The 72,089-nt window shown below is 39.2% G+C and overlaps 2 long non-coding RNA genes across 2 annotated transcripts; both read right to left on the bottom strand.

The window, feature by feature from the left end:
• Nucleotides 1–50,421: 50,421 nt before the first annotated feature.
• LOC114309022 (uncharacterized) lies at nt 50,422–51,918 on the bottom strand. The gene is made up of 3 exons (XR_014340512.1): nt 51,823–51,918; nt 50,674–50,792; nt 50,422–50,555 (listed from the first exon to the last, which is right to left on the bottom strand). It is a non-coding gene; the product is annotated as an uncharacterized LOC114309022 (long non-coding RNA).
• Nucleotides 51,919–52,270: 352 nt separating this feature from the next.
• Nucleotides 52,271–55,744, bottom strand: LOC114309021 (uncharacterized). Its single transcript, XR_014340511.1, has 5 exons — nt 55,662–55,744; nt 55,046–55,082; nt 54,729–54,801; nt 52,503–53,597; nt 52,271–52,389 (listed from the first exon to the last, which is right to left on the bottom strand). It is a non-coding gene; the product is annotated as an uncharacterized LOC114309021 (long non-coding RNA).
• Between the last annotated feature and the right edge of the window lie 16,345 nt (nt 55,745–72,089).

The raw sequence follows: 72,089 nt of genomic DNA, 5'->3' as shown, positions 1-72,089 counted from the left end.
GAGGTGGAAATAAAACCAATATGACTTACAGACATAAGAGAACCATCGGTAGTATGAATGGAGGGAATATGAGGAGAAGAAGAAATAGAAGAAAATAGGGTAGAACTAGAAGTCATATGATTGCAACATATTGAGTCCAAATACCAGGGAGATGTACCTGAAGTTACAGATAGAGCAGTAGAAGGAGGTATACAAGAGGTGGTAAGAAACTATTTGAACATAGCTTCAACATCAATTTGGGAAAAGACAAGAGTGGTTAGATCTAAAGGCTTAAAAAATTCCTCAGAGACAGTAGCAACAGTGCAATGAACAGGCAAAGATCTAGACTGATTCCCAGGATGTTGTGAACGATCTCGTGATTGTAGACACCCCATTTTTGACCGACCTTAAGACTCAGACGTCACCGATTGAGTGCTCGGTGATGGTGCATATTGTGCTCGTTCAGAATTTTCAGAGTCTCGGCTGCGAGCCTTGCCTCCGGACTTCCGAACTCTTTCGTGTCTTGCCTCGGTTTGCGAACCAGGCTCCGTTTTCTCTGTTTTCTCTTCCCGAAGGGAGGGAGAGGTCTCATAGATCATCTCTCAGTGGCCATAGGCTACGTTTCGTGGTCGTAGGCCATTTTTCCCGTTTGGAGCCCGGTTTCCGATTTTTCGGAGCCGACGGCCGTGTGCCTCGGTTCGGGACTGCTTAACCACCTCCATTTGCCCTGGTTTTTGGTATACACCCCACCACCATCCATTCCAACAACTTGGAGCTGTTTTTCAGAGCTTAGGAGCACCATTTCTCAGACCAAGAGCTGCTGGTCCATTGGTCTTCAAGGATAGGCTTCTTTTCTCTCTTTTTTGTTCCTATCTTGCTCTATATCTAAGCCTTGCTTGCAAGCATTTTTGGGCTCCAACCCAAACTATAAATAGTCATATTTTGAGCTTCTTTTCATGTTTGATTAAGGACCTTTTGCTGTTTGAGGTCTCCTACTATCACTTGCCTCTTTAACTCTCTTTTAGGCCTATTTTTGCATGGTATTTTAGGCTTATTTGTGAGCTGTTTCGTGGCTTGATGTAAACTGTAAAATGTCTTTTTTTGAGCCCGTATTTAACTTTGTTGAAGGGCTCTCTTCAGTTTGAGGCCAGCAACTACCACTTGCCTCTTTATCTCTCTTTTAGGCCTATTTTTAGGGGGAAATTTGAATTGATTTTCCCCTCCATTTTTCCCCCCTTTTCCTCCACTCCTCCCTCTATAAAACCAGCAGCTCTAGCTGCATTTTGGGTGACAAAAAAAAATTGTTTAGAAGCATTATACATACAACCTCCCTCTCCTTCTCTTCCAAGCTCCAAAACCCTAAGCCTCTTGCACCATTAACCCTACACCTCATAGCACCACACCTCCATCCTCCATTCCCACACTTTGAGGCTGATTTCCAGAGGTTGGAAGCTCAGAAATTTGGTCCAAAAGCTGCTGGTTTGCTACTCTTCAAGGGTGAGTCTTCTTTCTTCCCTTTTCTAGTCTTTTCTTACTTCATCTATAAGCCATACTTGCAAGCATTTCTGGGCTCCGATCCAAACTGAAAATGGTCTTATTTTGAGCTTATCTCCATGTTTTATTAGGACCTTTCTCTGTTTAAGGTCATCTACTACCCCTTTCCTTTTATCTCTCTTTTAAGGCCTAATCTTGCATGATATATTAGCCTTGTTTTTGAGAATTTCTGAGCTCCGACCCAAACTGAAAATAGTCTTATTTTGACGCCCTCTTCATGTTTGATTAAGGGTCTTTTACTGTTTGAGGCTCCCTTTTTACTCTTTGTGTTTAAATCTTCTTTTAGGCCTTTTTTTGCATAGTACTTTAGGCCTATTTGTGAGCTGTTTCATACTTTGCTATAAACTGTGAAATATCTTTTTTTGAGCCTCTCTTCAACTTTGTTGAAGGGCTCTTCACTGTTTGAGATTTTCTTCTATCACTTGCCTCTTTACCCCCCTTTTGGCCCTATTTTTGCATGTTTTTTTAGCTCCTTGTGCTTGTATTTTTGGGCTCCAACCTGAACTTTGAATAGTCATATTTTGACCCCCTCTTCATGTTTTATCAAGGGACTTTTTCTTTTTGAAGCTCCCTTTTTGCTCTTTGTGTTTAAAGCTCTTTTTAGGCCTTATTTTGCATAGTATTTTAAGCTTGCATGTACACTGTTTTGGGTTTGGTCACTAACTATAAAACACCATGTTTTGGGCCCCTCTTAAACTTTGTTGAAGGGCCCTCATATGTTTGAGGCCAGCAACCATCACTTGCTTCTTTGTCTCCCTTTTGGCCCATTTCTTGCACAATAGTTTAGCCATACTTCTGTTTGTTTTCGTAGCTTGTTGTAAATTGTAAAGTGCTTCATTTTGAGCCTCTCTTAAACTTTTTTTGAAGGGATCTTGGCCATTTAGGGCCAGAAGCTGCTACTTGCTTCATTATCTCTCTTTTGGGGCCATTTTTGCATGTTAATTTAGCCCTATTTGTGTTCACCTTTTGGCCTTGCTTAAAACTGTAAATTTGATTTTTTTGGGACTTTCTTGATTCTGTCTTCACACTTCATATTCAAATAATGCATGCTTTGCATAGCCATAGGTCATTCCATGTACCTAATTTCATGTTTCGGGTCTCATTCCATGTATCGGGTGCCATGTTTCCATGTTCTGGGGCTGTTTTGCATCATATTTTGCTACTGAAATTTACATGCTAGTATGCCATATTCCATGCCTTGCCATGTCTTGTTAGAGTGGCATTTGGTGCCTTTGGGTTCGGTCCTCGGTTTGCGTGCATGTGTGCACGCATTTCGAGTGTCTCATTTTTCATCTCATGGCCTCCTATGTGAGTGCGGCTGAGGTCCACTCACGTTGGTGTAAGTCCATTGTGCATTGAGTATGTCATTTCATTTTATAGCATTGCGTATGCTAGGTTGTATGCTAGCGCATTGTGTATGCCATGTTACCTCGTGCATCGTGTATGCCATTTCATAGCATTGTGCATGCTAGGTTGTATATTAGTTGCATTCATGCATGTCATGCATGTTGCATTGTGCTTGGGATAGGAGTTAGCCCGAGCACGGGAAACGAGGGACGTTTCGTACTCCGAGTGACGGAACGTGTCTCAATTCCTGGTCGCCGACACTCCGGATTATCCATGATAGAGTCTAGGCCCTGTTGTGTTTTCATATGCATTCATTTCATATTGAGTCGTGCAATTCGACTCCTCGGCCATCATGCATCGAGATGCGTGATTGGTGGCACGAGGATCGAGGACTACACTTCCTGAAGAGTAGTTATGCATACATATGTGAAAATACTTTGCCATGCCCCTTTGTTGCTCTCTGTTACAGCAAATCAGAAATCGACAGCCTTCCGGAGCTTGACACGCATTCCAAGAACAATTACAAACAGAGGCAAACCGGGGCATCGCAGTGGATTTCCACACAAAGCAACCCGAACATGCATCATTCATCATCCGAAGCAGCGTCAAGGCAGTCCCTAGCTTGCATGCTAGTTTACAGCTTACCTAGTTTAATTTGTTAATTAATTAGGATTTTGTAATTATTTGGACTGTAATTTTTATTCGGGACTATATATTATTTATTCGGACCCTCTGCGCGAGGGCACAACTGTAATAAGTGTGCGTGCGTGTGATGTATGTCTTCCAACCCCATGTCTTTCTCCCTTTTATTTACCCGCTTATGATGGTTAGATTAGGGCATGTTTCAATTAGCATACAGTATGATAGCATGTTTGCATTCATTCATCTATTTTGCATGCACCGGGCTCGGCGCATCATACTAACTGCATTGTATTTTCAATTTCAAGTTGAATACATGTTAGCTGTAGCATTTCATATGCCATGTTTAAAATAGCCGAGCCTATCTTAGTTGCATTTTGCATGTGTTGCATTAGGCATTTCCGTATAATTAGGATCATGCATGGATTTCTAATTAGCTTTTGTTTTGGCTTGGAGTACTCGGTAAGTTTTATGCTTTAGCATCCTTGCATGCGTGTGAGTGACTGCCATGATAGCATGCTTACCATAAGGCTAATTGCTTATGTGATATAACTGCCTGAATGCCTGTGGGTGAAGGTTGGGTATTTGGATTGGAACAAATCATTCATTGTGAGTTTTAAGCCCACCAGATAGTGGCAAAATCATGTTTTCTAAGCCCACCCGAGGGTGGCAAATCCACGTCTTAGCCTACTCGCGGATAGCACTAGCAAACCACTTTCAAAAATAAACATGAAATGTTTTGTTCCAATTCAGACGATCCAGTCTATACTTGTATGTTGTCCACATCACATAGTAAATCTAGGCTAATAACCAGAATAAGAACGCATAATGTTTTCAAAAATAGATATCATGGTTAGTAGAGGCCGATCTTTGATCGGGCGAGCGGGGGTGCTCACGAAGTGACCTTCCCCAATCGTACCCAAGTTCCCGAGCCGAGGCAACTTTGGTGATGACGGACACGTGGCCTTAGGCAACGAGTCAGGGTTTCCTAAATTTCCCAAAATAAAATATTTAGGTGGCGACTCTGTATCTGGCAAAGCAGTCCATGTTTGGCACTTCTTTCAAAAATCTGTTTTCTCAAAACGATTTGCTGGATTTGGACTCTTTGGTTCAGACTTAGAACCGTGACAATTTTAGAGTCCTGAACGGTAGTGAGCCCAATATTGAACGGAACGGGGGACCTCGTCCCTCCCCGGGGCGTTCGGGGACGTCTACAGGTGATAAAGTGCCACGAGTAGTAGATGAATGGTCACGACTACAAAAACAATCTTGCTGCAGATGACCAGGACTAATCTTGTTGCAATACTGATAGGATCTGACTGGGCAATGAAGCAGAAGATGGGTAGAAAGAAGGCCCTGATTCTGACAATAATTGCAAGTAGTGGGTCGCTGGGTGGTTGGTGCAGAGGAACTCAGTGATTGGGGAGTGGCAAGAACTGTATCCACATGATGAGTCTTTAGAGGGCCAAGACGAGTCTCCTCAAATAATAACTCAAAAATAGCCTGCTCAAGAGTAGGCAATGGAGTGCGATGAAGCAGAGATACACGCATGGGCTCAAACTGGGTAGTGAGAGCCACGAGAAACTGTAACGCCCTCAAAATAATAACATTAAACCCATCAATATAGACATGCATTGATATATAAAAGCTTCACATTTTTCTATTCATCAGAGTTTCATTACTAAAAAGCATTACATGTTAACGACAAAAGCAAATGCCCTAAAGGCTTACAGCTTTCCAAGTTAACACTTGGTTACAACAAAAGAGTGCTAACTCATTTACACATTAAGCCCTTGGCTTGAATATACATGCAATACATCAAAGAAACTAAACAACAAAAGTCTGCCTGCCCTTAGCCTCCCAAGCTACGTCCTTGGAGGTGGCATGCTACCTGTACCTGAAAATGATATTCCCATATAGGGTGAGCCACAGCCCAGTAAACCAAATATGAACAATGACTAAAAGATTAGCAGTTGATAGTTGGCCAACACTGATACTTTCCCTTATCACATTTCACGGTTTCATGACATACAAGTCCATGTTGCAATCCATTTCCCAATTCTTTTCAATTCTCAATTTATAACCATGGCTCAGAACTTGGCCAAACAACTTATATGAGAAAATAACTCATATTAAGCCCTTTCTCACTTCATAATAGATAAGCATACTGGCTATATCACACACCAACAGATAAGCATACAAGCTATATCACACACCAACAGATAAGCATACAAGCTATATCATCACTTCCATATATATGCATAAAAGCACTATCACACTTCCAAAGACAAGCATATGGGCTCTGTCAACACATCACTAGATAAGCATATGAGCTCTATCTATGGAGTCTATTCCTTATCTCCTCCCAACAATATCCGGTTTAGAGGTCTATCCCCTATCTTCCCCTAAACCGTAGAGTACATCCCCTATCTCCTCCAACACAACACAATGCATATAAACCATAATTACACACATCATCACACAATACATAAATTTAATGTATTCTTTCAACCGTCATACTCAATGACCCATTCCAGTGATTAGTTTCAGTTTGCCTAATCATCATGCATTGTCTACAACAATCAAGACTATCCTCCACCGATAGCCCAAAGCAGTTATTTCTATACAGAAAATAAATGCAACAATGGATATATAATCAACATTTCAACTAGGTGAGCGATAAATAATCCAACTACACCCTTTAATCCCATACCTTTCCAAATCAATTCCTCATTTCTCATAATTAATTATACAAATTAATTAACCAATGTAATTAGGGCATTTTCCATAATTAACATTACAATCCTCAGGTTCCATTTTCATTAATGTTTTAACATTAATTTCACTTTTCCATGCCAAACATGCATCTAGGTTTTATATAATTAAAACCCCCAACTTTTGTAAAATTACACGAAGGCCCGAACTCTCTCGAAATTACCCAACCATGCGCAACATATCGAAATGCCAAAATTTAAAGACAAAACTCATAAAGAGGAGTAGGATATCCCTACCTCAAAGAATGACACCCAACCAAGAAGATGATGGAAACGAAAATGCTCCAAACCACGAACTTCTCGGCTCAAAAGATAGCCCTCGACGATCAACAACTTTTTTGTAAAGGCCAAAGGTGAGGAAATCACTCCTACTAGATCAATACCTAGAGAGAAGTCAAGGTTTTAGAGAGAGGAGCTCTCAAAATGGGTTTTAGAAAAAGTAGGAGAGAGAAAGGAAAGTAAAAAGTGATTTAAAATCACCCAGCGGATAACTCATATACGTATGACCCGCTCGAGCAGAGAACACAACGCTCGAGCGCCAGGAACAAAATATGGACACGCTCGAGCGCAATAAGGCCCGCTCGAGTGCCAAGACACAATAATAGAGCACTTCCGCTCGAGCGCGAAAACCAGTCCGCTCGAGCGTAGATTTCCCCCTCCCGGAACTTATATCCAGAAAGTACTACCCGCTCGAGTGCCAACAAACCCGCTCGAGTGCTACCGCTCGAGCGTAAACAAACCCGCTCGAGCGTAAAAATCACATCCGCAGAAGTTTTGCAGGAACATGAAATACTGGAGGTGTTCAATCCCCGCTCGAGCGCAAGAAGACCCGCTCGAGCGGATCGCCTAAAAACTGGACAACAAGGAATTGAAACCAAGGCCTAACCAACCTGTAACAACCCTACTCAAAACATCCTAAAACTCAATCAAGTGGAATTAAAGGACGACAACAAGATGGATACCACTACCAACTTCACGGAACCGAGTCCGAAATACAACAGAACAGTAAAGGGATAACCGGGATCGCTATAACCTCCCCCCCTTAAAGAATTTCGTCCCTGAAATTAAACACGAGTTTTTTTCAAAAACAGGTTTTCTCCATTCTCAACAATATTACAACATAATATTAAACACTTCGACCCATTACCGGTCAATTCCATCTCTTTTCAAGAGGCATTTCACAACATATATTGCAAGTGCATTATCAACATGCAATTTTCTTCCATTTCCAACCATTTCCAACATACATGGTTCACAGTTCATATTATAATCAACATACATGATACAACTCCAATTCTACAATATAGCCAACATATGCAATATCATAATCAACTCCCATATCAGGTAAGCTTTACAACATACTTCCATTAAACCAAAACATTACCAATGTTTTACAACTGAAGACATATATAAAGCTCTTAAGTCCAACAACATTACAAAAGTTAAATACAAGATTACTCATCAATAAACAAGTCTGGATATTTCTCGCGGACTTCCAACTCACGTTCCCAAGTGGCTTCCTCCACTCTGTGATGTTTCCACAAAACCTTTACCAAAGGGATGGTCTTGCCATGCAGGACTTGATCCCGTCTATCCAAGACCCGCACCGGTCTCTCCTCATACGAGGCATCCTCATCTACCTCTAAGTCGGTCCAATCTAATACATGCGATGGATCCGACTCATACTTCTGAAGCATACTCACATGAAACACGTCATGGACTCCGGACAACTGCGGCGGTAAGGCTAAGCGATAAGCAACCTCGCCAATCCTCTCAAGGATCTCAAAGGGACCAATAAATCAAGGGGATAACTTCCCACTCTTCCCAAACCTCATCAACCCCTGTCTAGGTGATATTTTCAGAAAGACATGATCACCTATCTCAAACGCCAAAGGCCTCCTCCTACAGTCAGTATAAGATTTTTTGGCGACTCTGGGCTGTAACAAGCCTCTTACGGATAAGCTCAACTTTCTTCATCGTCTCTCTAACCAACTCTGGACCCAACAAAGGTGCATCACCCACCTCGGCCCAACACACTGGAGACCTACACGGTCGGCCATACAAGGCCTCAAACGGTGCCATACCGATGCTAGACTGAAAACTGTTGTTGTAGGCAAGCTCTACCAATGGTAAATGCCTCTCCCACGCCCCATTAAAGTCAAGGACACAACCCCGAAGCATATCCTCAAGGATCTGAATAGTACGCTCGGACTGCCCGTCAGTCTGAGGATGATAAGCCGTACTAAAGGTCAACTTAGTGCCCAAGGCACTCTGTAAACTCTGCCACAACTTAGCAGTAAAACGAGGATCTCTATCTGAGACGATCGTCACTGGGACCCCGTGCAATCTCACTATGTCCCGAATATACAAGTCGGCAAGATGGTCTACCGAATCTCTCACGCGCATATGAATGAAGTGCGCCGACTTAGTCAACCGGTTTACAACCACCCAAATAGCATCACTACCTCGCTGAGTCCTCGGAAGACCTTCAACGAAGTCCATAGTGACATGCTCCCACTTCCACTCGGCAATAGGCAAGGGTTGCAACAAACCCGCTGGCCTCTGATGCTCGGCCTTCACTTGCTGGCAAGTAAGGCACTTCGATACGAAAACAGCCACATCTCTCTTCATACCCCGCCACCAAAACTGGCGACCCAAATCCCGATACATCTTAGTACCTCCGGGATGCACCACAAGACGTGAATGATGAAACTCTCGGAGTACTTCCTCTCGGCAAGACTCCGGCACACACAGACGGTCTCGGTATCTCACACTCAGGTCAGGATACACTGTCAAACCCTTCTCAGCCTTTCTATTTGAGATCTTCTCTCGGAGGGACTCTACCTCAAGGTCACCTCTCTGTGCCTCTAACACTCGAGTCACAAGGGTAGGTTGTGCAACAACAGAAAACAAGGCCGCAGCCTCGACAGACTCGCCTAAGTGCAAATCAAACTCACCAAGTGCACCCAACATCTCCCATTCTCGGATGGCTATACAAGCTACATCACTAATAGATTTCCTACTAAGGGCATCGGCCACAACATTGGCCTTTTCCAGGTGATAGTGCAACTCAAAATCATAGTCCTCAATGAACTCCATCCATCTCCTCTGCCTCAAATTCAAGTCTCTCTGTGTAAATAGATACTTCAAACTCTTGTGGTCCGAGAACACCTCGAACCTCTCACCATAAAGGTAGTGTCTCCAGATCTTCAAGGCAAAGATCACTGCTCCTAACTCAAGGTCGTGTGTAGGGTAATTCTTCTCGTGAATTTTCAACTGACGTGAGCCATAAGCTACCACTTTCCCCTCTTGCATTAACACACAACCCAAACCCTCTCATGAGGCATCACAATAAACCGCGTAACCCAACCCTCTCTCCGGAATAATCAAAACCGGAGCGGTGGTCAATCTAACCTTCAACTCTTGGAACGACTTTTCACAAGTCTCACTCCATACGAACTTGACCCCTTTCTGCGTCAATCTAGTCAACGGTGAAGCTAACCTGGAGAAATCCTTCACAAACCGACGGTAATACCCAGCCAATCCCAGAAAACTGCGGATCTTAAATACACTCTTAAGCTGTGCCCAATCTTGCACTGCCTCAACCTTGGATGCATCAACGGACACTCCTTCCCCGGACACCACATGACCTAAGAATTTCACCTCTCCTAGCCAGAACTCACACTTCCCAAACTTAGCATACAGCCTATGGGCTCTAAGCAACTCAAGCACCACTCTCAAGTGTTCCTCGTGCTCCTTCTCTGAAGGTGAGTAGCTAAGAATGTCGCCCACAAAAACGACTACAAATCGGTCTAAGAATTCCCGGAAGATCCGATTTATCAAGTCCATAAAGACTGCCGGTGCATTGGTAAGCCCGAATGGCATCACCAAAAACTCATAATGGCCATACTGCGTACGGAATGCTGTCTTAGGAATATCCTCCTCCCTGACCCTCAACTGGTGGTAACCCGATCTCAAGTCTATCTTAGAGAAACAACGGGAACCCTTCAACTCGTCGAACAGATCATCTATACGGGGCATAGGGTATTTATTCTTGACCGTAGCCAGATTCAACTTTCGGTAGTCGATACACAATCTCAAGGCACCATCTTTCTTTTTAGCAAAGAGGGCCGGTGCTCCCCACGGTGAAACACTAGGGCGAACAAAGCCCTTATCTAGCAATTCCTAGAGCTGAACTTTCAACTCAACCAACTCTGCTGGAGCAAAACGGTAAGGTGCTATAGAAATCGGCGCCGTGCCGGGCACTAGATCAATAGAGAACTCTATCTCTCGGTGAGGTGGCAAACTAACAAGGTCCTCGAGAAAGACATCCGAATACTCACAGACCACCCTCGGCAACACAAGCTGGGTCTCACCACACTCACCACTCTCAAAGCTAGCAAGTAGACCACTAAGCTCACTTCACCCTCGCGAATCATATCCCGGTGGCAAAACACTACCAACCCGGTCTCCCAAGAAATGGAACCACTCCCTGCTCAAGGTACATAACGTGACCCTCTGGCGGTAGCAATCGATAACTGCCCGGTATGACGATAGCCAGTCCATACCCAAAATAACATCAAAACCCTTCATCGGTATGACAGCAAAAGGAAAAGGAAGCCTATGGTCGGTGACCTCTATATCACAACCTCTAACACCTTGTTTCAAGATCAACTCACCACCAATAGGCGATACCACACAAATAGGAGATGCTAACTGTGCCAACTCCAATTCCAAAACAGATGCAAATGCAGCAGATACAAAAGAATGAGATGCGCCCATGTCAATCAACACATTAGCAACTGAGTTGCAAAACAGAAAAGTACCTCTCACTACCGATGGAGCCTGTACTAGATCCTGCGCAGTAACAGCATACATGCGCCCTGTAGGCCCCTGATTCAGCTGCTCACCTCTAGGAGCAAAAGACTGCTGCACAGACTGGGATGACGAAGCTCTCGGATTGGCCCTCGAGGCCTGCACAGACTGAGCTGGCTGATAACTCTGCGTCTGCCTAGAACCAAACGCTCCTGAAGTAGCACTCAACTGCAGGCAATACCTCTTCAGGTGCCCAGGCTGACCACACTGATAGCAAGACAAGGGCTGGCCCCTGCCCTGACTCTGGCCCTGAGGTCTAGCTGAAGAGGAAGCAGCTCGCTAACCCCCTCCCTTCTGTGGGCAAACCGAAGACTTGTGACCCAGCTGGCCACATGCAAAACAAGTCAAGCCTCCCTGACTGCCCTTCCCAGAGCCTGCACTCGGCACCATAAAGGTCGATCTAGTAACTCCACCCTGAGACTGCTGAGGGTTATAACCCCTCTGTCTCCTGCCATCACCCTGACCCTCCTGGCCCCTCTTGGAGCCTCTATGTTTCTCCTCGTCCTCGTCCTGCATCATAAGCTCCATATGAGCTGCAGCATCCACTAAATGTTTATACTCTCGGATGTAAGACCCACCAACCCTCAACTTGAGGCCTCGCCTCAACTTCCGTTCAAACTCATCGCAACGGCGTTCTTCGGACGCCACCAACTCAGGTGCAAACCTAGACAAACTAGTAAAAGTGGCCTCAAACTCTGCCACAGACATACCCTGCTGATTAAGCCGGCTAAACTGATCCCTCAACTTCTCCTTAGCCACTGCAGATAAGAACCTCTCCTGGAAAGCATTTACAAACGCCTCCCATGTACCACCAACACGAGCCTTCTCGTACTTCCACCATTGACCCGCATCTCCCTTTAGCTGGAAGGATGCCAAGGTCACTTTCAATGCTCCGTCCTCGATGCCAAGCATCTCGAACATCTTACTCATTTGTTCTAACCACTCGTCAGCCTTCAGTGGTTCCTTCGGATCCCCAACAAACTCGTCCGGATTAGACCGGAAGAACTCCCTCTTCAAGAAAGAAGGCCCTGCCTCAGCTGCCTGATTTCCTGCTCTGAGAATACCCAAAGCTCCTGCTATCTCTTGTGCCAAGGCACTCATAGCCTGCTGACCCGCTGGCTCGGCCACATTGGCCTGGCCAACTCCCTTCTGCACTGCCGGAACGTCATCCGGTAAAGGTGTTTCCTGCCTCGCAGGCCTACCATGCCTAGCACCTCTTCCTCGCCCTGACATCCTAATAAAGGTAATACAGAACGTTAGCACATTCACAAATGTGCCAAAACTAAACACTCACGTCCTAATGCATGGACAACTGTAATTCATCCCACGTAAGCACATAAACACATAAGCACTTACGAATTTCATTTCCAGATAATGATAGTTCCGAGGCGTTACTAGAGTTCCGGTTAGAAACAGCATTGATCAAGTGCCTTTCCAACAAGACTCACAGAAACCCAAGGATCCAATCAACATCCTAGAAACTAAATCCCATACCCACATAGTCACATAAGCATGTTATCAATTAAGCACATAGCATATGACACTACATCTAAGTCTCTATCAAGCGAGACAAACCCATTGTGATCCTAATCACTTCCTACGTACCCAAAGTATTCGAACCCGGTACGCTCTGATACCAAGTTGTAACGCCCTCAAAATAATAACATTAAACCCATCAATATAGACATGCATTGATATATAAAAGCTTCACATTTTTCTATTCATCAGAGTTTTATTACTAAAAAGCATTACATGTTAACGACAAAAGCAAATGCCCTAAAGGCTTACAGCTTTCCAAGTTAACACTTGGTTACAACAAAAGAGTGTTAACTTATTTACACTTTAAGCCCTTGGCTTGAATATACATGTAATACATCAAAGAAACTAAACAACAAAAGTCTGCCCGCCCCTAGCCTCCCAAGCTATGTCCTTGGAGGTGGTATGCTACCTGTACCTGAAAATGATATTCCCATATAGGGTGAGCCACAACCTAGTAAACCAAATATGAACAATGACTAAAAGATTAGCAGTTGATAGTTAGCTAACACTGATACTTTCCCTTATCACATTTCACGGTTTCATGACATACAAGTCCATGTTGCAATCCATTTCCCAATTCTTTTCAATTCTCAATTTATAACCATGGCTCAGAACCTGGCCAAACAACTTATATGAGAAAATAACTCATATTAAGCCCTTTCTCACTTCATAATAGATAAGCATACTGGCTATATCACACACCAACAGATAAGCATACAAGGTATATCATCACTTCCATAGATATGCATAAAAGCACTATCACACTTCCAAAGACAAGCATATGGGCTCTGTCAACACATCACTAGATAAGCATATGAGCTCTATCTATCGAGTCTATTCCTTATCTCCTCCCAACAATATCCGGTTTAGAGGTCCATCCCCTATCTTCCCCTAAACCGTAGAGTACATCCCCTATCTCCTCCAACACAACACAATGCATATAAACCATAATTATACACATCATCACACAATACATAAATTTAATGTATTCTTTCAGCCGTCATACTCAATGACCCATTCCAGTGATTAATTTCAGTTTGCCTAATCATCATGCATTGTCTACAACAATCAAGACTATTCTCCACCGATAGCCCAAAGCAGTTATTTCTATACAGAAAATAAATGCAACAATGGATATATAATCAACATTTCAACTAGGTGAGCGATAAATAATCCAACTACACCCTTTAATCCCATACCTTTCCAAATCAATTCCTCATTTCTCATAATTAATTATGCAAATTAATTAACCAATGTAATTAGGGCATTTTCCATAATTAACATTACAACCCTCAGGTTCCATTTTCATTAATGTTTTAACATTAATTTCACTTTTCCATGCCAAACATGCATCTAGGTTTTATATAATTAAAACCCCCAACTTTTGTAAAATTACACAAAAGCCCAAACTCTCTCGAAATTACCCAACCATGCCCAACATATCGAAATGCCAAAATTTAAAGACAACACTCATAAAGAGGAGTAGGATATCCCTACCTCAAAGAATGACACCCAACCAAGAAGATGATGGAAACGAAAATGCTCCAAACCACGAACTTCTCGGCTCAAAAGATAGCCCTCGACGATCAACAACTTTTTTGTAAAGGCCAAAGGTGAGGAAATCACTCCTACTAGATCAATACCTAGAGAGAAGTCAAGGTTTTAGAGAGAGGAGCTCTCAAAATGGGTTTTAGAAAAAGTAGGAGAGAGAAAGGAAAGTAAAAAGTGATTTAAAATCACCCAGCGGATAACTCATATACGCATGACCCGCTCGAGCGGAGAACACAACGCTCGAGCGCCAGGAACAAAATACGGACATGCTCGAGCGCAATAAGGCCTGCTCGAGCGCCAAGGCACAAGAATAGAGCACTTCCGCTCGAGCGTGAAAACCAGTCCACTCGAGCGTAGATTTCCCCCTCCCAGAACTTATACCCAGAAAGTACCACCCGCTCGAGCACCAACAAACCCGCTCGAGCGCTACCGCTCGAGCGCCAACAAACCCGCTTGAGCGTAAAAATCACATCCGCAGAAGTTTTGCAGGAACACGAAATACTGGAGGTGTGCAATCCCTCCTCGAGCGCAGGAAGACCCGCTCGAGCGGATCGCCTAAAAACTGGACAACAAGGAATTGAAACCAAGGCCTAACCAACCTGTAACAACCTTGCTCAAAACATCCTAAAACTCAATCAAGTGGAATTAAAGGACGGCAACAAGATGGATACCACTACCAACTTCACGGAACCGAGTCCGGAATACAACAGAATAGTAAAGGGATAACCGGGATCGCTATAAAAACTAAACCAATCGTTGGAGATTACGATACTGAGTGAATAAAGTATCATCTTTAATATGAGGCCAGACAGGTTTAGAGAGAGCGAGTTGGTCCCAAACAGAATATATCTGTGAGAGGAAATCATTAATAGACTGACCAGGCTCTTGATGCAGGCGATAAAGTTGACTTTGAAGCTGATACTGATGAGCAAGACCAGTAGTCTGATAACATTCGGCCAAAAAATCCCAAATGTCTTTGGCAGGAGTAATCGCGGAGTCAAGTTGAAAGCGACCAAATTGTAAACTAATAGAGGTGACAGAAGTATTCCGAAGCCAAGTGATGATCTAGTAATTCTTACTGTCCCAATCCCCTAAATGGCTTGCATATCTGGCGGCTGTTTCATGAACCTCTTTCACTGGTTGAACCACATCCCCAGTGATAATGCGCCAGAGTTTCTTCTCTTTCAGAAAACCGGACATGGCTTGGGCCCATAACACATAGTTGGAGCCGTCAAGGATAACAGAGATTGGATGTAAAACATCATGATGATCCATAACGGTGGTTTGGTGAAGTAAAATGTCACGCCCCAAAATTTGGATAATTAAATATTAAATTAGGACTAAACCCCAATTAATATTCCATCATCCAAATCCTAGGGGTAAACAAAAAAACTAAACGCCAACCAAATCATCTACCATAATTTCATAACTAACCAATACCTCTAATATTAAAGTAACAATACGTAGTCAAAATAACTTAAATAATGTACAATTACAAACCATGCCAAATTGAAAAATGCTTGAGACCCCCATTTTTTGGAGACCCCCACAACCCCCTTTGGATCTCCACCATTGACGTATGTGTGGGATCCACTCATGTATGTGTGGGGCCCACACCATCAATGATGGAGATCCAAAGGGGGTTGTAGGGGTCTCCAAAAAATGGGAGTCTCAATCATTGTTGATGCCAAATTATACCAATACTAAAGTCATAAAAAAAATAAAATAATAAATACATAAACTAATATCAATCTTAAGCTCAAGAAAACAAAAAAAGTCCAACACTATAGTAATTCCACGTCACCATCTTAGCCCCAATTAATTCTGCAAAGGAAGCTCGACTGCATTCAAACAGAACATACCCGAGTTACCAAGAGACAAAACATGTCGGTATACAGGTATACTGGTATGAGTACAAAATTTAACTTTCCCGTGTCCACCAGACACAAACAAAAATATATTTAATTCTTGTTACGGGACAAGATAAGTAGTTCCAACTGCACCGAGACGAATGTGTAGTTTCTTGAGATATGGTGGCATTTAGTTTCTTACACGTACACAACGAAATATAAATTGATTATCACATAAGCAAGATAAAAATAAAAATGTAGTGGGTCAGCCCTGAATAAAAAAGTTAGTAAGACCCACTATCTTGCAAAAAAATAAAGTTAGTATAATTTAATCATAAGTAACTTACTGAAGAAGTATAAAAATACACCGTTTCATGCTTAAATAATTCGAATTGACCAAAACCCAAAGAACAAAAGCTGTACAGAATCAAATTTCCTAAAAGGAACGCGAATGAATTTAATAGAAACTGAACAGGTTGAAAGAAAAACTTGATAGAAGAACCTAGACGGAATTCAATCGAAAAATCTGAAACTGAAAACGAATAGAAACTGCCCTAAGATGATTTTTTTCGGAAAAGTTCAAAATATGAAAAGTGTGCAGAATAATGTTTTACTTCTGTTGAAGCAAAAAGAATAAAAATGAGCTCGTTTCGTGGGTTAAAACAGCCTCTAAAATCTGCATTGCTAAAATGAATCAAAATTACAATAACCAAGATCATCTGATTATAAGCTCTAGTCGATGTTCTTAATAAAAAGTAAAAATACAAAAATTGTCTAGAATCACGTATACATGCCTCTGTTCAAATTCCATAATTTATCGAGGTCATTTACTATTTTTCAAGATGTACAAATCAATACAATCCACACTATAACAATAAACTTGTAATTAAATTTTTTGTACCTTAACTGCACCACTTCGGCCTTCCACTTCCGGCTTACACATATATCACATGTGCCTTCCGTATAGCTAACATTGCTCCGAAGCCAAACTTGTACGGGGATATCGTCCTGAGTTTGACCCACTCTCCCTAGATGGTTAGCATATACGTATGCGCATAAATCAAAAAGCTCGTCTACTCATGAAAACGAGACAACAATATACATATACAAAACATCTCACTCATGAGAACAACATAACAATGTCAAGTCTAAGGCATTCAAATAAATCTCATAATCCTCACTTTTTTTTATACACTCTTTCTCACCATCACTCAAATAAACAATAATTCATGGAGTCATGATGGAGTATAAGGAATTTATCTATGGGTTCCTAATTAATTTTAATTTCATATAACTATGAGTGTGATTACAACCATAAAATAAATCCATATAAAAACCCTAAACCTGGCATACACAACTAATCAAAACAATTAAAATCAATCAATCATCTACATGCAAATATGAAATCAATTCAACATCAAATAAATATAAATAAATAAATAAAAACAACGAATTAAATAAAAATCAAGGAAAGTGAGTTTTGTACTCACAATATTTTTTTGAAGATCAAATAATTATTTGAAGAACTAATGGAACCACCAAAACAAAACCCTACTCTTTTTTTCTTCCTTTTTCCTTTTTTTTTTTTTTTTTTTGGTTCTCCTCTTCCTCACCACTTTCTCTCCAAGCCGTCTCTCTTTTCCATGTGCAGCCTATGGTTTTGGATGAATCTCTCTCTCTCTCTCTCTCTCTCTCTCGTGGCTTTCTCTTTGCTGTCGCACCTCTCTTTTTTTTCTTTTCTTTTCTTTTCTTTTCTTTTCTTTTGATAGATTACCTAATCCTATTCTAACCTAATAAACTATTATAATATATTATATTATATAATACAACATAATTATAATATATATAAATACAAATATAAGATTAAATATATATATATATATATAACACCTCTTTTTTTATATATAACAAATATAAATATATAAATATTTGAATTAATTATATATAATTAAATAACACATTAAATTAATTAAATAGTACATTAAATTCTCATGTAACCACGTAATTAATAAAGTCAAAATAAAATAAAGTAATAACAATAAATAAGACTTACGAAAAATTAGGGTCGCTACAATATACACACCTCAAAAGAATCTCGTCCCGAGATTCGATAAGAAAGAGTACTAAGCAAAAAGTTGCAGCTGTATACACCGAACTTTCTCTTCTAATTCCCAAGTGATATCATTCTCATCCTTACTCCATTGCACTTTAACCAAGTTCACTTTTTTGCGCCGCAACTGCTTTACATCCCGGTCTAGAATAGTAACTGGTCGCACCACATACGTTAGATCATCATTGATCTCCAACATCTCTGGTGATACTACTTGGGAAGGGTCTTGCACACACTTTCCCAATAAAGATACATGGAACACGTTGTGAATCATAGCTAAGGTAGGTGGTAGAGCTAATTTGTAAGCCACATTACCAATCCTCTCAGTGATTTCATATGGTCCCACAAATCTAGGAGCCAACTTTCCCCTCTTTCCAAACCGCATGATCCCTTTCATCGGTGAGACCTTCAAAAACACAAAATCTCCAACATTTAACTCAACCCCCTTATGTTTTCTATCGGCGTAACTTTTCTGACGGCTTTGTGCAGTCTTAATATGTTTCTCGAATAATGTTTACTTTCTCCGTGGTCTCTCTCACCAACTCTGGCCCTAACAATGGCGCATCTCTTACTTTCATCCAACAAGTAGGTGATCGACATGGCCTTCCATACAAAGCCTCAAAAGGTGTCATCCCGATACTGGAGTGATAGCTATTATTATAAGCAAACTCCACCAATGACAAGTGTTCTTCCCAACTACCACTAAGATCGAGGACACAAGCTCTTAACATATCCTCTAAGATCTGATTTACCCGCTCAGTTTGCCCATCTGTCTAAGGATCATAACTCGTGCTCAAGTCTAACCTAGCACCCAAAGCATGCTGAAAATTCTCCCAAAACTCTGCCACAAACAACGGATCACGATCCGAAACTATGGGAACTGGTGCGCCATGAAGTCATACCACCTCCTGAATATACAACCTAGCTAGTTTATTGGCTATTTGGTGAACACTGATATGAATAAAATGAGCAGACTTGGTGAGTCAATCCACTATCACCCAAATAGAGTCAATGCCTCGCTTAGACCGCGACAATCCATCCATGAAATCCATAGAGATGTACTCCCATTTCCAAGTAGGGATCTCGAGAGGCTGTAAAAGTCTAAACGGTCGGTCGTGTTCTGCTTTGACCTATTGACACATATAATATCGAGAAACACACTCTCCTACGTCCTTCGTCATACCTTCCCACCAAAACTTCCTCTTCAGGTCATGATACATCTTAGTCTCACCAAGGTGAATGGTATATCAGGACCTATGGGCATCATCCATAATCTCTTTCCTCAATTTAACAATATTAGGTACACACAACCTGTCCTTGAATCGCAATCCCCCATCTGAGTCCACAGACCAATCAGTAGGACAATCATCGATCAAATCCACTACCAGATCATTGAGCTTGCTGACGAGAATCCCATCTAAATTCTACATCTGACGAACTTTACCTATTAACGTCGGCTGTACGGTCAAACTACCAATGTATGCCCTCTCAGCACTCTCTATTCGTTGAACATCATGCATCGAAATTAACTCCAAGGACTTCCATTCTTGAATCATCAAAGAAGCTATAATCCCATGTTGTCGACTAAGTGCATCTGCGACCACATTTCCTTTCCCCGGGTGGTAAAGGATCTCGAAATCATAACTACGGACGAATTCAAAGCACCTCTATTGCCTTATGTTTAACTCTTTTTGAGAAAAAAGATATTTGAGGCTCTTGTGATCTGTGTACAACTCAAAGCGCTCCCCAAACAAGTAGTGTCGCCACACTTTCAACGTAAAAACAACTGCTGCCAACTCTAAGTCATGAGTAGAGTATCGTCTTTCATGAGGTTTTAACTGTCGAGAAGCATAAGATACAACCTTCTGATGCTGCATCAACACACATCCCAACCCAGTTCCACTTGCATAAGTAAACACTACTAACTTTTCCCCTTGCACCGGTATAGTTAACACCGGAGCTGTAGTTAACCGCTGCTTTAACTCTTGGAAAGCGTTCTCACAATCATCTGTCCATAAGAACTTCACATTCTTGCGGGTCAACTTGGTCATGGTACTGCAATAGTGGAAAACTTCTCTATAGATCTCCTACAATAACCAGCTAGTCCTAAAAAACTTCTCACCTCTGTAAGGTTTGTAGGCTGCTTCCATTCTTTGACTGCAATAACTTTTTCAAGATCTACTGTTATTCCCTAATTGGACACAACATGCCCCAAAAATCGAACTTCTTTCTCCCAAAAGTGACACTTACTAAACTTAGAGTATAACTGTTGCTCCCTCAAAGTCTGCAATACAACTTTCAAGTGTTCTCTGTGTTCTCCTCATTCTTAGAATACAATAGGATATCATTTATGAAGATAATCACAAACTTATCTAGATATGGTTGAAAAATTCTATTCATCAAGTCCATGAAATAGGCAGGAGCATTTGTCAAACCAAAAGGCATTACAGGAAATTCGTGTAACCCATACTGGGTCCGAAAAGCAATAAGCGGTATGCTTTCCTCTGACATACCCATCTGATGGTAACTCGTTCTGAGATCAAACTGAGAGAACATGGCTGCCCCCTTCAACTGATCAAACAAGTCATCAATTCTAAGTAGCGGATACTTGTTCTTGATAGTCACCTTGTTTAGCTCTCTGTGATCTATGCACATATGGACAGTGCCATCTTTCTTGGAGACAAAGATCGCAGGTGCTCCCCACAGGGAGTTACTTGAATGAATGAACCCTTTCTGAAGCATCTCTTCCAGCTACTTTTTCATTTCCACAAGCTCCTTAGGCGCCATTCTATATGCCCCCTTAGAAATCGGTGCAGTTCCCGGCACTAGGTCAATGCGAAATTCTACTACCCGTCGAGGTGGAGGTCCATGTATCTCCTGAAATACATCCTCAAACTCACGCACCACATCTACCTCACTAATATCCTGCTTAGGGATTTTTACTGAGTACAGAAAACTCGTCATCACCGACTCTTCTCCATCGCTTGAAGTGTGGGTAAGTCGTGGCATACTGGGAATATCTATATTTACAGTCTTTCCAGCACAATCTAGAATCACAAAGTATTTTTGTAGCCAATCCATACCTAAAATAATTGTAAACCCCTCAAACCCTAACACAATTAGGTCTGCATACAAGACTCTACCCATAAAGTCAATCACAAAATCTTTACACATCTCATAAAGAGTAACTGCCCCTCCTAAAGGGGTCTCAACACGAATAGGTCTAGACAAGGAGGTAGTTACAATATGTTCTCTTTGCACAAACTGTCTAAATATGAAAGAATGAGAAGTACCAGTATCAAAAAGTACTCTAATGGGGTTCTTAAAAAAAAAAAATTTTAAAGATACATTTCAGCCATCACCTTCAAGTTAAACACAAAAAAAGAATTCGTTCAAAAATGCTTGAATAAATTCAACTACCAACCTAAACCCGCTAACCCATGTTTCCACAATCCGAGGATCACCTAAACTCTCACAAGTCTAGGGTAACCTAGAGCTCTAATACCAAACTGTCAAGCCTCAAAATTTGGATAATTAAATATTAAATTAGGACTAAACCCTAATTAATATTCCATCATCCAAATCCTAGGGGTGAAACAAAAAAACTAAACACCAACCAAATCATCTACCATAATTTCATAACTAACCAATACCTCAAACATTAAAGTAACAATACGTAGTCAAAATAACTTAAATAATGTATGGTTACAAACCATGCCAAATTATCTCAATACTAAAGTCATAAAAAAAATACATAAACTAATATCAACCATAAGCTCAAAAAAACAAAAGAAGTCCAATACTATAGTAATTTCACATCACCACCATAGCCCCAACAAATCCTGCAAAGGAAGCTCAGCTGCGCTCAAACAGAATGCACCCGAGTTGCCAAGAGACAAAACGGGTCAGTATACAGGTATACTGGTATGAGTACAAAATTTAGCTCCCACATGTCCACCAGATACAAACAAAAATATATTTAATTCTTGTTACGAGATAAGACAAGTAGTTCCAACCGCACTGAGACGAATGGATAGTTTCCCGAGATACGGTGACATTTAGTTTCTTGCCCGTACACAACGAAATATAAATTGATTATAAAATAAACAAAATGAAAATAAAAATATGATGGATCAGCCCTGCATAACAAAGTTAGTAAGACTTACCATCCTGCAAAAAAATAAAGTTAATATAATTTAATCATAAGTAACTTGCTGAAGAAGTATAAAAATGCACCATTTCATCCTTAAATAATTTGAATTGACCAAAACTCAAAGAACAAAAGTTGTATAGAATCAAATTTCTTAAAAGTAAGGCGAACGAATTTAATAGAAACTGAACAGATTGAGAGAAAAACTTGATAGAAGAACCTAGATGGAATTCAACCGAAAAATTTGAAATTGAAAACGAACAGAAACTGCCCTAAGATGATTTTTTTCGGAAAAGTTCAAAACACGAAAAGTGTGCAGAATAATGTTTTACTTTAGTTTAAGCGAAAACAAAAAAAGTAAGCTTGTTTCGTGGGTTAAAACAACATCTAAAATCTGCATTGCTAAAGTGAATCAAAACTACTGTAACGCCCTAAAAATTAACCCATTTTATATATATCATTGACATGCATTATTTAAAGAAAACACTTTAATAATTCATTATAATATTCATCAGAGTCTTACTAAACAAAAGCATAACATGTAATATCAAATTAAATGCCCTACAGGCTTACACCTTTCCAAGCCAACACTTGGACACAAAAGTATGAGTTCTAACTCAATTACAAATAAAGCCCTAGGCTTGAGTGTTTACATGTACTAACAAATAAAAGCAAATAACTGAAAATAGTCTTCAGAATCCAAGTCCTTCCAAGCTAAGTCCTTGGAGGTAGCTTATCACTTGAACCTAAAAATGATGTTCCCATAAAAGGTGAGCCACAGCCCAGTAGAAATATACTAAACCACATATAAGCAATGAATAAAGCAATAGCATTCGACAGATGGTTAACCAAGATAATCAATTACTTCATTTTACAGTCTCATGACACTATTGTCTAAGACACGTTTTACTTTCCAACTTTATCAATATGGCACAGAACCTGGCCAAACTTACAACAGTGAATTATCTATATCATATTCACATTCTTCCAATGTCAACAAACAAATGAGACTCAAGCTCAAAACAAAACACTTCATACTTCCAGATTGATACACATTTTAGTGCTGTATCAATAAAAACACTTCTATATAAATAAGCACACATAAAAGTGATGCTAATGGAGTCCATCCCCTATCTCCTCCCAAACAAAATCCGGTTTAGAGGTCCATCCCCTATCTTCCCCTAAACTGTGGAGTACATCCCCTATCTCCTCCCACACAAAACAATGTATGTAAACACATAACATATACAACACACAATCAATACACATAATGTCTGTATTAATTCAACGGTTAAAATTTATGACTTAATCAATGATTAGTTTCAGTTATCCCTAATCCACATGCAGTGTCTACAACAATCACAGCTATCCTCCACCGATAGCCCAAAACAGTTATTTCTAAACAGGAAATAAATGAATCAACTACTATAATTCCAACATTTTCATAGGTGAGTGATTAAACAAATCAACTACACCATTTAATTAATAAATTCCTCAATTTCATGAACTCAACTAAATTCCCCAATTTTCCCTAAATTAATTATACAAATTAATTTATTACAACAATTAGAGTTTTTCCCAAAATTACCAAACAACCCCCAACATATCAAAATACCAAAACTTAGGACAAAACCTATAATATGGAGTAGGAAATCCCTACCTCGAAGAAATAGCCCCAAAAGAGAAGATGGAGATGGAGACCCAAACTTCAAAGTGCTCCAAACTACCAACAATTCAGATTAAAACGAAGCCCTTGACTCACACACTCTTTTTAATGAAGGATCTAGGGTAGAAATACCCCCTAAGTGGATCAAATCTAAGAGAGAAGGTGAGTAGGGAGAGAAAGAAGTCGGACCTTAGGGTTTGGAATCTAAAAAGAGGATGAGAAACTGATCAAAACCCGCTGCTGTCTAATTAAACTGGACAGGCTCGCTCGAGCGAAGAATTGGTCGCTCGAGCGACCAGACACAAGAAATACTCGCTCGAGCAAAGAAAAGCTCGCTCGAGCCAAGAATGCAAAGCTACAGGTCCATACCAGACGCAAACTCTCGCTCGAGCGATAAAACCCTGGCTCGAGCGAAGAACCAAAAACAAGAGCTCGCTCGAGCGACCAACTACTCGCTCGAGCGAAGATCCAAAATTCTGGACAGTAACACTTGGTTTCTAAACCCAACCAACCTGAAACTAACCTGCCCAACACATCCTATAACTCCAAATGAGAAGATAAGGGACAACAACAACAATTATACAATGACAGAATCTACGGAACTTAAGTCCAGATACAATAATCAAATCGGAAAAGACCAGGGTCGCTCTAACCTCCCCCCCTTAAAAGAATTTCGTCCCCGAAATTAAGCATAAGTTTGTAAACAAAAACAAGTTTTTTTTTTTTTTTTTTTTTTTCAATTCTCAAAGATATTATATAACAACAATAAACATCTTGACCCAATACTGGTCACTACATCTCTTTATCAAGAGGTATCTCACAATATATATAAAACAACATATATCTCAACCTGTATCATTAGTATGCATTATTCCTTTCAATGTTAACAATTCCCATATCATATTCTATCGCATGATATATACAACACATTCAACAATGTACTCAACAGATGCCATGTTACACTAAACTTCTATAATGAAGCCAGTTTCAAGATACACCCATTTACCAAGACAAATTCATTGTTTTACAACTTAAGACATATATAAAGCTCTTAAATTCAACAATATAACAGAATGTAATTATAAGATTACAAATCAACAAACATGTCCGGATATTTCTGGCGGACTTCCAATTCACGTTCCCAAGTGGCTTCCTCCATTCCGTGACGTTTCCCCAAAACTTTCACCAAAGGGATGGTTTTGCCTCGCAAAACTTGATCCCGCCTATCCAAGACTCGAATCGGTCTCTCCTCATATGAGACATCCTCATCAACCACTAAATCGGTCAAATCCAACACATGTGATGGATCCGGCTCATACTTCCGAAGCATACTCACAAGAAACACGTCATGTACTCCGGACAACTGCGGCGGTAAAGCTAAACGATAAGCCGCCTCGCCAATCCTCTCAAGGATCTCAAACGGACCAATGAACCGAGGGGACAACTTCCCGCTCTTCCCAAGCCTCATCAAACCCCGTCTAGGTGATAACTTCAGAAAGACACGATCACCCAACTCAAACACCAAAGGTCTCCTCCTACGGTCTGCATAAGATTTCTGACGACTCTGTGCTGTAACAAGCATCTTACGGATAAGCTCAACTTTCTCCGTCGTTTCCCTCACCAACTCTGGACCCAACAGAGGTGCATCACCCACCTCGGCCCAACAAACAGGAGATCTACACGGTCGGCCATACAAGGCCTCAAATGGTGCCATACCGATACTAGACTGGAAACTGTTGTTGTAGGCAAACTTTACCAATGGCAAGTGCCTCTCCCACGACCCACTAAAGTCTAGAACACAACCTCGAAGCATATCCTCAAGGATCTGAATAGTACGCTCGGACTGCCCGTCAGTCTGAGGATGATAAGCCGTGCTAAAGGTCAACTTAGTGCCTAAGGCACTCTGCAAACTCTGCCACAACCTGGCAGTAAAACGAGGATCTCTATCTGAGACGATCGTCACTGGGACCCCGTGCAACCTCACTATGTTCCGAATGTACAGGTCGGCAAGATGATCTATCGAATCTCTCACGCGCATCGGAATGAAGTGCGCCGACTTAGTCAACCGGTCTACAACCACCCAAATTGCATCACTACCCCGCTGAGTCCTCGGAAGACCCACAACGAAGTCCATAGTGACGTGTTCCCACTTCCACTCGGCAATAGGCAAGGGTTGCAACAAACCCGCCGGCCTCTGATGTTCGGCCTTCACTTGCTGACAAGTAAGGCACTTAGATATGAAAGCTGCCACATCTCTCTTCATACCCCGCCACCAGAACTGGCGACCCAAATCCCGATACATCTTAGTGCCTCCCGGATGCACTGCAAGGCGTGAATGATGAAACTCTCGGAGTACCTCCTCTCGGCAGGACTTCGGCACAAACAGACGGTCTCGGTATCTCATACTCAAGTCGGAATATACCGTCAAACCCTTCTCAACCTTCCCACCAGAAATCTTCTCACGGATGAGATTCTACCTCAAGGTCACCTCTCTGAGCCTCTAACACTCGAGTCACAAGTGTAGGCTGTGCAACAACAGAAAACAAGGCCGCAGCCTCAACGGATTCGCCCAGAAGTAAATCAAACTCCCCAAGTGCACCCAACATCTCTCATTCTCGGATGGCTATACTAGCTATGTCACCAACAGGTTTCCTGCTAAGGGCATCGGCCACCACATTGGCCTTTCCCGGATGATATTGCAACTCAAAGTCATAATCCTCTATGAACTCCATCCACTTCCTCTGCCTCAAGTTCAAGTCTTTTTGTGTAAACAAATATTTCAGACTCTTATGATCCGAGAATACCTCAAATCTCTCACCATAAAGATAATGCCTCCAAATCTTCAAGGCAAATATCACAGCTACTAACTCTAGATCATGCGTAGGGTAATTCTGCTCGTGAATTTTCAACTAACGTGAGCCATAGGCAACTACTTTCCCTTCTTGCATTAATACACAACCCAGACCCTCTCGTGAGGCGTCACAATAGACTGCATAACCCAACCCTCTCTCTGGAATAATCAATACTAGAGCGGTGGTTAGTCTAACTTTCAACTCTTGAAACGACTTTTCACAAGTCTCACTCCATACAAATTTGACTCCCTTCCGAGTCAACCTAGTTAAAGGCGAAGCTAATCTGGAGAAATCTTTCACAAATCGGCGATAATACCCAGCTAACCCCAGAAAACTGCAGATCTCAAACACACTCTTAGGCTGTGCCCAATCTTGCACTGCCTCAGTCTTGGATGTATCAACAGACACTCCTTCCCCAGAAACTACATGGCCTAAGAACTTGACCTCTTCTAGCCAGAACTCACACTTCCCAAACTTAGCATAAAGCTTATGGGCTCTAAGTAACTCAAGCACCACTCTCAAGTGTTCCTTGTGCTTTTCCTCAGAAGGTGAATAGATGAGGATGTCGTCCACGAAGACGACTACAAAACGAACTAAAAATTCCCAGAAAATTCGGTTCATCAAATCCATAAACACTGCTGGTGCATTGGTGAGCCCAAATGGCATCACCAGAAACTCATAGTGGCCATACCGCGTACGGAATGCCGTCTTCGGAATATCCTCCTCCCTGACTCTCAACTGATGATAACCCGATCTCAAGTCTATCTTAGACAAACAACAGGAATCCTTCAACTGATCAAACAAATCATCTATACGAGGCATAGGGTACTTATTCTTAACCGTAGCCCGATTCAATTTCCGGTAATCTATACAAAGTCTCAAAGCACCACCTTTCTTTTTAACAAAGAGAGCCGGTGCTCCCCACGGCGAAACACTAGGACGTATATAGCCCTTGTCTAGTAATTCCTGGAGCTGAATCTTCAACTCAACTAACTCGGCTGGGGCAAAACGATAAGGTGCCATAGAAATCGGCGCCGTGCCGGGCACTAGGTCAATAGAGAATTCAATCTCTCGATGCGGTGGCAAACCAACAAGATCCTCGGGAAAGACGTCCGAGTACTCACAAACCACCCTTGGCAACACAATCTGAGTCTCATCATCCTCACTAATCGAAAGGTTAGCAAGTAGACCACTAAGCTCACTCCGTCCTCGCGGAACATACCCCGGTGGCAACATATCACCAACCCGGTCCCCCAGAAAATGGAAAAACTCTCCGCTCACGGTACAACAAGTGACCCTCTGGCGGTAGCAATCAATAACTGCCCGGTATGACGATAACCAGTCCATACCCAAAATAACATCGAAACCCCTCATAGGCATAACTACAAAGGAAAATGGGATTCTATGATAATCAACCTCTATATCACAACCCCTAACACCTTGTTTCAAAATCAATTCACCCCCAAGGGGTGACACTACACATATAGGAGATGCTAACTGTGCTAACTCCAACTCCAAAACAGATGCAAATGCAGCAGACACAAAGGAATGAGATGCACCCGTATCAATCAAAACACTAGCAACCGAGTTGCAAAACAAGAAGGTACCTCTCACAACTGATGGTGCCGGCATAAGATCCTGCGCGGCAACAGCATACACGCGCCCAGACGACCTCTGATCAACTTGCTCACCCCTAGGAGCAAAAGATTGCTGCACCGACTGGGACGATGAAGCCCCCTGATTGGCCCTCGAGGCCTGACCCGACTGAGTTGATTGCTGACCCTGAATCGGCCTCAAACTAGATGCACCAGGTGTGCCACCCAACTGCGGGCAATACCTCTTCATATGCCATGGCTGACCACACTGATAACACGAGAGTGGCTGGCCTCTACCCTGACTCTGGCTTTGAGATCGAGCCGAAGATGATGTTGCTCTTTGCACTCCTCCCCTCTGAGGACAAACTGTAGACTTGTGACCCAGCTGGCCACACTTGAAACAGGTAATGTCTCCCTGACTGCCTTTCCCCGAACTAGCACTCGGCACAGGAAAAGTCGATCTAGAAAAGCTACCCTGAGACTGCTGAGGATTAAAACCCTTCTGTCTCCTACCATTACTCTAACCATCCTGACTCCTCTTGGAGCCCTTCTGTCCTTCCTCCTCCTCCTGCATCATAATTTCCATGTGGGCTGCAGCATCAACCATACGCCCATAATCCCTAATCATAGTTCCCCCAACTCTCAGCTTGAGGCCACGCCTCAACTTCTTCTCAAACTCAATACAACGGCGTTCCTCAGACGCCACCAACTCAGGTGCAAACCTGGACAAGCTAGTAAATGCAGCCTCAAACTCGGCCACTGAAGAACTCGCCTGCTTAAGCTGACAAAACTGGTCTCTCAGCTTCTCCCTGACTGCTGGAGATAAGAACTTCTCCTGGAAAGCATTCACAAATGCCTCCCATGTACCTCTTATACGACCTTTAGTGAACTTCCACCACTGACCCGCATCCCCCTTCAGCTGGAAAGATGCCAAGGTCACTTTCAACCCCTCGTCTTCGATGCCAAGCATCTCAAACGTCTTCGTTGTCTGTTCAAGCCATTCATCTGCCTTAAGCGGTTCTTTAGGATCACCCACAAATTCATCCGGATTAGACCTGAAGAACTCCCTCTTCAGAAAGGAAGGTCCTGCATCCGCAACAACAACCTGAGCTTGATTCTCAGCTCTGAGAATGCCTACTGACTCCCTGAATGCCCCTGCTATCTCTCGGGCTAGAGCGGCCATAGCTTGCTGGCCTACTGGCTCGGCCACATTGGCCTGGCCAATACCCTCCTGAACTGCCGGAATCTCCTCTGGCACAGGCACCTCCTGCCTACCCGGCCTACCACGCCTACCGCGCCCTCGTCCTCGTCCTGACATCCTAATGAAGGAAAACAAAGACGTTAGCACATTAACAAATGTGCCGAAGCTAAACACGCACGTCCTAATGCATTGGACAACAATAATTCATTCCATATAAGCACATAATCACATAAGCACCTACGAATTTCATTCCCGGATAATGATTGTCCCAATGCGTTACTATAGTTCCGGTTGGAAGCAGCAGTGATCAAGTGCCTTTCCAACAAGACTACTAGAAACTCAAGGGTCCAATCAACATCCTAGAAACTACATTCCATACCCACATAATCACATAAACATGTTATCACATAAGCATATAACATTACACTAAGTCTCTATACCCAATGTGATACTAATCACTTCCCACGTACCCAAAGTATTCAAACCCGGTACGCTCTGATACCAAGTTGTAACGCCCTAAAAATTAACCCATTTTATATATATCATTGACATACATTATTTAAAGAAAACACTTTAATAATTCATTATAATATTCATCAGAGTCTTACTAAACAAAAGCATAACATGTAACATCAAATTAAATGCCCTACAGGCTTACATCTTTCCAAGCCAACACTTGGACACAAAAGTATGAGTTCTAACTCAATTACAAATAAAGCCCTAGGCTTGAGTGTTTACATGTACTAACAAATAAAAGCAAACAACTGAAAATAGTCTTCAGAATCCAAGTCCTTCCAAGCTAAGTCCTTGGAGGTAGCTTATCACCTGAACCTAAAAATGATGTTCCCATAAAGGGTGAGCCACAGCCCAGTAGAAATATACTAAACCACATATAAGCAATGAATAAAGCAATAGCATTCGACAGATGGTTAACCAAGATAATCAATTACTTCATTTTACAGTCTCATGACACTATTGTCTAAGACACGTTTTACTTTCCAACTTTATCAATATGGCACAGAACCTGGCCAAACTTACAACAGTGAATTATCTATATCATATTCACATTCTTCCAATGTCAACAAACAAATGAGACTCAAGCTCAAAACAAAACACTTCATACTTCCAGATTGATACACATTTTAGTGCTGTATCAATAAAAACACTTCTATATAAATAAGCACACATAAAAGTGATGCTAATGGAGTCCATCCCCTATCTCCTCTCAAACAAAATCCAGTTTAGAGGTCCATCCCCTATCTTCCCCTAAACCGTGGAGTACATCCCCTATCTCCTCCCACACAAAACAATGTATGTAAACACATAACATATACAACACACAATCAATTCACATAATGTCTGTATTAATTCAACGGTTAAAATTTATGACTTAATCAATGATTAGTTTCAGTTATCCCTAATCCACATGCAGTGTCTACAACAATCACAGCTATCCTCCACCAATAGCCCAAAACAGTTATTTCTAAACAGGAAATAAATGAATCAACTACTATAATTCCAACATTTTCATAGGTGAGTGATTAAACAAATCAACTACACCATTTAATTAATAAATTCCTCAATTTCATGAACTCAACTAAATTCCCCAATTTTCCCTAAATTAATTATACAAATTAATTTATTACAACAATTAGAGTTTTTCCCAAAATTACCAAACAACCCCCAACATATCAAAATACCAAAACTTAGGACAAAACCTATAATATGGAGTAGGAAATCCCTACCTCGAAGAAATAGCCCCAAAAGAGAAGATGAAGATGGAGACCCAAACTTCAAAGTGCTCCAAACTACCAACAATTCAGATTAAAACGAAGCCCTTGACTCACACACTCTTTTTAATGAAGGATCTAGGGTAGAAACACCCCCTAAGTGGATCAAATCTAAGAGAGAAGGTGAGTAGGGAGAGAGCGAAGTCGGACCTTAGGGTTTGGAATCTAAAAAGAGGATGAGAAACTGATCAAAACCCGCTGCTGTCTAATTAAACTGGACAGGCTCGCTCGAGCGAAGAATTGGTCGCTCGAGCGACCAGACACAAGAAATACTCGCTCGAGCAAAGAAAAGCTCGCTCGAGCCAAGAATGCAAAGCTACAGGTCCATACCAGACGCAAACTCTCGCTCAAGCGATAAAACCCTGGCTCGAGCGAAGAACCAAAAACAAGAGCTCGCTCGAGCGACCAACTACTCGCTCGAGCGAAGATCCAAAATTTTGGACAGCAACACTTGGTTTCTAAACCCAACCAACCTGAAACTAACCTGCCCAACACATCCTATAACTCCAAATGAGAAGATAACGGACAACAACAACAATTATACAATGACAGAATCTACGGAACTTAAGTCCGGATACAATAATCAAATGGGAAAAGACCGGGGTCGCTATAACTACAATAACTAAGACCATCCGATTATAAGTTCTAATTGATCTTTTTAATAAAAAATTAAAACACAAAAGTTGTCTAGAATCACCTATACATGCCTCTGCTCAAATTTCATAATTTATCGAGGTTATTTACTATTTTTCAAGATATACAAATCAATACAATTCACACTATAACAATAAACTCATAATTAAATTCTTTGTACCTTAACTCCACCGCTTTGGCCCTTCACTGCCGGTCTACACATATGTCCCATGTGCCTCCCGTATACCTAACACCATTCCGAAGCCAAACTTGCACGAGGATATCGTCCCGAATTTGACCTACACTCCCCCGAATGGTTAGCATATACGTATGCGCGTAAATCAAAGCACTCGTCTACTCATGAGAACGAGACAAAAATATACATATACAAAACATCTCACTCATGAGAACAACATAACATTGCCACGCCTAAGACATTCAAATAAATCTCATAATCCTCACTTTTTTTTATACACTCTTTCTTACCATCACTCAAACAAACAATAATCCATGGAGTCATGGTGGAGTATAAGGAATTTATCTATGGGTTCCTAATTAATTTTAATTTCATATAACCATGAGTATGATTCCAACCATAAAATAAATCCATATAAAAACCCTAAACCTAGCATACACAACTAATCAAAATAATTAAAATCAATCAATCATCTAAAAACTCTAAACCTTACATACACTACTAAACAAATAATTAAAATCAAGCAATCATCTAAAAACCCTAAACCTTACATACACAACTAATCAAAATAATTAAAATCGATCAATCATCTACATGCAAAATGAAATCAATTCAAAATCAAATAAATAAAAATAAATAAATAAAAACAACGAATTAAATATACATCAAAGAAAGTGAATTTTGTACTCACAATATTTTTTTGAAGATCAAATAATTATTTGAAGAACTAATGGAACCACCAAAACAAAACCCTAATCTTTTTTTCTTCCTTTTTCCTTTTTTTTTTTTTGGTTTTCCTCTTCCTCACCATTCTCTCTCCAAGCTATCTCTCTCTCTTCTCTGCATGCGCTGCCTATGGTTTTGGATGAATTTCTCTCTCTCTCTCTCTCTCTCTCTCTCTCTCTCTTGTGACTTTCTCTTTGCTACCGCGCCTTTCTTTCTTTTCTTTTCTTTTGATAGATTACCTAATCCTATTCTAACCTAATAAACTATTATAATATATTATATTATATAATACAACATAATTATAATATATATAAATATAAATATGAGAATAATATATATATATATATATATATAACACCTCTTTTTTTATATAACAAATATAAATATATAAATATTTGGATTAATTATATATAATTAAATAACACATTAAATTAATTAAATAGCACATTAAATTCTCATGTAATCACGTAATTAATAAAGTCAAAAATAAAATAAAGTAATAATAATAATAAATAAGACTTACGAAAAATTAGGATCACTACATAAAATAGAGAAAAACAATGCTATAGGAGCAACAATCAGCAAAACAAAGCATACCAGTAAGTTTGGAAGGTCAAAAATAGCTGGAGAAAGGGTCTGGTGTGCAGAGATAACGTCAGCAGGAGCTGGATGGTGTCAGCAAGGGGTGCGGCGCACAATAGCAGGGAGAGACGCAGCGCATAATAGCAGTAAGGACGCACAGCGCACCGAAGCGAAAATGGCGCACGCGGGTGCACAATAGCAAGACAGTGCACGCGGGTGCACGATAGCAGGACAGCACACGCAGTTGCACGGTAACAGGACAACGCACGCGGGTGCACAGTAGCTGGATGGCGCACGTGGGTGCACGATAGCTGGACGGCGCACGCGGGTGCAAGGAGGGGCACGTGTTGGCGCATGTGAGAGTGGAGGCGAAAGGCTAGACGCGTCGAGGAGAAAATAGGTGCACGAGGGTGCGTACGGAGGATTTTAGCGGCCGGCCTGGCGACGTTAGAACCAGGGCACAATTCCGAGCATTTTGATGAAATATTTATAAAATTTTGGTCAAAAATGATGACGAAACAATGTTGTGGAACAACGAATGGTGTATTGATGAGACAGAAGAGAGGTGCTATAATGCCACTGTGTACGGGCAATGAGCAGGAAAAAAGATGAGCTAAGATTCAAGGCCTAACCTCTGATACCATATTAGAATGGTTGAAAGAAATATAAGAATTATGTATCTATATAATAATATTGAGTAGAATACAATAAGAGAGTCTGTATTTATAAGCTGAACAAAAACCTAGATAAGTATAGAGAGAGATAGAGATACAAGGAGATAGAGATAGAGATAAGTTATATCTACAATACAAGAAGATAAATATAAATCTAAATCTAATATATACATTAACAATGTAGTTCAAAAATTGGATAGAGCAAATTAAAGATGACAACGTTATTATTAATTCGGTGGCTATACTGTGGGCAATATGGTTGCAGCGTAACAGCTATGCATGCAATAACAATGGGTTGATGCTTGAGGAAGCAATTGCGGCGGCAAATGAATCTTTTCTTTTGGCTATGCGTTGTAGTCATTTGGAAAATCATGCACACACTTTTAATGTTACTCAGGCAATGGAAGTCCAAACTGATTTGTTTGTTTTGCAGTAAGTGGAAGATCACGGAGGAGGCTCAAAACCTTGGACCTTTCTAATTGATGGATCTTGGAAATCACATGAAATGAAGGCAGGATCAGCTTGGATATGCTTTGATGAATACAACAAACAAGTGGCCAAGGGTGTAGCAGCAGTACAATTTTCTCCATCTCCTTTGATGGCTGAAGCTAAAGCATGTTTGGAAGCAATTCGATGGGCAATGGGGTAACAGATAGGAAAAGTCACTATAAAGACAGATTGCCAAGTTTTGATAAGGCTTCTCCAGCAGAAGGGGACTGATGTGGATTGGCTGGTTGCATCCACCATTAGGGATATTATATATTGTAGTAAGCTTTTCATAGTATAATTAAGGTAGGGAGGTGTGTAGTTCTAATTTTAATTATTAATGTCATGCGTGCTTCGTTCTCAAAAAAAAAAAAAATTAAAAAAAAAAATATCAATTACTTCTAAACAACTTGATTTTCTCAAAATTTTTTTTTTTTTTAAACAAAATCTATAATATAAACGATTTGGATTAAAAAAAGAATAATCTTTTCAATAGGCACCTGACTCAACAACCACCAACTGGAGAGAATTGGATTAATATGGATCAGTACTTTCACTCCAAGGTTATTTATGTATAAAAGGGACAAACAAACCACATCCCAAAAATTAAAAGGGAAAAACAAAATCTCATTATATTAAGAGGCATTTATTCATAAATCACTCTTCACCTACTTATATTTTACTTAGTCCAAATTATTTTTTTATATTTTAACAAATTTTATGGGTGACATAATTATTAAAATACCCCTAATAATATTATTCATATTGACCGTATGAATGTTTCATGATGCAAATATATGCATTGTCAATGTGAACATTTACACATCAATGTGAATATCCCCACTGTAAAATATGTATGTTCACATTACCAAGTTATTAAGTATTCAAAAAATATTTGTAAGAGTAATATTGTTCATAAAATATTTTAAATATGATAACTAAGATTTGCCAAATAATAGAACTTATTAAAATATAAAAATATATTATGAACTAATTGAAATACAAATATTTAAAAAAAGATTTCCTAATAATCCCCCCTTATATAATATGCTAATTTTTAATATTTTTTATCATTTATTTTTGCGTATGTATAACATTTTTCTACTAGACTTAGTCCAAAAAGAATATATATCATTAATATATAGCATGTAAGTTGGGCGGCTCTTTTCTAGACAAGATAAGAACTTGTACTTACCCATAATATCTATCTACTCACAAAGAATAACCAGTGTTGCTATCTTGATAGTGTAGTGTGTTTGTCCACTCCCTTCCACTTTCCATCTTTGTCTTTGTTTCTAGGGTTAACTACACCAACACCCCCCTCAACTACTAGCTAATCTCATTTTTAGGGTTAACTTCACTAATCCCCCCTCAATTATTAGTGAATTTCATTTTATTCCTTTCATTTATGAATTGTGTAACGCCCTCAAAATAACAACATTAAACCCATTAGTATAGACATGCAACGATATACAAAGTTTTACATTCTTCTATTCATCAGAGTACTTCATTACAAAAGTATTACATGTTAACAACAAAAGCAAATGCCCTACGGGCTTACAGCTTTCCAAGTTAACACTTGGTTACAAAAGAGAGTACTAACTCAATTACATATTAAGCCCTTGGCTTGAATTTACATGTAATACATCAAAAGGAATAAGACAACAAAAGTGTGTCCGCCTCTAGCCTCCCAAGCTAAGTCCTTGGAGGTGGCATGCTACCTGTACCTGAAAATGATATTCCCATATAGGGTGAGCCACAGCCCAGTAGAAATATACTAAACCAAATATGAACCATGACTAAAAGATTAGCAGTTGATAGATGGCCAAACACTGATACTTTCCCTTGTCACACTTTACGGTTTCATGACATACAAGTCCATATTACAATTTATTTTCCAATTCCTTTAAACTCTTAATTTACAACCATGGCTCAGAACCTGGCCAAACAACTCACATGAGGCAATAACTCATATCAAGCACTTTCCCATTTCGAAATAGATAAGCATACTAGCTATATCACACATCAACAGATAAGCATACAAGCTATATCATCACTTCCATAGATATGCATAAGAGCACTATCACACTTTCAATGACAAGCATATGAGCTCTGTCAACACATTATTAGATAAGCATATGAGCTCTATCTATGGAGTCCATCCCTTATCTCCTCCCAACAACATCCGGTTTAGAGGTCCATCCCCTATCTTCCCCTAAACCGTGGAGTACATCCCCTATCTCCTCCAACACAATACAATGCATATACACAATAATTATACACATCATCACACCATACATAAATTTAATGTATTCTTTCAACCGTCATGCTCAATGACCCATTCCAGTGATTAGTTTCAGTTTGCCTAATCATCATGTATTGTCTACAACAATCAAGACTATCCTCCACCGATAGCCCAAAGCAGTTATTTCTATACAGAAAATAAATGCAACAATGGATATATAATCAACATTTCAACTAGGTGAGTGATAAATGATCCAACTACACCCTTTCATCCCAAGCCTTTCCAAGTCAATTCCTCATTTCTCATAATTAATTGTGCAAACTAATTAACCAATGTAATTAGGGCATTTTCCATCATTAACATTTACAACCCTTAGGTTCCATTTTCATTAATGTTTTAACATTAATTTCACTTTTCCATGCTAAACATGCATCTAGGTTTTATATAGCCAAAACCCCAACTTTTGTAAAAAAATTACACCAAGGCCCCCAAACTTTCACAAAATCACCAAACAAACCCCAACATCTCAAAATACTAAGATTTAAAGACAAAGCTCATAAAGAGGAGTAGGATATCCCTACCTCGAAGTTAGAGCTCGGATGGAGAAGAGACCAAAACCAAAGTGCTCCAAAGACCAAGATTCTCGGATCAAAATGACGCCCTCGACGATCAACACAACTTTTACAAAGACCGAAGAGAAGGAGGACACTCTAACTAGATCAAACCCTAGAGAGAAGGGAGTTTCTAGAGAGAGAGGCTCTCAAAAATGGTTTTTAGAAAAAGTAGGAGAGAGAAAGAAAAGCAAAAAGTGATTTAAAATCACCCAGCGGATAACTCATATACGTATGACCCGCTCGAGCGGAGAACACAACGCTCGAGCGCCAAGAACAAAAATCTGTACACGCTCGAGCGCAATAAGGTCTGCTCGAGCGCCAAGACACAAGAATAAAGCACTTCCGCTCGAGCGTGAAAACCAGTCCGCTCGAGCGTAGATTTTCCCCTCCCAGAACTTATATCCAGAAAGTACTACCCGCTCGAGCGCCAACAGACCCGTTCGAGCGCCACCGCTTGAGCGTAAACAAACCCGCTCGAGTGTAAAAATCACATCTGCAGAAGTTTTGCAGGGACACGAAATACTGGAGGTGTGCAATCCCCGCTCGAGCGCAAGAAGACCCGCTCGAGCGGATCGCCTAAAAACTGGACAACAAGGAATTGAAACCAAGGCCTAACCAACCTGTAGCAACCCTGCTCAAAACATCCCTAAACTCAATCAACTGGAATTAAAGGACGGCAACAAGATAGATACCACTACCAACTTCACGAAACCGAGTTCGGAACACAACAGAACAGTAAAGGGACAACCGGGATCGCTATAACCTCCCCCCCCTTAAAGAATTTCGTCCCCGAAATTAAACACAAGTTTTTCAAAAACAGGTTTTTCTCAATTTTCAACAGTGTTGCAACATAATATTTAAACAACCCAACCCATTACTGGTCGATCCCATCTCCTTTCAAGAGGCAAAACACAACATATTACAGGTGTATTATCAACATGCAATTTCCCTCCATTTTCAACCATTTCCACATACATGGTTCACAGTTCATATCATAATCAATATACACGATACAACTCCAACTCTACAATATAGCCAAAATATGCAATATCATAATCAACTCCCATATCAAGGTAAGTTCTACAACATACTTCCATTAATACCAAAACATTATCAATGTTTTACAACTTAAGACATATATAAAGCTCTTAAGTCCAACAACATTACAAAATCTAAATACAAGATTATTCATCAATAAACAAGTCCGGATATTTCTCGCGGACCTCCAACTCACGTTCCCAAGTGGCTTCCTCCACTCCGTGATGTTTCTACAAAACCTTAACCAAAGGGATGGTCTTGCCACGTAGGACTTGATCCCGCCTATCCAAGACCCGAACCGGTCTCTTCTCATACGAGGCATCCTCATCTACCTCTAAGTCGGTCCAATCTAACACATGCGATGGATCCGGCTCATACTTTCGAAGCATACTCACATGAAACACGTCATGAACTCCGGACAACTGCGGCTGTAAGGCTAAACGATAAGCAACCTCACCAATCCTCTCAAGGATCTCAAAAGGCCCAATAAATCGAGGGGATAACTTCCCACTCTTCCCAAACCTCATCAACCCCCGTCTAGGTGATACTTTCAGAAAGACATGATCACCTACCTCAAACGCCAAAGGCCTCCTCCTACGATCGGCATAACTCTTTTGACGACTCTGGGCTGTAACAAGCCTCCTACGGATAAGCTCAACTTTCTCCGTCGTCTCTCTAACCAACTCTGGACCCAACAAAGGTGCGTCACCCACCTCGGCCCAACAAACTGGAGACCTACACGGTCGGCCATACAAGGCCTCAAACGGTGCCAGACTGATGCTAGACTGAAAACTGTTGTTGTAGGCAAACTCCATCAATGGTAAGTGCCTCTCCCACGTCCCACCAAAGTCAAGGACACAACCCCGAAGCATATCCTCAAGGATCTGAATAGTACGCTCGGACTGCCCGTCAGTCTGAGGATGATAAGTCATACTAAAAGTCAACTTAGTACCCAAGGCACTCTGCAAACTCTGCCACAACCTAGCAGTAAAACGAGGATATCTATCTGAGACGATCGTCACTGGGACCCCGTGCAATCTCACTATGTCCCGAATATACAAGTCTGCGAGATGATCTACCGAATCTCTCACGCGCATGGGAATAAAGTGCGCCGACTTAGTCAACCGGTCTACAACCACCCAAAGAGCATCACTACCCCGCTGAGTCCTCGGAAGACCTACAACGAAGTCCATAGTGACATGCTCCCACTTCCACTCCGCAATAGGCAAGGGTTGTAACAAACCCGCTGGCCTTTGATGCTCGGCCTTCACTTGCTGGCAAGTAAGGCACTTAGACACGAAAACTGCCACATCTCTCTTCATACCCCGCCACCAAAACTGGCGACCCAAATCCCGATACATCTTAGTGCCTCCCGGATGCACCGCAAGGCGTGAATGATGGAACTCTCGGAGTACTTCCTCTCGGCAAGACTCCGGCACAAACAAACGGTCTCGGTATCTCACACTCAGGTCGGGATACACCGTCAAACCCTTCTCAGCCTTCCCATTGGAGATCTTCTCTCGGAAGGACTTTACCTCAAGGTCACCTCTCTGTGCCTCTAACACTCTACTCACAAGTGTAGGCTGCGCAACAACAGAAAATAAGGCCGCAGCCTCAACAGATTCGCCCAGATGCAAATTAAACTCGCCAAGTACACCCAACATTCCCCATTCCCGGATGGCTATACAAGCTACATCACTAAAGGATTTCCTGCTAAGGGCATCGGCCACAACATTGGCCTTTCCCGGGTGATAGTGCAACTCGAAATCATAATCCTCAATGAACTTCATCCATCTCCTCTGCCTCAAATTCAAGTCTCTCTGTGTAAACAGATGCTTGAAACTCTTGTGGTCCGAGAACACCTCGAGCCTCTTACCGTAAAGGTAGTGCCTCCAAATCTTCAAGGCAAAAATCACTGTTGCTAACTCTAGGTCGTGTGTAGGGTAATTCTTCTCATGAATTTTCAACTGACGTGAGCCATAAGCTACCACTTTCCCCTCTTGCATCAATACACAACCCAAACCCTTTCGTGAGGCATCACAATAAACCGCGTAACCCAACCCTCTCTCCGGAATGACCAAGACCGGAGCAGTGGTCAATCTAACCTTCAGCTCTTGGAACGACTTTTCACAAGTCTCGCTTCATACAAATTTGACTCCCTTCCGAGTCAATCTAGTCAACGGCGAAGCTAGCCTGGAGAAATCTTTCACAAACCGACGGTAATACCCAGCTAATCCCAGAAAACTGCGGCTCTCAAACACACTCTTAGGCTGAGTCCAATCTTGCACTGTCTCAACCTTGGACGCATCAACAGACACCCCTTTCCCGGATACCACGTGGCCTAAGAATTTGACTTCCCTCAGCCAGAATTCACACTTCCCAAACTTGGCATACAGCCTATAGGCTCTAAGCAACTCAAACACCACTCTAAAGTGTTCCTCGTGCTACTCCTCTGAAGGTGAATAAATCAGGATGTCGTCCACGAAAACGACTACAAATCGATCCAAGAATTCCCGGAAGATCCGGTTCATCAAGTCCATAAAGACTGCCGGTGCATTGGTAAGTCCAAATGGCATCACCAAAAACTCATAATGGCCATACCGCGTACGGAATGCCGTCTTAGGAATATCCTCCTCCCTGACCCTCAACTGGTGGTAACCCGATCTCAAGTTTATCTTAGAGAAACAACGGGAACCCTTCAACTGGTCAAACAAATCATCTATACGGGGCATAGGGTACTTATTCTTGACCGTAGCCCGATTCAACTTCCGGTAGTCGATACACAATCTTAAGGCACCATCTTTCTTTTTAGCAAAGAGGGCCGGTGCTCCCCACGATGAAACACTAGGGTGAACAAAGCCCTTATCTAGCAATTCCTGGAGCTGAACTTTCAACTCAACCAACTCTGCTGGGGCAAAACGGTAAGGTGCCATAGAAATCGGCGCCGTGCCGGGTACTAGATCAATAGAGAACTCTATCTCTCGGTGAGGTGGCAAACTGGCCAGGTCTTCGGGAAAGACATCCGAATACTCACAAACCACCCTCGGCAACACAAGCTGGGTCACATCACACTCACCACTCTCAAAGCTGGCAAGTAGACCACTAAGCTCACTCCGCCCTCGCGAATCATACCCCGGTGGCAAAACACTACCAGCCCGGTCTCCCAAGAAATGGAACCACTCCCCGCTCAAGGTACATAATGTAACCCTCTGGCGGTAGCAATCAATAACAGCCCGGTATGACGATAGCCAGTCCATACCCAAAATAACATCAAAACCCTTCATGGGCATAACTACAAAGGGAAAAGGGAGCCTATGGTCGGCGACCTTTATATCACAACCTCTAACACCTTGTTTCAAGATCAGTTCACCCCCAAGAGGTGACACTACACAAATAGGAGATGCTAACTGTGCTAACTCCAACTCCAAAACAGATGCAAATGCAGCAGATACAAAAGAATGAGATGCACCCGTGTCAATCAACACACTAGCAACCGAGTTGCAAAACAGAAAAGTACCTCTCACTACTGATGGAGCCGGTACTAGATCCTGCGCGGTAACAGCATACACGGGCCCTGTAGGCCCCTGATCCACCTGCTCACCCCTCGGAGCATACGACTGTTGTACAGACTGGGATGACGAAGCTCCCGGATTGGCCCTCGAGGCCTGCACAGACTGAGCTGGCTGATAACTCTGCGTCTGCCTAGAACCAGACGCTCCTGAAGTAGCACTCAACTGCAGGCAATACCTCTTCAAGTGCCCAGGTTGACCACACTGATAGCAAGACAAGGGCTGGCCCCTACCTTGACTCTGGCCCTGAGGTCTAGCTGAAGAGGAAGCAGCTCGCTGACCCCCTCCCTTCTGCGGGCAAACCGAAGACTTATGACCCAGCTGGCCACACGTAAAACAAGTCAAGCCTCCCTGACTACCTCTCCCCGAGCCTGCACTCTGTACTGGAAAGGTCGATCTAACAACTCCACCCTGAGACTGCTGAGGGTTATAACCCCTCTGTCTTCTGCCATCACCCTGACCCTCCTGGCCCCGCTTGGAGCCTCTATGTTTCTCCTCGTCTTCCTCCTGCATCATAAGCTCCATATGAGCTGCAGCATCCACTAAGTGTCTATACTCTCGGATGTAAGACCTACCAACCCTCAACTTGAGGCCCCGCCTCAACTTCCGTTCAAACTCATAGCAACGGCGTTCTTCGGACGCCACCAACTCAGGTGCAAACCTAGACAAACTAGTAAAAGTGGCCTCAAACTCTGCCACAGACATACCCTGCTGATTAAGCCGGCTAAACTGATCCCTCAGCTTCTCCCTAGCAACTACAGATAAGAACCTCTCCTGGAAAGCATTCACAAACGCCTCCCATGTACCACCCACACGAGCCTTCTCGTATTTCCACCATTGACCCGCATCTCCCTTCAGCTGGAAAGATGCCAAGGTCACTTTCAAAGCTCCGTCCTCGATGCCAAGCATCTCGAACATCTTACTCATTTGTTCTAACCACTCGTCAGCCTTCAGTGGTTCCTTCGGATCTCCAACAAACTCGTCCGGATTAGACCGGAAGAACTCCCTCTTCAAGAAAGAAGGCCTGCCTCAGCTGCCTGATTCCCAGCTCTGAGAATACCCAAAGCTCCTGCTATCTCTCGTGCCAAGGCACTCATAGCCTGCTGACCCGCTGGCTCGGCCACATTAGCCTGACCAACTCCCTCCTGCACTGCCGGAATATCATCCGGTAAAGGTGCTTCCTGCCTCGCAGGCCTACCACGCCTAGCACCTCTTCTTCGCCCTGACATCCTAATAAAGGTAACACAGAACGTTAGCACATTCACAAATGTGCCAAAACTAAACACTCACGTCCTAATGCATGGACAACCGTAATTCGTTCCACGTAAGCACATAAACACATAAGCACTTACGAATTTCCTTTCCGGATAATGATAGTCCCGAGGCGTTACTAGAGTTCCGGTTAGAAACAACATTGATCAAGTGCCTTTCCAACAAGACTCACAGAAACCCAAGGATCCAATCAACATCCTAGAAATTAAATCCCATACCCACATAGTCACATAAGCATGTTATCAACTAAGCACATAGCATATGATTCTACATCTAAGTCTCTATCAAGCGAGACAAACCCATTGTGATCCTAATCACTTCCCACGTACCCAAAGTATTCGAACCCGGTACGCTCTGATACCAAGTTGTAACGCCCTCAAAATAACAACATTAAACCCATTAGTATAGACATGCAACGATATACAAAGCTTCACATTCTTCTATTCATCAGAGTACTTCATTACAAAAGTATTACATGTTAACAACAAAAGCAAATGCCCTACGGGCATACAGCTTTCCAAGTTAACACTTGGTTACAAAAGAGAGTACTAACTCAATTACATATTAAGCCCTTGGCTTGAATTTACATGTAATACATCAAAAGGAATAAGACAACAAAAGTGTGTCCGCCTCTAGCCTCCCAAGCTAAGTCCTTGGAGGTGGCATGCTACCTGTACCTGAAAATGATATTCCCATATAGGGTGAGCCACAGCCCAGTAGAAATATACTAAACCAAATATGAACCATGACTAAAAGATTAGCAGTTGATAGATGGCCAAACACTGATACTTTCTCTTATCACACTTTACGGTTTCATGACATACAAGTCCATATAACAATTCATTTTCCAATTCCTTTAAACTCTCAATTTACAACCATGGCTCAGAACCTGGCCAAACAACTCACATGAGGCAATAACTCATATCAAGCACTTTCCCATTTCGAAATAGATAAGCATACTAGCTATATCACACATCAACAGATAAGCATACAAGCTATATCATCACTTCCATAGATATGGATAAGAGAACTATCACACTTTCAATGACAAGCATATGAGCTCTGTCAACACATTATTAGATAAGCATATGAGCTCTATCTATGGAGTCCATCCCTTATCTCCTCCCAACAACATCTGGTTTAGAGGTCCATCCCCTATCTTCCCCTAAACCGTGGAGTACATCCCCTATCTCCTCCAACACAACACAATGCATATACACAATAATTATACACATCATCACACCATACATAAATTTAATGTATTCTTTCAACCGTCATGCTCAATGACCCATTCCAGTGATTAGTTTCAATTTGCCTAATCATCATGCATTGTCTATAACAATCAAGACTATCCTCCACCGATAGCCCAAAGCAGTTATTTCTATACAGAAAATAAATGTAACAATGGATATATAATCAACATTTCAACTAGGTGAGGGATAAATGATCCAACTACACCCTTTCATCCCAAGCCTTTCCAAGTCAATTCCTCATTTCTCATAATTAATTGTGCAAACTAATTAACCAATGTAATTAGGGCATTTTCCATCATTAACATTTACAACCCTTAGGTTCCATTTTCATTAATGTTTTAACATTAATTTCACTTTTCCATGCTAAACATGCATCTAGGTTTTATATAGCCAAAACCCCAACTTTTGTAAAAAAATTACACCAAGGCCCCCAAACTTTCACAAAATCACCAAACAAACCCCAACATCTCAAAATACTAAGATTTAAAGACAAAGCTCATAAAGAGGAGTAGGATATCCCTACCTCGAAGTTAGAGCTCGGATGGAGAAGAGACCAAAACCAAAGTGCTCCAAAGACCAAGATTCTAGGATCAAAATGACGCCCTCGACGATCAACACAACTTTTACAAAGATCGAAGAGAAGGAGGACACTCTAACTAGATCAAACCCTAGAGAGAAGGGAGTTTCTAGAGAGAGAGGCTCTCAAAAATGGTTTTTAGAAAAAGTAGGAGAGAGAAAGAAAAGCAAAAAGTGATTTAAAATCACCCAGCGGATAACTCATACGCGTATGACCCGCTCGAGCGGAGAACACAACGCTCGAGCGCCAAGCACAAAAATCTGTACACGCTCGAGCGCAATAAGGTCCGCTCGAGCGCCAAGACACAAGAATAAAGCACTTCCGCTCGAGCGTGAAAACCAGTCCGCTCGAGCGTAGATTTTCCCCTCCCAGAACTTATATCCAGAAAGTACTACCCGCTCGAGCGCCAACAGACCCGCTCGAGCGCCATCGCTCGAGCGTAAACAAACCCGCTCGAGCGTAAAAATCACATCTGCAGAAGTTTTGCAGGGACACGAAATACTGGAGGTGTGCAATCCCCGCTCGAGCGCAAGAAGACCCGCTCGAGCGGATCGCCTAAAAACTGGACAACAAGGAATTGAAACCAAGGCCTAACCAACCTGTAGCAACCCTGCTCAAAATATCCCTAAACTCAATCAACTGGAATTAAAGGACGGCAACAAGATAGATACCACTACCAACTTCACGGAACCGAGTCCGGAACACAACAGAACAGTAAAGGGACAACCGGGATCGCTGTAAATTGGTTACCTTTGGTTACATTCATACATATTGACCTCCTCAATTATAAAAATTGTACAAATACATTCTTCTTTAAGGTGGTCGCAAAGGTTTGAAAGGATAAAAGTAATACATTTAAAAAATTGAGGGTATAAAGTAATATTCACTAATAGTTAAGGGATTCATGGTGTAATTAAATATTTAGAAAATGCAAATTTCCTAAATCATGAGATTTTTTGAACGATGAAAGGTGAATTTTAAATATATTAAAATTTTCAAAATTAAAAAAAAAAAGTGTTTTGTATCATATTTCGTCCTGGCTTGGTTGAGACTATGAGAAAAGAATGATTTCATATTTTTGTCTTGTTACAATTTTTTAAAAAATTTGATCAAATTTTTTTTATTAAAATAATTGTGAATTTCCAAAATTATTTGTTATGTTTATATTTTGATACAAGGCAGACCAAGAAAAGAAGAAGGAAAAAAAAAAAAATACTTCATGGGGTTCTAAAACTAATACACAATTCATAATCTTGAAGGCAGAGAGGTTCATTGCATAAAGATATGGCAAAGCCAACCAATGAATGTCAAATAACTACATAGACAACATCAGAATTCTTTTTCTTTTTGGTAACTAAAAATTTTATAGAAACAAGATTATAAATAGCAAAAACCAGAAATTTCTATCATTACAAGAAATAACACATTTGTCGACCAAAAAATTGGTCGCTAAAAGCCCATTTTTAGTCGGCAAAAGTTATTCGCGACCAATTTTTTTGGTCGCTACTTTGGTCACCAATTGAGGGTCGGCAAAAGTAATTCGCGACCAAAATTTTAGTTGGTCGGGAAAAGTTAGATTTGCCGACTAAATTTTTGATCGCCAAATATGTCTTTACTGCGACTAATCAATTTTGTCACTAAAACACTTTGGTCGCGAAAAGTTATATTTTCCCGACCAAATATCTTAGTCGTCAATTGTCACATTCCATGACCAAAAAGTTTGGTCTCACATTCAACGACCAAAAAGTTTGGTCGCCAATTGTGACATTCCACGACCAAAAAATTTTGGTCGCCAATTGCGACATTCTACGACCAAAAATTTTAGTCGCCAATTATGACATTCTACGACGTCTTAGTTTGGTCGCCAATTGTCACATTCCACAACCAAATTATTTGGTCGCCAATTGTCACATTCCACAACCAAATTATTTGGTCGCCAATTGTCACATTCCACGACCAAACATGTTTGTCGTCAAAAGGAATGTTTGCGCAACTAAAACTTTAGTCGACAATAGACCTATTCACGACCAAATTCTTTGGTTGCCAAAATTAATAATTTTAATGACGAATTATTTAGTCGCCAAATGTGCTTGGTGATACATCGACTACTTTATTTAGTTAGCAAAAGTATAACTTATCTTTCCCGACTAATCAATTGGTCGCCAAAACTAAAAAAACAAAACCAAAATTTGATCGCCAACATCCAACAAAATAAACCTATAATTTATAATAATCCATCCAATTTATTCAATATAATCTATAATTTGCAAAAATCATTCAAACCAACAAATAAATTGAATCATGAACATTCAAGAAAATACATATATCAACCATTTTTTATCCAATTTAGAGAAGGATTATTTTTGCTAGATGCATCACAGAGATAGTGTTTAGCATGTTATGTTTTAGATACATAAATTGACAACACACGATTTAAGTTTTCCTATCTTTGATTGCGCTCTTTAGTACTCCAGAGGACACTAATGAAGCTGGATTGATGGCTTTCCGAATCTTTAAGACATTCCGAGCAGTGCCAACACAGTGTCCTGCGGTCGCGAGCACATCTTCTGTTGCCTCCCCTGCATTTTCTTCAAACCTGTTTGCTCAACAATGGTGAAAGCCAAGCAATGAAAATTCAAATGGAGTTAGAGAGAAAAATAGGAGAAAAAAATGAAAAAGTACTGGAAAAATTCATATAGAACAAGTTGTATTGGGAAAAAAGAGGGAAAGAATTGAGCTGATAAACTAGACAAATTGATTTTATGAAAATTTGATTCAATGGGACAAATTTTGTCAAAAAATTGTTACATTCTAAGTTGGTGCTCTGGAACTACTACACAATTACCTAATTTTGTAGTGATTTTAAATTCTCATTCTAACAACTTAGAAAGCTAATTCTGTTTTATTCCCTATTTTTGTGAAGTAACCAAAAATGTGAATGTACACCAATATCTGCTGTTATTTATATAAAACCATGTTTTAGTCACTATTAAGTCTTTTACCTTTCAGAAACCATTCTGGTTGTGGCAGCAGAGGTGGCAGAGAGGGCTTGTTTTTCAGCAACTTCAGCTGCATCTAACACTTTGTCTGTAGTTTCAAGATAAATCAATGTGATTACTTCATATTCTTTTCTTTGCATCACAAAACTTTAAAGTAGTCTTTACTCACTGGAATAAATCTAAGAATACATAAACTAGTCAAAAAATCAAATACAAAATGTATACATGGATTGCAGACAAGATTTTTTTTTTAAGAGTAGGTCCTACTAACAAATTTTGTAAAATCATGTATATTGTGTCTTCTAATATGTTATTGATTTCTGTATTGAAAATAGAATTATTACTTACTGACAGCATCGAGTGAGGCCAAGAGGACTTGTCTTGGAACCATGGCTAAGAAAGCCTTCCCCACCTGCGACTGAACCACCGGTGCCATCACAGTCCCGGTGGCAATCCCAACACTGGCCCCGTTTGGTAGAGCTGTGGAAAAGTGATTATAGATTATAACTTAACAGATTATAACTTACAGCTGTGAATATAAGCTGGTAACCTGTTTGGTGCAGCTGTGGGATTATGGATTTAAGCCGCAGAGTAGTGTTTGGTAAATAAGCTTTAAAATAACTTTTTGCTGTATAATTGTCATTTTTGTCCTTATAGCATATAAAATTTATGATTTCATTTATAATACATTTTTTTCTTTTTCTTTTTCATTTTATTTTATTTTCTTTTCTTTTTCACCTTATTTTCTTTTCTTTTTTAATTTTTTTTCTTCTCTTATTTCTTTGTTATTTTTTTTTTAATTTATTAATTCATTAAAATTAATATTCATGTTCTAATTTATATTAATGTTGTGATTTCATTACATATTATTTTCATATATTCATCAATTTTTCATCAATTTATCAATTTATATTAATGTATCAATTTTTCCAATTTATTATTATTATTATTATTATTATTATTATTATTATTATTATTATTATTATTATTATTATTATTTTTCATTTTAATTATTTTTAGTAATATCTCATTTTTTTTCTTTATATTAATGTAATGTATCATTATTATTCTTTATATTAATGTATCAATTTATATTAATTTATCAATTTACATATATTCATCAATTTATTTTAACTTATCAATTTTTCCATCAATTAATATTATCAATTAATATAAATTACATATATTCATCAATATTAATTTTTTTCATCAATTATTAGATAAATTACATATATTAATATTATCAATTATTATTAATTTTTCCATCAATTACATATATTCATCAATTTATTTGAACTTATCAATTTATTCATCAATATTCTTATTAATAGTATCAATTAATGTAATTTTTTTTTTCATTTTTTCATTTTAAATTAATTAGTCTCAATTAATTAGCATAAATTATCATTTTTTATTCATTAATTATTTTTTTTTATTAAAAAACACTGAAAAACCTCAAAAAAAAAATAATAATAATGAAAACCTTAGCTCTGACGGGATGAACCGGCGCTAGGGTTTCATTCAGATCGCGATGGCAAATGGTGCAGATCAACCGGCGCTAGGGTTACATAATAATGAAAACCCTAGCTCCAATGGTGCAGATCGCGACGGCAGATCGCGATGGTTCAAATGGAAACAGACAGGTTCACGCCGGGGAGAGGAAGACAGACGGGTTCGCGATGGTGCAGATCGCGATGGCAGATCGACGGGTTCGCGAAGGAGGAGAGACGGTATAGATCGCGATGGCAGATCGTGATCGCTAAGAGGAAGACAGACGAGTTTGCAAAGGGGAAGAGTAGAGAGGGGGAGAGAGCGAGACAGAGAGCTCGATCGTCGGTAATCGCCGGTAATCGCCCATGCTCACCGGAAATCGCCTCTCTCGCTTGAGTGAGAGAGGAAGAATGAGTGAGAAATGGTTTATATAGTGGCATTTTCGTTATTCCTTAAGTTTTGGAGGGGCATTTAAGTCATTTTTCCCCTCCCAAAACAACTGCGCGCATAAGCTGTATTTTTAAGCACCTCCGAAGCAACTTTGAATTTAAGCTGAAATTTGGCTTAAATTAAGTCATAATCTATCTTCATAAGCTGTACCAAACACACCGTTCTAACTTAATTTAAGCCAAAAGCTGCTTTAAGTTGAAAATAAGTTTTACCAAACGCCACCACTATCAAGCATTGCCTTGCTCATCTGTTCTGTCATACTAGACAGGTTTCTCACACTACATAATAAAAATGTAAAATAAAAATCCATTAAAATCTTTTGAATTATTGTAATTTTTTTTTTTAATTTCTTGGTCAAAAGATATTCTAACAGAAAGATCGATGTTTTGAAAATACCGTTTAAGGGTTTGATTGATTTTGTTCTTCTTTGTGGCACCAACACCATTGTTGCTCTTACTTGATCTGTTTTTCTCTTCCACAGCTTGAGTCAGAATCATTTCCCCTCCCTCTTGCACCTGTTTTTTTGCCCCTCACTTTTAATTTGACAAACCATTGAATTATGTAAACTATAACACACTGTTTAGCATAACAAAAATCCAACATTTAGTAAGTGGCCACATCAGTAGGAGGTAAAGTGTTTGAGTCCACTCCCTATGCTAGAGTCTTCTATATAACTAATTATTTATTACTTCCGAAGTAATGACTCGATATACTGATGTAGTGCTCTTAATGTTAATAAGAGTACTAGTAATGACTCGATATACTGATGTAGTGCTCTTCTTTTATGTGACTTCATTGATCAAAAGTATTACATGCACATACGACGATGATACTTTAAGAACATTAAATAATTTTCCGTTGGTAGTATATAAAAATAAAAAATAAAAAAATGATTACTAGGCTTCATCACATTGGTCATGGGTACTGAAATAATATTTTTTAATCTTTTCAATAACAAAGAATTTTCTATGATATTAAGCTCCCAAAATTGTTGTTAATTTAAGTCACCAAGTGAAGTGTCCTATTATTCCACTCCACACACGCGTGCACAAATATATATATATATATATATGTTAGTGGGTGTGTGCTCACTTGATAGATGTACTTTTAAATTTATAAAATATAAATTTTGATTTTGGATTAAAAACATGTAGCGTGTCTATTGCTTAAAAGTGTTATTTACATTGGTATTGCTCAAGTAATAAAGTATTGTTTACCAAACTAATGGTCTTAGGTTCAAGTCCCTTTCACCACCTCAATATTTAATTTTTCAGTTACTTCTTCACTTTATATAATCTATATATATATATATATATGGTTGATGTGTTTTGATAACTAGATCGCAATCTACATTCAAAAATAAAGTGCACTCTACAATGGCTCTCATAGAGCAATTAGCATAAGGTTTAATAAGCACAATCTCCAACTACAACATATTTGTTTTTGTGGATCAATAAGCACACAATCACATGAAATCAATTCTTAGCAGCCAAATCATCTATATAACTTGTAAGGATATATATAAAGTATAGTATAGTATAGTACCTCTGTTCCAGCTATATTCATTCCTGACCAGTGCCTTCCCACTAGGCCTAAACGGTCCATTTTCAGAGAATGCCCCAACCCCAATGAAGAACAACCAGGCCCTACCACCAAAATAAAAATCAAAAGACCTCTTTGTACACATTTACTTTGATAAGAATTCAAGCACATGACATTAACCCTAGCAGTCTGCTATTATTTATTTATTCTTTAACTAATAGCAATGCTACTCTTCACTATAACTATTTTTGTATTTACTTGTAATTTCTGGCCCTGCAACATATCTTCTTCAAGCTCATCAAAAGACCTCCGCACATTTCCTGTTTCTTCCCCCTAGTGCCATATCGAAACAACATAATAAGGTTGCATGTTTCTATCATGAGCAACCGATGTTATGAAGGCAAAATTTGTAGAACTAGGAAAGCAAAGAAATCTATCTGGCTACTTACAGCAAGTTGTTATAAGGTCAGCCACACCACAGCTTTCGAAAAAGGTGCTATCCTTGACAGATGAGAACAACAACTTGGAAAAGGCCTTCATTTCTCTCAAACCAATTCTCATTATTGCAGCCTAGTAATCATATAAACAGTCAAAATGCAAAATTTTTTGAAGGTAATGCGTGTGGACTTGGAACAATGAGTTTAAAGAACCTATGATTTTCTTTTTTCTTTTTTTTGCCTTACCTTTGTGTTATTTCCCATCTCCAAACCATCCACAGAACCTGTTCAATTTTACATCAAATTGTTTCATTAACTCATAAAACATAGTAAAGAATACTTGAAAGCGAAACAAACAGTGGACTGCCAAAACCTGCTGCCAATGCCACAACATTTTTCAAGGTCCCGCATAGTTCAAATCCTGCCACATCTTGAACTTGTTTTTCCCCCCAATAAAACACACAATTCAAAAAGTGCTTGTTTTTATTACTAACAGAGAACCAAAACACCACAGAGAACCAAAAATTTTTTTTGTGTGTTGGTTTTAGCAATAGAGAAGTTTGGGATTGGATTTTAAGAGGAGTCATGCCAAGGGAAAAATGCTATTCAACATACTACAACTCTTAGGGGTGGTTTGGGATATTTTAAATAAGTGTACTTTTTGACTTTTTATGAAATATGGGTTGGGTTTGGGTTGGGTTTGAAGTGATGTGGTAGAGAGGTAATGTGACTTAAATAAGATGATGTGACTAAAATAGGATAATGACTTTTAACTTTTTAACTTTTTTAGTACATGACAAACAAGGCCTTAATGTTGGTAGAGGAAGATATAAAAACAAATATTTTATACTACAAAATAATTTTCATCAACAACCCAATTAAATGAAGAAATTAAACACAAATAAATCTACATGGTTACAGAAATACCCAAAAACTAAGTAGGAACAAAAAAAAATGAAATTGTTACTGAAGAAATAAGAACTATGAAAGGCCCTTTAAACTGTCCATATAGGAGGCACACAACGAAACTGAGCTTGAAAAGCATCTGATTAGAACATGAAGATCAAATACAGTAGTTCAAATACAAAAAACTATTTTTGAAACAGAGCATATAAACTAGGGCAATCACAAAAATCAGAGCTAGCATGGCGTGCACAAATGATTTTAGAAACAACATGCGCAATTTATAACATGAAAGAATTAGAAGAGATCTGACTGACTCTTGATTGAGAGTGAATCTGACTGAATTTGCTAGTGTATGATCCTCATCTGCCAAAGAAAATGTGGATGCTGTTTGGTCCTGGAACGACCCGTGCTCCATCACTAAAAGCAATAATAATTCTGGGGAAAAAAGAGAGTACAAAGTTAATCAACAAACAGAAAAATGAAAAAAAATTGATTCTTCATCTACTATTATGCAATTTTCTCAAGCTTTCTAGGCTCTACATTAATACAAATGTTCATGACTAAGCCTCAATTACTTATGTGCATATACATATATGTTGGATTGAAATGTGTGTGTGTGTGTGTGTTTGTGTGTGTGTGTGTGTGTGTGTGTGTGTGTGAGAGAGAGAGAGAGAGAGAGAGAGAGAGAGAGAGAGGTTTACCTCTGTCGGCGTTGTTGGGTTTTCGTTTTGGGGCAAAACCCTAATAGCTCAATCGGAGGGACGGGTTGTATCGGCAAAGGTGAGCGTCATTCACGACATGCAGGTAAAGTTGTAAAAAGTAATAAATTAAACATTAATGACATACTTTGTATGTCGTATATAATTTTTTATGACATTAGGTTGATGCTATATGGCATTACATACCCCATCATATACATAGATGAAGCATGCATTATGGCATGATATATCACATTAATTTTTTTACATAAAAAAGGTTCCCATCGTATACATTTTGCTCATTGAAAGTCTATTAATTGTTTTCACCCAAATCTCATCCTAGGCCTAGCCCATAGGAAAGACTTAACTGCTTTGATATTGAGTGATAAGTATGTGGGAGTTGAATTGGAGTGCAACTACTCTACATTTATAGCTGCCGAGTAGAACTCTGTACCCATTATCTTTGATCTTTGAAAATGGAACACATACAGTAAACATATTTTAACAAAGTCCTCCAGTGAGAACCCATCATAAGCATCAGCACTTCAAAGATTGCATTATTATTACACATCAGCATAGAACTCAAAAATGTTAAAATTCATACATATATGTGTGTATATAGACACATAAGAGGGGAACAAATGAGAATTAAGTTACCAACACTAAACAAATAGTCGATTTAATCAAACTTCTATAAAATCTCTAACTTCTATATAAACAAACAAATAATCACCTACAAAATCAAGGAGGTCTCAAATGCATGCTATATGAAAGCAAGTAAAACCAATTTGGGAACTTAAATAAACAGTGAACAATGGTGGTACAAATAATAACCTTGATGTTATAATTATCAGAGCAAGAACCTAACCTCTAATTCAGATATGTAGGCTTCATTTTCCTCATGTTTGGATTTCAGGATATCTGGAAGCCCGGACTTTTCCCTGAAATAGCATAGATAAAAAAATGTCTTCAGGTTTCTTATATATATATATATATATATATATCATGCTGGAGAGAACAAAACAGAACCAAAATAAAAATAAAGGATTGCAATCATGTGTAGCACCCATATAAAATGAACTAAACAATGCCAATGCTCAACATCCATATGAACTTAAGTTAGTACCAAAAGGGTAATATAGATGAAACAATTGACATATCAAACTGTACCATAAAATAACTGACCATTAGAGATGGCCTCAGCTCCAATTGATATTTTAACCTGTAATTCCAGAGTTTGCTCATCAAGAGAGGACTTCAAGGTCTGAACATGAGCCCATTTAATATGCATGCCTATCTTGGTACATATATATAGCATTTAGAATGTGGCCTCATTGGAGTATGAGCCAAAATATCATTAACTGAATTTATTGCTTATTCTTGGTCTCTAGAATACACTCCCATGCTCAACAGTTGCTGAGCATTATTCATTTAGAGAAGCCATTAAAGCCAGAAATTTTAAAATCACTAAATTAAAAAGATGTTAGCTCCATGAAACATTTGCAACCAAGGCTATCAACATCTTGACCAATCCACTTCACTTTCGTGCCACAATGCTAGTGTCAACTAAAAAATTGCAATTCTGTATATGATCGTCCAAAGCTGATTTTTATTAGTAGCTTTCATTCCATATAAAAAAGAACAAGATTGACAATTGGAGACAATGAAATCAATTCCTATAATTAGAATCTTCATTTGAGTTGCCTACTCATGTGATTATTCAGCTTTTACCCATCAACAAAGAATTACAGAAGAAGACATATTATAGCAGTCTAACAGACATTTATCAATCTTCAGTTACCTGGTCATAAATAGAATCCAGATATGATTTAGTCAATTGGGAAACTGGATACTGAGCAAAATCCCAGTGATGCAAAACTCTTGGGCCTTTTCCCAAACTAAGCCTCTTTTGCCTCTTATTTCCCAAACTAGGCCTAGTTTTGACGGAATTCCCAAACTAAGCTAAAGCGCTATTACAAATCGCGCTTTAACTGTTTGGAGGCCAAAAGTTGATGAATAGTTAAGGTGCTATTGTGAATCGCGAGTTTAATTAATAAAACGCTGTTTGGAATAGCGATTTTAGCCTCAATTATAAAACGCTATTATGAATAGCGCTTCATTTGCTATCTTTCCGACCTCAATTATAAAACGCTATTCTGAATAGCGTTTCATTTTCTAATTGCTTTAATAAATAAAACGCTATTACAAATAGCGATTTCAATTATGAATAAAACGCTATTGCAAATAGCGATTTTAATTGTGAATAAAACGCTATTTAGAATAGCGTTTAAACTGTTTCAGTTCCTACTGCCATTGTTTTGGTGATAATGTGATTCATAAAATTTTATTGGCTTTTAAAGCCATTGTCATGTTAATTTTTTTTTTTCTTTTGTTTTGGTTTAGAAGGTGTAATTCAGAAATTTTACATAATATGAGAAAAACCTCTTTTCATATATTTATTTTACATAATATTTTTCATATATATAATTTTAAAATCATATTGATGTAGATATTATTAAGCCAATCAAGTTCATTTACAAAAGTCATGGTTTCACTGTTCACTATTGTAAGTATGGATTGAAACCACACTTTCACTGTTCATTTAAATTAGATTTAATTTTTTTTTGTAAATATATTTTTTTTTCTGTTGTCATTGTTTCGGTGATAATGTAATTTATAAATTTTGTTTGGCTGTACTAAAGCCGTTCTCATATTAAATTTTTTATTTTTTCTTTTGTCTTTGTTTTGGTTTAGAAAATGTAATTCAAAATTTTTTTTGGTCTTTGCTAAAGCCGTTTTCATGTAAATTTTTGTTGTTTATTGTTTTGTGTTTGTTTTGGGTTAGAAGGTGATAATGTAATTAATAATTTTTTTTTTTTTTTTTTTGCTTTTCTGAAGTCGTTTTTCATGTAATTTTTTTTTTCTTTTGTCTTTGTTTTGAATTAGAAGGTGTTATTCAGAAATTTATTTTGGCTTTACGAAAGCAGTTTTCATTTAAATATACATATATATTAATCCATTTGTCTTTGTTTTGCGTTAGAAGGTGAGAATGTAATTCAGAAAACCAGTTTAGTAAAACCGTTTTGTATCCGTTTTCATTAAAAAAATTTATTTTTTTGTTTCGTCTTTGTTATGGGTTAGAAGGTGATATGCATGCTCTATAGTCCGAAGCACACCCACACACTGTGCAGCTCGACGAAGGGTGAGACGCGAAGACCACCGCGGAGTAGGCTAAGAAGATGAAGGCCACAGCGAGAGCTTCTAAAATAAATTTTGTCAACATTTTTGTAATAAATCTTAATACATAATATATGAAGTCACTAATTTACTAAATACTCATACAAGCATGAAAACAACATAACTGAAGTTGCAAATGTAATAGTTTTCAGTTACATAGGTAGTACAGACATAATTCTCCCACAAAAATACATTCTGGACACCATGAACTGAACACATATTACATACATCCTGGACATCCTGAACTGAACACACAATACATAAACATAATAGTTAGATAGACAAACACATAATTCATGACCTAATATTGCATATTAATAGCCGCAACATTTGACAGATACAATACACAAACATAAATATAAACATAAACATAACATAACAGTTATACTTACTCTAACACAAACATTACATATTAATGCATGACCTAATATTGCCGATGTGTAGACATTAACACCTAATTCGCGCTTATATCGGCAGTTGGCTCAGAGTCTGAATAATCCGAAAGCTCAGCATCAGAGACAAGCTCAGGATCCTCCATGATACCGTTGATAGCCGCAACATTTGGTTCTGTTCTGTTCTTCTGGGCATCCTTCTTAACTATGTATAGCTGCATATCGCGGGCTAACCTACGACCCATTTGAGAAATCTCACGTTGTAGTCTTTCACATAGTCAATCAACATTATCAGGATCTTCCTTTTGGATCTCAACAGAACGTGCTTTTGGCACCTTCAGTCGATTTTTCCGACATAATCTTTCCATTTGCACTCGCTCTATAAATAGTGCAGGCCACTTCAGAAGTCTAGCGTTTGCTAAACCATATCCTGTTTGATTATCTGATGGATCCTCCACCAAACCACATGGATCTCAATAGTATTTGGGCATGACAAAATGTCGCTTCCCAAACCTATCATGATAAGCACAAGAGGGATCTAACAAAGGAAATGGTGTTTCATCTTCAGCATTGCCACTTCCCCTTCCCCCTCCTCGTCGTGAACTGTCACCCCTTTGCAAGTTCCTACCACCTCTGCGATTCCCACTCCCTCCCATGAACCATGTAGCCATGCTAATTTTTTAAAACAAATAAATGACAATTTTGTAGAGCGAAATGAGTTGTAAGGTTGTGTCTTCACCTTTAGCCGTTTATATAGTTGGTTATGAACGGCTTTACAAAGATGCCTCTGCATCACAATCCCACATATATGAACAAGGTATGAGTGTCACTAGACTGAAAAAACAAAGAAAAGCAAATACTGTGTACGAAGTCACGTGACTTGACAATCCATCTGCATATACGGACAAAATAAAGGCATGCTGACTGTAAGGTAAATCAGTGAATTCACTGTTGCCATGTGACATTCTGAATTGAGAATCCCACATATATCAATAAGAGATGAGTTGTCACTGTAATTAAAAAATCGAGCAAAACATCAACTTGACCAAAGCCTGTGCACCAAGTCACATGACTTGACAATCCATCTGCATATACGGACAAAATAAGGGCATGCTCACTGTAAGGTAAATCAGTGAATTCACTGTTGCTATGTGACTTTCTGAATTGAGAATCCCACATATATCAATAAGAGATGAGTTGTCACTGTGTATCAAATAATCGAGCAAAATATCGAGAAAACCAAAGCCTATGCACCAGGTCACATGACTTCGCAATGACAAGCCTCTCCAGGATTTGACTACTCAATGTTTTAAAAAATGAAGCTTATGTAGGCAATGTTGTGTTTCACTTAGCTATGCATCATTCGTTGTTACGACCTACTATTTCTATCAACGGGAAAAATATGACTATTTGAATTTCTGTTGTCATTTGGAATTATTTTAAAATCAACTTTTGAATATTCGATTTGTAATATTTTGGAAACATTTACAATCTCAACTTTTGAAATCAACTTTAAAAGAATGGTGAATCTTGTGAGTGAAACGTGGGTTACGTAGGAGTATTTGGCCAGCAATGTTTATGAATATCGTGGTGCATTCAAATCTGTCCAGAAAAGTGGTGCTTTCAAATCTGTCTGGAAAACTGGTGTGACATAGTAATGTCGGAAGTGTTGTTCTCTTTGGGTATAAATCCGAAAATTAACAAATCAGCGTCATTAGAACTGATAACAATTCTAGTTTCTATACTAAGAGAATCGTCAATTTCTTCAAAAATGTGCAGAAAACAATATGTTTGGCTATAATTAATTCTAAATAGTGATTCATCCCAACCAAATGAAATAAAACCAATTGGGTTTTAAACTTAGTCCCCCAACTGGACCAACCACTTGGGTTTGAGCTTGTTTGTCCAGTCCCCGAAATTTAGTTTTCTGTCAACCCCCCCATTCCTTACCAGAGTCATCATTTGTACAGGACTTACAAGAATTAGAAGGTGACTCTTTCTTCTTCCCTGATGGAGATTAGAATTCTTTATGTAGAGGATCCCTATTTAACGAGGCGCAGTTAAGACAAGCTTTTCACCGAGCTACCTGTTCTGTTTTATGCGTTATTGAAGGCGGTAGTTCGTTTGTCTAAACTTTATTAGTCCCCCAACTGCACCAAGCACTTGGTTTTAAGCCTGTTTGTCCAGCCCCCGAAGTTTAGTTTTATGTCAACCCCCCATTCCTTACCAGAGTCATCATTTTTATTGGACTTCCAGGAATTAGAATGCGACTCTTTCTTCTTTCCTGATAGATATTGAAATTATTTACGTAGAGTAAAATGCCTTTGATGAGGACCAGTTACGGGAAGCTTTTCACCGACCTACCTCCTCTGTTTTATGTGTTATTAAAGGCGGTAGTTCGTTTTACCGAGTTTAATTTTCTGTCAACCCCCCATTCCTTACCAGAGTCATCATTTGTACTGGACTTACAAGAATTGGAAGGTGACTCTTTCTTCTTTCCTGATGGAGATTGAAATTCTTTACGTAGAGGATCCCTATTTAACGAGGCGCCGTTAAGGGAAGCTTTTCACCGAGCTACCTGTTCTGTTTTATGTGTTTTAATTATTCACATAATTGATCCGCACATTAATCCATTCATTAATCCAGAACATTCATTAACTCATTGCAATTCAATAAAGAAAGTCATGAACTAATAACCGCAAATTACTATAAATGTAGTTATGTCATAAACTTCAGGTTCATAAAACAAATACTTGAAATAGATCCGTACGTAAGATGAACAACAACATTGTCTTACACTCCAGTAACGAACATACGACACAACGTACATACAAACATATATGAAAGATAACGGTTTTGATTTCTTATTCCTCATCTGACATGTAGTAGTCAGAGAGATATTTTTCATTGTTTAAGACATTATTTCGCTCAATCACTGTCAAATCTCTGTTGCTTGCTTCTGCCATTTCGATGGCTAACTGAAGCATGAAATGTCGACATCTCCGCATCAACATTCTGTTGTTCTCCTTCTTAATTCTGCTAACTGCTTTTTCATAGTCACTCACATTTCGTCTAGCCATGGTCAATGAACGACGATGAGGTACCGGTGCCCCAAAGTTACGTAGATCATTATATAATCCTTCTTGCTCCGTTACCCTGAACGCCCATTCTACTCGGATACCAGCATAATAATCCTTCGGACTCGAGTACTTTTTGCTCTTGTAGTCATAGGTAAATGGAGGTAGCAGCCACACTTTCGGATTTCTTTCCCGGCGTGAACTTTCTGCACCTCTTGAAGACATTGTTGATAAAATAAAAAATTTAATAATAATTGTAATTGTAGATATTTTACTATTGTTATGACTTCACCAAACATCATACTGGGGTATTTATAGACATCATAGTGGGGCTTAACTAGAGATGATCTGGTGATGATAATGCGTGGTAGGGCACTATGGACAAAGTTATACACGTGATAGTATTTTATGTTATTCATTTCATGTAATTTTGAGTACCCGTGACTTTGTGTACCTGTGATGTAGTCACGGACGTGGTTGTCAGATAAAATCATAACTGTAGGTCAGAGAATCAGAATGCAATCCCTTCATATTCGAGCAGTGAGTTGTCAAATAAAACAAAATGCAGTGAGTTGTCACATCGCCACATGAAACTATTTTGTCATGCTTACTTTTGTAATACAGTAAGTTGTCACTTGGAATTGACGATTTTAATACGTATAGGTGTTTTAAAAAAAATTTAATTGAAATCTGAAAATGAAACAACGGCTTTAATTTTCTTTGTTTTAAAGTAATATTGTTCATAAACAACTATGAAACAAAATGCAAGTAAATACATAACCGTCCAACTCACTTCGACCTACAAAACAATCGTTGTTTTTTTTTCCAAAATAATAAAATGGTCACCTGATATGTAAACACGATTGGAACTTTGCAGCCTATATTTTATCTTATTTTCACTTAATGAACTTCACAGTCATCCCATTTTCATTGTTATTACACAACCGTCCATCATGTTTTTTTCACCAACATAATAGCATTTTCTGCTTCTTTTCACAATCGTTTTAATGTGACTTAGATGAATTCTGAAATGTGAGGAAAAAACAAAGCATGTAAGTTGCGCTGCAGGAAGTCACATGTATCACGTAATGTGAGGAAGCATGGCAAAGTCAGAACGTCACATGCATTACTGCATCACTGCATAAAGTGACATGCATCACTGCATCACTGCATAAAGTCACATGCATCACCGTATCACTACACAAAGTCAGATACATCACTGCATCGCTGCACAAAGTCACATACCTACCTACTGTGCCCATTGAAATTATGCAATTTATACAAATTTTGAGGGGGTGTCAGAACAAAATAACAATAAATTAATAACCATTACAATACACGTAAAAAGTAAAAAAATTTGTTAAAAAATAACAAATTAAGAAAAACATAAAAGTAAAAAATATTGTAGAAAAAGTGGTTTGAACAATGGGTAGAAAAATATATTGTAGAAAAATATTGTAATGTGTGGAAAAAATACACTTATTTTGATCATCCCAAACAACCTCTTAATTTTCAACTTCCATTTGAAAGAAGGTAAAGTTACATTTTTACAGTAGCTAGGCTGACACCATCTGCGGCACAACAGCCGATGCTACAGGCCTTTGATTCGTTCATGACTTGACAAAAGTTTAGTCCTGCCAGCTGAATGCACTGTATAAGGTCAGTGGCATGCATGTGATCCAACAGGAAATGCTCATAAATTGGTTGAGACAAAATATTATAATAAATTAAAATATTTTAGTACTTAAAATTATAAGTATATTTCAATGCAATGTTGTAGTCAAAATTCAGGCTGTGTTCAATTATATTTGTTAATTACATTTTTACCTAATTTTACGGCCGTGGTGTTTGTTTTGCATTTTTAAATTATAATTTGACATTTATTTTTTCAAAAAAATTTCAGGCAGAGAAATTTGACTAATGCAGACGTTTAGTCGGTTGATTAGCTTGCTTGTTTTTATTTTTCAGAAAATATTTTCCAGAAAATTCTACTTTCTTAATTTTCGTGTTTTTCTTTTATTGAATTTTTTTAATATGTTAAGCAATTTTTTTTACTTTTTAGACACACCTAACATAAATACACTTAAAAAGTAAAAAAATTCTAAACAAAATCTTTTAAAAATTCACTAAATACCAAAAATATAAAAAAAAAAATACAAGCATTCAGTACATTTTTTGTATTTTCATGTATTTATTAATTTCTTGAAATATTCTTTCACAAATTTGTTACTTTTTGTCTTCAAATAACAATAAATTATGCAATTCATAAAAGTCGAAGTGACAACTCCTATCAAGTTGATGCATAGTTGTTCAGGTCATCAAAGTTGACGTGACAACTCTGATGCATAGTTGTCATAGTTGTTTACAATAATTTCATACATACAGCTACCATGTGTATATATGGTATAAATATCGCATCATATCACAACAAAAGTTTTACAGCTATTTCGAGCGATATCATCATGAAATATACGGTGGTTGATCTATATTCAGCAATGGGTCGCTATTGGGTTGCGGATGGAGATGAATTTCAATACCCATTAAATCTAAATTTGCGTTACTCACGTGGCACCGTCAATACCATGAGAGCTGAGTGGGAATTTCGCATAACTCGAGCAAATGTTCTCGTTGAGTTATGTCGTGAAGTTAATATTAAATTTCCTCGCTGGTTAGCCATGCGTATGCCAACTGACACTCCACAGTTGTTGCAAAGGGCATTGCATCGTATCCGCGACGAAGTTAATCGCATGATCCAACGCTTGCAAAGGTCCTCACTAATGAAGACCGCAAATGAGCATGCCGAAGATGGGTTAATGGATGATGCACACTAGTACTACGCGTGGAGCATGGATGTTATGTATGAATCTAATATTGAGATGTCAGATGATGATGGTAATGAATGAAATTGTTTGGATGAATGACCAAACCATTTATGTTGTAATGAATTTGTAATACTTATCCATGACTTATCAATGAAGGGAGATATTTCAATTGTTTTTAGGCTTGAACAAACACATTTTTTAGGCATGAACAAACATATTTTTTATTTTATGTTTTTATGGGTTGTTTAAACATTTTGTTCAAACCAAACGCGTTTGTAATTTATGTTTTTCTAAAAATAAACAAAAATCAGTTTTTAATTTTTTTGTAAACATAAACCAAAAACGTAAACGTTACCAAACGCTACCTTATTTATTTTTATTTTAGGGTTTAGGATTTATAATTTAATTCTTCAAATTTATTTAAACTTCAATTTTATAAATGGTTGTCTCAATTTGTAAAATTGAGGAAAAATCGTAAGTTACTATAAATAATGCACAGACTACGGATAATGAGAGAGAGGTAGAGATGTGAAAGAGATTTGTGTGATTCATCAATATAAGTAAGAAAAAAAAATTGTGAAATTATAATTACGAGTAAATAAGTATGACACATTTACATCAGCTGTACAAGTTTGATTTACAAAAACTATAACAATTACCAAAAAAAAAGAAAAACTATACAGTCCATATCATAACCGCTAATGCCCTAACCTGCCCCCAGTCCCACAACCCCGACCGTGGACCTCCCTCCTTGGTCTCCTGCGGTAGACTCTCTGAATATCTGGCACTCCCTCCCCTGCATGTGGCCCTCCAGTGACTGCCTGTGGCACTTGTGAGTGTGACCCCCCATCTCCTGCATCTGCTGCCCTTGATCCTGTCTGTGTCTGCAGATCGGACACTGCTGTGAGCTGTGAAACTCCCTCATCTAGTGCAACTGTGTCACGATTTGCAGCTCGACCTCGACCTCTGCCTCTGCCTGCACCTCGACCTCAGCCGCGACGTCCCCCACGACCATAACCTCAGCCTCTCCCTCGCGCTCTGGGGGAGGGCTCAATATTGGCCTCATCATCAACGTGGGAGATGTCAGTGAGAATTGCATCATGTGTACTCATGGGCGCAGTCGAAATAGTCCCCAGAAAAGCAGGTGCTAACTGGGTGGGTGGGGTAACAACATCATGCATGAACCGGGGCGGTGTCCAATCAGAGTCAGGGTCAGGGTCAGCATGCTGGGTAAGATGTACGTGTGGGGAATCTGGAGAAATGTATGGGGTATAATGCGGTGGGGTCACTGAAGTCCAATGACCTGCTGTGGCTGGCGCTGAAGTGGGAGGCACTGACGTGGACGGGACTGATGTGTCTGGAGCAGCTGCTGCACTGTGTACACCGTAGTCCCCAAAATGCAGATGATCTACCCGATGGGCATGCTGGATCCCCTCGTACAATAACTCTCGGATCTCTGCGAGGGCCTGCAGACCAAGCTGTCCATCACGTCTGAAAAGGGCGTCCTCAGCCAAGTGATATGACCTCCCAACTCGAACTACCTGAACAAAAAATCAGATATATTAGGCTATAGTTGACTGAAAACAATCAATTATGATATTAACAATTATCTGACACATACTATGATACTCACCAATGCCTCGAGAGAAGGCCCAACTCCCTCATATCCGGCCTCAGACAGGTGGCTCGGATTACCGACAAGTAGGTGTGTATGTCGCCGATACCACAACATGTAAGGGTCGGGAGAGGGGAGGACCCCATCGCTCCACTCAGCCTGTACAATAGTGTCGTGAGGGGCATCCCACAACTGTATGTATCGCATATGATGCACACTCCAGTCAGTGCTAGCTCGACCACGTCTGTCAGTCGCATGCAACCGCCACTCGATGTCACACCGATCCATCACGGACTGGACCCGACCAACTGTCGGAGGACACGATCAGGGAGATGCCACTCAACCACGTCAAAACAAATGAGTGGTACTCTCGCCATCCATATCTCCTCACCTAGTCGGCAATAGTCTGGGAGCGTATCGAGGACCTCAGCATAAGGCTGCCAGATAAACTACAATAACGACAAGTCTATTAAAAATCGCTCATGAACATATACACTCCATATGACAATTAAAATTTAGGTATTTAAATTTGATACCTCGCCATCTATCATCCGGTCAAGCTGGTCTCTATACACGACGACTACGTGGGTCGATACGACCTCGTGGCCGATGTTAACTCTCCACCGGCTACCTCGAGGTCCGGCCGGCAACTGCATGTCTCCCTCGCCGATGGGAACCTCACCAGGAGCAACCAGTTGCCGTCTAGACGGCGCAATGCGAATCAATCTCTCCCACGCCCAAATCTACAATAGTTCGAACGCAATTACAATACTAATATATGCCATACAATATGAATTGACATGTAATAAAATTCTTACTAACCTGTAGCAAGACAAGGGGTCCTCCAATCTGATTCGCTCCCACCTGAGCTGCTCGACATAGCATCCTATACAAGCATGCCAAAGCCGCGGCGCCCCAGCTGTACTGGCCGATCACGTCAATGTCTCTCAATAGTGGCAAGTACATCAGCTTGAGCAGGTTTTGTGACCCCCCTAATAAGCCACAGAATATATGCTCGGGCATGCTGATGTACTAACTCATCTGGAGCATGATCTGGAAGATGGCCCTGAAACTGCTCGGACAGCCACCTCACCCTCACTCTACCTGCCTGTAAGTATGCAGGTGTAGGTGCTACTCCCAATAACTCAGCACATAGGGCTATCCACTGCTCCCTCGTCAATGATGGGTCAAGTCCAGTAACTGCTCGGCCATCAATCCGTAGACCGTATAGGACAGATACGTCCTGCAATGTGACGGTGGCCTCACCGGTCGGGAAATGAAATGTATGAGTCTCTGTGCGCCACCTCTCGACGAGAGCAGTAATGAGTGGGTGGTCCAGTCTGATATGGCCTATACGATATACACCATAGAATCCCGCGCGTAGTAGACACTGCAAGACTCTATGGTCTAATGGATGCTCCCACAGGTCGGAATCTCCCAGCCGGCATGCTACCACGGTGCGTGCCTGGTCCTGCATAACAGAATGAGTAGTTTAAATTATAGCATTATCACGTAATATAAAACAAAATGCAGGATATTTTCATTGTAAGCGTAAAGTCCAACAAACGTTATTGCATACTGGGTCCTCCCATATACTGTCAGCCCGATGTGGATGACTAAAAAGTGGGACCTCATCAGGTAGATGTGCCATGAAGCCTGTACAGTTGAAAAACAAATACATTTTTAAAAACTGTATTGGTGAGCATGTAATTTAACTATAACAATTAAACTCAAATTATTCAGTACATGACGACTTGAAAAAGTATCAAATTTGTGTGGTCGATTATTTTAAAAGTATCAATTTGTGTGCCATTAACATGGAAGCAATTCACTAAAATCTAAAGTTTGCATATTATGTGCCATTAAATATGATAAGCAATTCAACAGAACCTATCGTTATGTATGCTATAACTAATATAGAAATCTTTTACAAAATCATTTTACGGTCTCAGTTACATAAGCTTAATAACGACCAGTAACATGTGGATAGTTTTCGTACATAAATAATTGCGAAAAACAAGAATGAGAATTTTTTTTCCAAACCTTCATTATTGATTTTGGCATATTTGACAAAACTTCATTACATTTATGGCATATTTGACAAAACTTCATTACATTTATGGCATATTTGACAAAACTTCATTATTGATTTTGTAAGGTTTTTTTTTTTCCAATAAAGTATAAAATTTGTAAATTACGTACATCTAGTTCAGAAATTGTAAATGTACAAAATGCTTGCATCAGTCAAACTATTAAAATCTTCAAATGGTAGAAGAACTATGTGATTTTAACTAAAATTTTGTAATAGACATTTTCAATCAAGTAGAGAATAAAAAACATAGGCCTATGTGGTATAGTTAAATGTTTTTGCATTGTCATTTAGTTGAATTTATTTGTTTAGTATGTTAGTTGTAAATTTTGTCAAGGAAATCAAACAATTACAATATATAAAGAATTACAAAATAGAAATGATCTATTACAAATAAAAAATTATCTATTTAAATGTACGACCCCGTTTACAAATAATGAATTACAAAAGAAAAGAAAATTATCTATTACAAATAAAGAATTAAGAAATGATCTATTACAATATGTAAGTAATACATAGTCGTCATCAACCAACTCGTGCCGGACATGTTCGCCTATCATGACCTGTCTACTGGCACTCACTGCAACGAGCGGTCAAACACCTATCTGATATGTCCATCTCATTCGGAATACGAGACATAGATGCACGACCCCGTTTAACTTCTCGCAGACGCAGTACATTAGGCATTAAGGTCCACTGCGGATCAGCCCAATAATCTAGATGCGGTATTGGATTGAATTTAGTTTTCCAAACCCTCATGTATACAGGAAGCCTATATACTAGATCAACGTACTCGAATGGATTGTCACCGCATTCAGACATTACAGCGAGCATATGAGAACATGGATAGTGTCGTATCTCATATTTCCCACAACTGCATGTGGGTTGATTTATCCGCACAATTTGTGTATTGTGACCTCGTCCATGGAGAAAAGATGTTTGCACCTCAAACACGCGGCGTGGCCTATCAGAAAATTGTAATAGAAATTAATCAAGTTCATGTTTTTAGGTGTACTTAACTTGACAACATAATAACAACAATTTAGTTTATATTACAAACTAACCTGTCATATGATATCAACCTGAAAGTATTTGCCCTTGCGATGCCATCCTCAATAGTTTTTTGCATATCTCTAGGGTATTGAAACTCATTTCGTACATCTATTTCAGCTTGGGCTCCCATCTCGTCAAAATATTTTACGAGCTGCCGAAATGTAAATTCAACCATAGCTGAGATAGGTAAGTTCCTTGCACCTTTCAAGACGCTATTGAAGCACTCTGCATCATTGCTGGTCAATACCCCCCACTGACGTCCACCGTCATACGAAAGGGCCCACTCCTCAGGATTCATCTTGTAAACCCAATTGATGGCTTCTTGGTCAATAGCCTGTATTTGTTGTAAGTAACCATTACACTTCCGTCGTTGATGAGCACTCCCTGTTTTCCATAGAAGTTGTTTGAGCTCCTTATTTTTGAACTTAGTGTTGAAGTTATTACAAACATGTCGAAGACAGTGCCGATGATATCCAACAAATTGGAGCGAGGGATTCAGCCAATGCCGCCTCACAGCAGCTAAAATACTCTCAGCTCGATCAGATATCAAAGTCACTCCCTGTCGATCCATGACAATATGTTCCTTGATATTTGCAATGAAGAACGACCAAGACTTCAAACTCTCTCTGTCGACAACAGCGAATGCAAACGGTAATATTTTGCCATTGGCAGTGACAATCGTTGCTACAAGCAACACACCAGTGTATTTCCCGTATAAAAATGTACCATCTATGGTTATAACAGGCCTACAATGTCTGAATCCATCGATGACGGGTTTGAAAGACCAGAAAACAAAGTGGAAGACGGGCATAATGGTTGTATTTCCGGTATATCTATGCTTCCATTGCACAATGGTGCCAGGATTAGATGTTTGTAATGCATACATGAATTTAGGCAACATCCTATACGATTCATCCCAATCCCCGAATACCATTCTAATTGCCTTTGCCCTTGCATGCCACGCCTTCTTGTATGATATACTATAATTCATGGTCTTTTTTATATCTTTGATGACATTCTTAATGGGCATATCAGGTTCATTCTACATACGACAATACCTATGAGTTAGATTATTTTTGTGTGAACACTTTAAACCAACAAATATGTATATAAATGTAAACATTTATTTTGTATACTCACCGTAACTTGTCCCAAAAGATGAGAAGCAATGTAACTGGAGCTAATATTTGTGTGGTCTCTATTCATTCGTGGGTATAAACAATGGTGAGGACCCCTGTACTGCATTATTTCAAAAAGACCATGTATCCTACTAAGAGATGCACGCAACCACCATCTACAATCGTGCTTGCAAGCACACACCCAAACGTCTTTCTTGGAGGTTACGACTTTATACTCTCGATTATTTGTTGCATGGTACAATTTCACAGCATGTAAGAGTTGCTTCTTATCAACGAAAACCATCCCTTTGTCCAACTCTGGATTTTCAACATTCCAGATTCGGTTACGGGAAACGGCATCGCGGTTACTAATGTCAAAATCACCACCCATGTGAATGTTGTCATAGAAAGGGATTTCAGGTCTAGGGAGAATGGGGGCATTCTGAATATCAACGGGAGCGTCGGCATCATCTTCATCATCATCATCATTTGATCCGCCCAATACATTTTCTTCATCGCACATTTCATTCTCATCATTGTCTAGGGCGACATCAGGACCGTACATGTCACTGTCAGCAAACTGCATAGAATTAACCGTTTCAGCCATATTACCAGCAACTTCAACTGGAGTGGTATGATGGCTGTAGGTGGGCACATCTTCAGTGTTATTGTGAAATTCAGTCTCGTATCCGCCACGTGAACTTGATTCCCCACCATGGCCATGAAATGTCTGTTGTGTGTAGCCAGCTGCATAACATTCACTTGATTCATACATAGGAGACTGAAACGCTGTCATGTCAATCCCATGTGTCAGCAATGTAGTGAACGGATGAGGATCCATCTGTGTTATATTCGGAAGATTGTGTACAATCTCTTTCTCAATGTACACTTCCAAACAATTAGGTGGTTGGAAACTTCCACCGATACTTATTATGGTGTTCAACGCCTCATCGTCATTTATCGGTAATATTTTGTATTTGCTGGTTGCTTGCCACTGGCGATAAGGATATCTACATTTGCAGATCAATCGGACTGTTTCCCCGTAACTTGCCACCTTGGGCATAAACATCTCCTCCAAATTGCCAAGTGTGGTGCCAAGTTGCACCCCATATATCCCTTTCGGCTCAGCATCATATGACACACCTTCATCGGGATCCCGAATTATGTTTCCCCCCCAGTAGAAGATAATTGGAACAGTTGCCATATACTTGCTTCAATGAAACAATAAACATTAAAATATCAACAATATACATATATCGAATTCTACTTCTAAAACAAACATTCAAAGAAGAACAATAAATTTTCAAGAAGTCACATTTATATCATAAGTGACATTTTCCTATCAAAATCAACTCTCTCATTTTTTGTTCATTTATATTTTCCAGGGTTGAAGGAACTGTAGAGGTGAAACATTAATTCAATTTATATTTTGTCAACTGTATATTTGTGTCTCAATTTGATTATTACTGTTTATTTTCTCATTTTTCTCACTTATTTTTATTCGTATAAAACAACAACTGAGATTTCATCTCTACGTGGAGTTTTCATTTACTTCCTATGTGAAGACTCCTATCTTCTCTACGTGAATGTTCTTTGTTGTCATTGCTCTCTTGTCTTAATTTAAAAAAACCATCACAACAAGTATACTTCTTGTGTTAATTCTTTTGAATTAGTGGCGAAAAATAAATTTTGAATCACATTGCAGCAATAGCTTCATATGTGATCCCTCCCTTAATATGATCAATTTGTAAAAGGCATTCACTGAAAATAAATAAATAAATAAATAATAATAACAACTCTACACAACCGTTAATTTAGGCAATGATTTAATCGTACGCATGTAAGCGGGACCAATTTTAAGAACACGTATTTTGTTTTCTTTTCATAAATCTTGATCTATTTTTTAGTATTTTCATAAGGTAGACAGATATATCACACATTTAAAAAACACTTCATTGTATGAAGAATTTTTGTTATGCAGTGAGACTGGACAAAATTGGAGAAATCATACAAACATCTTAAATCATAGTGTAAGTTTTGTAGATAATTAAATATTTCTTCCATTGAATTGAAAGAACGCGATTGATTTGGACAATATAAAATAGAAGTTGCAAACATTGTTATTAATTTTTTAAAACTGGTGATCCAATTCTTCAGATTCATGGACAATATAAGTTAATTTGATTTGCTCAAACTTGTGCTTAGGGACCTTAATGACAAAGTTATTTCCTATGTCAACTACTAACCCTCGTCCTCTTTGTAGAGGTCATAGAGGCTTTCTTATAAAATTAAAACAAAAGCTCATTTTGGATCGTTCTGAAAAATAAGAAAAAATTTTTAATTTATTTACTCCTTTTTTTCTTAAACATACAAAAACAAAAAAATAATTAGAGAGATAATTTATAATGGCCAAAAATTAGAGAGAATTAAATTGAAGTTGGTGGTTAAATGTATGGACTAAATTTTGGATAGTTAACCATGTGAATCTATCGGGCCATCCATACCAATTATTTGGTATTACGAAACACAGGCTTACCTATCAAAGTGCCAATTTTTTTTTTTTCCTTCTTACCCACGAAATTGCTATGGACTATTAATTAAAATAGTTTAAGACTCTTTTCATGCATATATTATAACTAGTCTAATAATGACTTGTAATTATATAAATAAAAATAAAAATTATTAAAACATAATGTTTAGATTTTCCTTTTCAATGGTGGTGGACAGTCACAAAGCGGAAGTGGCGATAAGTCACTTCGTTCAATACCCATTAGAGAGAATTAAATTGAAGTTGGTGGTTAAATGTATAGACTAAATTTTGAATAG

The sequence above is a fragment of the Camellia sinensis genome, chromosome 9 (assembly GCF_055761805.1).
Source record: "Camellia sinensis isolate YWXY chromosome 9, ASM5576180v1, whole genome shotgun sequence".
Taxonomy (NCBI): Eukaryota; Viridiplantae; Streptophyta; class Magnoliopsida; order Ericales; family Theaceae; genus Camellia; species Camellia sinensis.
This window is presented reverse-complemented; position numbering and strand designations above follow the sequence as displayed.